Raw genomic sequence first — 68967 nt, forward strand, 5'->3', positions numbered from 1 at the left:
AAGGGCAGAGCTACCTCCAGTACCAGCAGGAATGGCAGCAGCAGCAGCAGCCCTGCTGTGGGCCACTGCCCCTCGGGATTATACTCCTAACACTAGGACATTAAAAACACTCATGCCAAAAACATCTCCGGTACAGTCAACACTGATAACACATTTAAATTGTTTCAGCACTTTGTGACTATTTCATACTTTTTCAGAACTGCATCAGTAATTAAAATTCTCAGAGTATTTCTGATTTTGGGAAAAAGCTCCCAAGCAGTTTATTTGCTCTATGAATATAATCTAGCAGTTTCTACAATCACTTTCAGTGTTCCAAAAGCAGTGGCATATAAATGTAATCCTTATACATGATACCAGACATGTATCAAATCTAAAGTTAATATCTCAGTGGATATTACTCTAATCTGGAGCTGTCTGTTCCCCCACATACACAGAGGAAGCCCTGCTATGTATTTCCTCTCTGCATTCCCATTTTAAGGTAATATTTAAGCACATTCTTAGCCTGCAAAATGAAGACACCCACTGAAAGTAGGTCATCATTCTTATCAAAAGCAAGATCACCATGCTGGATTTTTTTACCAGGAATCTCAAAATAAGAATAGATTAGAAAGTCTGTTCAGAAAAACAGTACAATTTTAAAAATACCTTTAATGGAAATTTTATCTTTTATAGTTATTTCTGCTGTCGGTGGCTTAGGACAGAGCCGTGCACGACAGAGCATTACTGATGTGCCCTTAATCCTGCACTGGACCAAAGCCTCAGTGTAACAGTTCTTTTATCTGCTGGTGACTTTGTGAGAAACAAGCTGTTCGCTGAACCAGCACAAATGGCGTCCCTATGGAAAACTCTTTTGTTTTCTTTTTGCCAGGACTGTTTCTAAAAAGAATACACTGCTTGATCTAGCACAGAAATGAACATTGCTTACAAAATCTGGTCCTTTATTGAACATATAATAAAGAAGGAACTACTATGTATTGTACTTATTACATTTTTGCTATTATTTTTAGTTTTGGAATACAAAAATTAAATTCTTAATCCTGGAAGTAATTATTAGCTTAATGTTCTATTAAGGGAGAAGTAATTTGCATAATCCTGGATCTAAACATCTATTTCTAGTCTCATTAACAGAAGACAAACAACACCTTACACAAAGTGATACTGCAAAGCAATAATGGTGTTAATTGCAGACAATGCATTTCCAAATGTGACTGGTGTTAAATTCAGACATGACATTTATTCTCTTGTTTAGTTTTAATAGCAATAATGGGATAAGTACTATAGTAAATAGAGCAACTATTTAATATTTGGATTTACTAGTGACAAAACCACATAGCTTCTTAGATTTCAAGATCAAAATTAAACTAGACAGGATTTTTCAATTGAACACTGAAAGTTTCTCTTAACATGAGATTTAAAAGAACCTGATTAAAATAAATATGCAAGAGGCTAGATTAACCTAAACAAGTATAGAAGTAATTCAGCAACAAAAACAGAAGTTTCCACCACTAACAGCAGATTTGTCATGTAACAAAAAGGAAATTCAGAACAGATGAATGCAATTCTAGTGATGTCCAGGAGACACAAACAAGTGAAAAATTTTATCTTCCTTAATCTTCTCACATGGGCTCTGGAAGATGACTTCTAGAGATAGCAACAGAAACAATATAATTTTTCTGCATATAAAATATACAGAAGAATATAAAATATGCCACTGTACAGTTAGATTCCTAAACAAAATGTTGCTTTCTCCTATCCCCTCTTACAAATGTGATTCCACAGTGTGAGATTTATGGCACGACAGAACAATATTCCTTGTTGTGCCTGGCTCCTATTTAATGATGCTCTCTGTATGGCTGCCAAAAACGCTGAAGGTCAGCTAAGCATGGATGGAAACCTAGGGCCACACTCAGGTTGTGTAACTTCCAGCAGAGAAGTTAAGCAATACCTGTTTGGTAAGCAGGGAGCTGGTGTCATGGAGAGCAGGGAGCAGGGCAAGGGAAGGTGCTGAGCAGGGAGGAGCTGGGGGTCAGCAGTGGGGACAGGCTCCAGGAGAGCTGGGGAACAGAGATCAGTGGGGTCCCAGCACCTGCAGAACTCTGTTCAGACTTGACCCACACAAATCAACAAATAAAAACCAGTGTGTTCCTGTCATGCAAGTAGATGCAGAAGGCAGGTTCAACCTAACCTCACTGCACATTACTAGACACATATATTAAAACTGGGCTTTTTAAATTTAAAGAAAAAAGAAAAACTACGTGCCTGTATATGTGAATCTACTACCTAACAAATAGGATTACCTTACTTAAAATATACTCACAAATCCTTGTGGGTAGGGTGAATGCCTTCCAAATATTCTTATGAATTTTACATGGGGCAGAATCTAAGTTTGCTAAGGGCTGCAGAAAGGAGAGTAAACATCAAGATTTTTTAAAGCTAGTCCTTTAATCCTGGGCTACTAGCATCAGCATCCCTGAACTTTATGTTGTATTTCAAGACTGGATCTGAGTTGAAACACACGCCCATGTGTACCTGACTTCCACTTTGCATGGAGGCTAACCCATATAAAAATAATAATGGTTCAAAATAGAAATAATCCCTGTGAAACAGTGCATGAAGAAAAAGCCATAGGCTGTTACAACCCCAGTGAATGCCCCAACCTACCTGTCCCTGTGGTTCTGAGTGAGTAAACACGTTGTTCCGAGCTGTCCCAGGTAATCTCTTTGGTCCCTGTCACTGTGTCCAGAGATCACTGGTCCCCCTGCCAAAGGGCAAGTTACAGCTAGAGACAGCTTTACAAATCGGGATAGCTGTGTGAGGTCATGAATGATTGCACACCTAAGGCTTAGGCACCAAGCAACATTAACAGCCCAGGCAGTCTCTGCAATGCAGGGCCGCTGCTGGAGCAGTCAGAAACACCAGCAGAGCAGAAATGGCAGTGGCAGCACCTGAGCCAGAGCCCAGAAGACACACTGAGCTGCTTCTCAGGGCTACAAGCAGCCTTTCTCTTAAAGGGTAGATGGGATAGCAGTGAACCCAGAACATCTTCTAAGATGGATCATGTTTACACATCCAGGCTAATTACTGGAGAAGACTCCTAAGGATAAGAAAGAGCTGAATCCAGCAGTAAATCTGTTCTTCTCTCCAAAGCCTAAGTTAATGCCTTTTTTTTCCCCCTTGAGCTGGTGCACATCTTGTAATGAGATTAGACTCCAGGATTGGCACCAAACAGCTGAATCCCGAACAAGCATCCACTTCTGCAGACCAGGACAAAGAAGGAAGGGACATTCCTCTCCAAGAGAAAAGTCTGCCATGTTCCCAGTTCTGCAGATAGAACAGGGAAACAGTAATTCAAAATGGAAAACTGATCATTCATAAAATATAAAAGGACAGAGAAGTCAAAGAAATATAGTTCCCGCTTCAATGAATCTTCAGACTCAAGAGGTTTCACCAAAAACAGGTCAGAAGGAAGTTTTATATAACCATCATTTTTTAATTCTCCTTTGCATCTCTAGCATGCAACAGCAAGAGTTCTATATATGATAAAATTTCTGGACTTTCTTCTTCTCAGTAAGAATGACACAATTTAAATCAAATGAACAGAAGGCCATTCATGTAACAAAATATTTTTAACCTTTCAAAGAAACTGCAGTACACCTCAAAGTAACCAGATGTGCAAATGGTATAAAGTAATGTGAAATGCCACAGTACTCTCTTTATTTAGACAGCACCTTGATTCAGAAACAAAAGCTGCTTCTGCAGAGAACCCCTGCTGCCACCAGGCTTCACGTGTTCAGTGCCACAGCTGATAGATTACCACAGAGCAAATCACTCATCTTTGGCCAGAAAATTGGTCAGTGGTTTGAAGAGAGTGTTGGAGAAACTTGTGCAAGAGCAAAACTGTCTCATCAGCTCATTACAGCAGTAAAATGCAGACCCAAGTGGCTGCTGAAGTGCCAGGGCTGGTGGGAGCTCCCAACCCCATCCAGGCAGAATAGGGCATGCAGCTCCAAAATCTTTCACAACGGAGATTTCTCTTGGCTCATATTGGACCTGTTGCTTTAAGCAGCTTCCAAGAGGACATGGCAGCAGCAAGAATGGGATTCTCTTTCCTCCCTATTTAATTTTCCTCCACCCCCAGACCTGCCAAAAGATTCTAACAAAAAGAATTACTGTCCTTAGTTCTTTATTAAAGAAATCACTGTAGTGAGCCCTGTGTTTCACTATTGTTCATCTGCAGATGTCTGTAAGAGTGCATTAGTGAGGGAAAAAAAATTACCATGTTTCATATTACCAGGAATATATGTAAAAGCTGTAGTCAAATGAAGCACTGCTGAACAATGCTTCAACAACAAACCACCTGAAAGAACTTGGGTAGTTTGAGTCTTCTGAAAAAAATTGAAAAAGGAAAAGCATTAATTAATGGAGGGGAAAATCTCTAGTTGTAATCATCTCAGGTATAGCAGGTAAATATGATTTATGCCTATGGTTTTAAACAGCCCCACTAAATCTTATTTAATGGTAGATTAAAAAAAAAATAGCCATTGAAGCCATTACTCTCAGTATTATGCAACACTGGGAAACACACAGAGAACTAATTATCAGCTACAGCTGGTCAGGTTACTCAAAAACCTCCTCCATCAAACCTGTAGTTTTTAGGACCCAGTAGAAAGGGAGGCATGCATGCAAGTGCTACTGAGCTTACAGCAAATATTAATATAGTGAAAATTTTCGGGAAAAAAGAATTAGGGAAAAACAGAACCAAACAAAAAACAAACCCAGAATAAAATCTGTAATGATCAAAGACTGAACTATCTCAGGTTTTTCACACAGAACTGGATTAGTGCCTGGATGAATTTTTCTCGTAAGTACACAGCCTTTTATGGCAGGACCTCAACCCATGGTAGTTAAAATTTATAGTTGTACTAAGCAATGCCACATAAACTAATTTTCTAGAGAAACTGCCGTAAAGTCATGCTATGAAATTATTCTTAACTCTTCTAGCTCAACTGAAATGAACTCAATGGAAGATAAAAATGCTGCATCTCCTACCAAAAAATTCTTCATTGGGATACACAAGAGTGGTTTATTGCTGTTTGTCCCAGTGCTCAACAGTTTAACAAGAGTTATATTTTTCCCTTTATAGTCAAACTCATGATGTATACAATATACTTTTATTTAAAAAAAAAAAAACTTAATCCAGCTAATTATAAAGGCTACAAAATCCACCCCTTGGTTTGTAACTTGAAAGTCCAGTGGCTTTGCCATGCTGGCAAAATTTAACATGCCAAGAAAACAAATTTAGCTTATGAAAATACTCAATCCACCAAACAAGGCAAAGTTGACCCTTGGCTTGAATGTACACAGGATCCTCAGCATGTGGATGGAGACTGCACTACCCATGTTCTGCAGTGGAAATTGGCTACACTTCCTCACGCTCAAAATGTCAAGTTCATGTTGTTTACAATCCACTTTTCCGCATTCTCAGCTAGGTAACTATTATCTTCTGAGAAGAAGCATCTTTTAGTCTCTAGCACTGACTTTTGAGGGTGTCCATTTGTCAAGAAAACATAGGAAAACAACACATAATCAAAATCAATCTTTATTAACGATTTCAACAGTCATCTTCTGAGTCATGATCCTCAATTTTCTGGAGTGGCCGTCTAACACCAATTACTAAGTCTATGGAGAGAAGCTCTGTAACACAATGGAGAACTGAAATGACTAACTGGTATTTGCAATACACTGACTCTAAGCCTTCATTGTTTACAGGCAGTGGCTGATTTTTTTTGAGTAAATTAATGGTTTCAAGATAGAATTTGGTAAAGCCATCTCGTTTTGCTGTCTGGTACAAGGCCTTGGGAATACTTAGCAAAGCATCAGCAACGATGTTAGATACAATGATTACCTCTGACTGCTGACACTGTTTTGCATAGTCCTGAATATAGTAATGTAACAGGATTTCAAAGTAACCTCCTACTGGCAAAACTGATCCTGCTTCTATGAGGCAGTTGGCATAATCCTGTGCAATACCTGCACAACTCTCCTGTTTAAATGGAAATGTATGGCAACGTGTTTTCTCTAGATTTTTTCCAACATCCAGGGACTCACATGCGGTGACTGTATCAGTGTTACATGCCACTAACACAGGAGTGCTGTGGTTCTTTTGACTGTGGACCAGCAGATCACTTTTATCAGGGTCTAAAACTTTTCTCTCTGTTTCATCACCAAGTGCTTTCAACTGACATTCAGAAACCTGGTTATTACTACAAGTATTTTCTATTACCAGTTGTTTCTGAGTAGCTGAAGAATGCCAAGTGCAAACATCTAAGGTTTTGCTCTGGCTTTCACCTTCTGCTTCCCATTCCTCCCTCAGATGAATTGTTTTAAACAGCTGCTGCAGCATTGTGAACGCCTCTTGTACAGCAGCCGCATGTTGCTCATTAACAGCATCCACCGGCGCACACAGGATCAGGCAATGGGGCTGGAAGGCACACGCACTGCTGAAGCCAATGTGGACGCATCTCTTGGAGACGAGCACCAAGGGCTGGCAAAACGTTACCACCGCAGTTTCGGTTATTTCTCTGTCCGTGTTATCACCCAAAGGTGTGTAAGGGGAGACACCGGTGATTTCCCTGATAAGGGCCATTTCGTCTGCCGATAAGCACTCTACCACAGACACACCATATAATTTGGCATAGTAGATAACTACTTCTTCTTGCTTCGCACTCGACAGCAACAGCTTCACGTTGTTACTCTGCAAGCGTTTCATTAAGGCTTCTGTCCTGTCGGTGATCCAGCGCAGGGAAGCCTGATACTGACCTTCGGAGGCTACGACGAACTCGACACCGGGGGCAGTCAGGGCGGGCCGCAGGGGCTCGGTGACGAGCAGGGCCCGCAGCGGCCCGTCCGTCGGGCAGTAGACAGCGAAGTCCCTGCGGAGGACGATGCCGGGCAGCAGCCTGGAGCTCGCCAGGGGCAGGCCGGGCACGGCGGCGTGCAGCTCCGCGAACCGCCGGCCGAGGAGCCGCAGCACCTGCGGGCGGGCGGCGGCGGCCGGGGCGCAGCGGCGGCACATCTCGGCGCACAGCCGCGCCAGGCAGCGCCGCTCGCCGGGGCCCAGCCGGCCGGCCAGGTACGGCTCCAGCAGCGCCTCCAGCAGCGGCTCCGGGAGCACGTGCCGCCGCAGCCCCCGCGCCGCCGCCCGCTCCAGCACCTGCGCCTCGAAGGCCCGCAGCGCCCGCCGCAGCCCGGCGCCGCCGCCCGCCGCCCGCAGCCCGCCCAGCACGGCCGCCAGCAGCAGCGCGAAGCTCTTGGCGCCGTCCCCCGTCGCGGCGCGGTGGCTGCAGGCGCGGGCCGCCATCACCCTGCGGGGACAGGGGCCGCGTTAGGGAGCCGCCGCCGCCGGCCCCGCCCGGCCCCTCCGCCGCGGTACCTGGCCGCGGGCGGCTCCGCGCTCAGCGCCTCCAGCAGCCGCCGCCCGTCCCGCGTCGCCATCGCCTCGCCCGTGGGCCGCAGCAGCAGCGCCCGCCCGCCCCGCGGCCCCAGCGCGCCGCGCACCGCGCCCGCCAGCGCCGCCGCCTCCTGCCACGGCCACGGCCGCTCCGGGCCGGCCGCCGCCATCGCCACGGCCGCCGGCCGGGCCGCCCCTTCCGCCCGCGCCCCGGCAGCGGCTGAGGGGCGGGACGGGGCGGGCTGGGCAGCGGGAACCGCGCCAGGGGAACGGGCCGGGGAGCGGCGCACAGAGCCCAGAGACGCGGAGGTGCGACACATCTTTATTGGAGGCGGCCCGCAGGAGCTCCGATCCCTCACACAAAGCGCCGAGCCCCGTGTCGGACAGCGCGGGACGGGGACGCGGGCGCTGTGGCCCGAGGGCTGCTCTTCCCGCTTGGCAGAGCCAAAGGCCGGGTGGGGTAGAGAGGAGAAAAAGTTCAGGAGAAAAAGTCCAAATAATCTTGCCCTGAATTACATTGTTCGAGCTATTTCTGTATTACCACAAAGTAGTGCAGCTTCACTGTAAACATCCCAGATCCTCCACTCTCGGCTCACCAGCCAGAAAGAAGGAATAGTGTAATGTTACAAGATTTGTTTCCCCCCACCTCCCCCCGGACTAAGCAGGAACATCAGTTCTCAAACAACAGCCCTGACAAAAGGTCTGATACTATATATGGCACACATTTGACAAATCTTTACATGTCTCCGTACATTAGAAACCCATCAAGAAGGCACTGTTTACAATACTTGATTGAATATCTGCTAAATTTTCTGTTATTTGCGGGTACTCTTGAAATAAAAATAATCAAACTTAAGAGATGTACAGAACTTTTTGTTACACATTATTTACACAAACAATGGTAATAGCTAAAAACAAAAGCCTTTAAGAAACACTGAATTACAAGTCTCTTTCATCATTACGAGTCTTATGAAGAAAAAAAAATTGCCAAAGGCACAGAAGGGCAGCAAACAACAAACTAAAAAGAAGAAACCTCAACCTTTACATTTTATAGGACTACCTTGCAAATAATTTGTGAGATTTTACAAGTGGGAGGAAGGACACAAAAACCCTCATCAAGTAATATCAACTATTTCAAAGGAATCAACACATGAAATTCAAGAAACATAATTGCTAAAAATGATACTTGTTGCATTTCACATGGCATATTAACTTTTTCTTAGCTTAGGTTATCTATACCCAATTAGGCAACCTGTACCTAAAAGGCAAATTAAAGGCATAGAGTGCATCTGAAAACAAACAAACCAACCCAACAAAATCACATGGCAATAAATCCTGCAGATATTTCCTGTACAAGGGAAAAAAACCCAAACAAAACAGGATTTGGAAATCAAATGTGAAAACAAGTGCTGTTACAAACTTTAAAAACTAGAAGGCCACAGCCCTCAAACATCTGCAAACTGTACAATCAATTTTTATATATGTGCAGAGCTCAGTCTTAAGCAGGTAGTAGTCAAGATCTGCTGTACATCATGGCTAAAGAGGACAACGGTGACACACTAGAAAAAAGGATCCATACATGTCTGTGACCAACTGTACAGTAAAAGTTAGGGAAGAAGTGTCTTTGTTCTGCTCAAGTGAGGGAACATACAAAACCCAGCAAAATAAAAATTGCTAGGTTTTCACTAGCAAAGTTCCATCACATAACCTTTACCTTTCCAGACCATCACTAAAACCACTTTTTCAACAGAATTCAACTCTAAAAAAAAAAAAAAGCTGAAAAGGAAAATAAGCATAAGGATTCTGTTTTGCTCTGTTCCAGTCTTTTACTCATATTGAGCTGAACATGAACTTCAGCTATGGATATCTTTTTAGTCTGACATTGTCCAACACCAAGCTGCCAGCCAGCCAGCTGGCTGGGTCAAATGCAAGTCACTACCATGTGGCCCATGTAAAAATGCATGCAGACCGTGTCACTCACTGCTCTTGAACAGAAGTGATTGAAAAAAATCAGCATGAAAAGGCAGAAGGACATTTCTATTTACAAGGAGGATAAAAGCTTGTAACTATCGATCAAGAGTTTCAGCACCTCAAATTTAGCAGAGTATTATTTTAGGGGATTTAAGTTATTGCCCAAATCTCACTGGCTGGATTATTCTCATGTTCAGAGTATGTTTAAAGGCTTGTAATGGATCTTAAGACAGGTGAAGCTTTGACATCTGAATGCAATAATGAGCAGCCAAATTCCAGGCTAAGAATGTTAAAGTGAATGCTGTAATACTCTGCTTTCTTAATGCCTTTTCATACATGGATAACAACTTCAGTTTCCATTTAGAGATGGAGGCATTTGTAATTATTTTGTTTGTTTATGAAGGATCTTTCTATGTTCACAAACCTTGCCCCATCAGCTGTAGATTTAATTGAAGTCCAGCCAGGTTTGGTCTTGCTCATGGCTACAAGATCTGGTTAACGTAATACGTTCCAGAAAAAATTATTCAAGACCAAACCATGCTAAGGTGAAGCTATATGAAATATCTAAAGTTCACTGCTTACACAATAAACTTTTACATAGCTGAGGCCCAAGGAAGAGGAAAGATTAACAAGGAGCAGAGGTGCCTGAAAGTGTCAGCCACAGAAATATATAAGCTGGACAGATAAACAAATAAACAGTATTTTCACTAAATACTAGTGAGACTGATGCAGAACAGAAAGGCAGATCACCTGGAGAGTCAGGTAGGCTGCCCAAGGCAGAAGCATAGCCTGGCCATGGCAAAAAGCCACACATGATTTTTGAACTGTTCCACTGCCCAGGATGAATTTGATTTCTGAGAGGACCCTCTGAAATCAAACTTGGCTGTTTTTCGCATAGTGCCACTCATCCTTCTGTTGTCTCACCTGGGGTACTGAAAATACCTTTTCATTTCTACAGCCCCTTTTTGCCTTGGTATGCTTGACTGGCACAGGGAACTCACCAGCACTACATTTTTGCTGGAATTTTACAAATTCTATACATGCATATATTTCTTCAAACAAAAAAAAGTGTTAGAAACCCTGGTTTTGAATTCAAACTTAAGCTTTCCATGAATTTGTATGCCTACAGCATACTAAGAAGGTGCATACATGTATTCTGGTAGGTAGTATATATTTGCAATAAAGAGGGATTTCACAAACACTTGGATTTTCCTCTTATTTGTTTTGAGATATGTGGTGTTAGCTATCACACAATTTCTGACATTTCTCTGTGTAAACACACACACACACTTTCATTTGCAAGTCTACCCACAGTGCCTGAATCCCATTCCACACTGCCTTCTAGAGATTCAGCTCAAGCTACACACTAAGCACACCTCTTCACATTTTGTTTCAAAAATAACCATGAGTCCTGGCATCAGCAGTTTGTCTGCTTACTGTGACGTGGCCATAAATGTAAATCCAAAGCTGTAGATTTTTCAAGACTTACAAACATACCAGAAATCCATGACATTTGTGATTCATGCAAGTAGACTGAAACTACCTCCCTGACTGTTGTACTGTTAAAAATGTGCTCTGTACAGCAGATGTGGGAATGTTTTTATGATGAATCTGAAGTTTTAAAACTATAAAACAGCTGGCTCACAAGCTTATAGTAATTCAGAATAAAAACCTCTTACTTCCGAAACAAGTCAAGGACATTATATTGCAGATTTCCTAAAGACTTGAGCTTTTTACTTGCCATTTCCTAACGCTCACAATTTTTCGTATAATAATGTATTTGTTTGACCTTAAACAAAAGTTTACTTCCAAACACCCAATGCCATTTACAAAAGCCGTTGGCTACTTCAAAAGTTTCTTTGTTACAAAAATGGTATGTTTATATGTAATGAAGGATGCCTGTTTATCATTCTACCATAACAGGAATCACATCCTACCTACAGGGTCTGACCTCAGTGTTTAACTTGATCTATTCTGTGGGGAGGATTCATCAGAATGACGCAATATAAACACAAGGCTGATGTCATATGACTGTGAGACAGAGGCACACACCAGGAGCAAGAGTGTACTGGCACTTACACAATTCTTACTGCAACTGGGTAGACACAAGTATGATTCTGAACCATGAACGCTGAGGCAAAGTTCTGTAAGTGGTTGCTACACGGTTCTTTTACATAATATTGCATCATTTAAAGTCCAGCTTAAAATATGGTCCCCAGTAACAGTCTGATCATTCCAGTTCAAGAAGGCCCTTGTTCATACTTCTTATTTGAACAAGAAATTAATGATAAGCTGTAGCAGAACCATGAGTACAATGAAGACATAGTGCTTAAACTGCAAGGAATGGTAGTCCCAGGGTGATGAATTAGAAATGACTCTATTTCGTAGTGCCATGATCTCCCTGTAAGATAGAAAACAATATCCAGTAAATTACAGACTAGACAATTTGACATTTTCTACTATGTTAGGGCTCCCTACAGAAGGCAGCTTTAGAGGAAAACTATGAAACATGAATGAGCAATCAATATTTGAGAAGAGTAAAGATACATAGCAGCCTCTAAGAGAAAAAAACCACCAAACATATGAGGTAACTATTCTCTAAACAATTTTAAAGATTTTAATTAGTACTACCTCTTAATGTCTTCCTGTGTCTCCCTTATAGATTCAATGGCACTCTGTAGTTCACCAAGTTCTGCCCCTTTTTTCCTTAGTCTTGTATTATGCTTCAGTTGTGCTAGAAGGAAACAGAAGGCAGATGTAACTGACTGAAGTGACTGCTGCCATAAAAGGAACAAAGTACAAATGACAAACTAAAACTGTAGTAAAAATGAGGAGAAAATTTTCTAACTAGCTTCTATTAAAAACTGTATTTCAGAGTCAGCACCTATATCACAGACAGCAACTTAAGTGCTTGAAACATCATTTAAACACTCAACATATTGTTTAGCTTCTGCAAATATTACCAACAACAAAAATCTACTCTCTAGACAGGTACTAATCTACAAATTAAAACAATTAACCTTTTAAGAAAGAAAACAGTTTATGAACACCATTATTCTTCCCTAGATATTAAATATGTGCAGCACTTAAGCCAACCTACACTACATTTAAAAAGACAGGAAAATTTGCAATTAAACACGAGCCATTCTTCCCCTTTTGTTTTCCAGAACATGCTTCATATTGGATAGAACTAAAGCACAATAAAAAGATAAGAATATGTGTGACACTGAACTCTTCAGATTATTTCTTTATGTAAAAGTATATTTTCATACCTTCACTCCCAGAGGAATCCTGGTTATCAGGCTCTGGGGATGAGAAACCACTCTCTCCCATCTTCTGACTGCCTGGCTTTCGTTTGATTTTTGGAACAGTAACCTAAAATTGATAAATTTATTTTATTTCCAGAGAACCAAAACTGTAACCAACCAGCACATTCCAACAATGAAAGTTAAAAGCACAATATCTAACAGAAGTCCAAACTAAAATTTTTGATGTATTAGCAGTCTGAATTTTGTGCATCTTCCCATTTAAGGGAAAATACACATTAAACTGCTGAGCTCAAGTCTGCATATTTTATATTCCTATCCAATCAAGTAATTTCTACCACTTAGGATCCAACACAGAAGTGAAAGACATTGTATGGATTGTGTAGACAACATTTTTGTAGGATAACAGCATTTCCCATCAATCCCAATGCTGTGATGATCTTTATACACATAATGTATAATACATATAAGTTCCTGGATCTTGCATGTGCTGTCAGAACTGGAACATACCATAGGTGTCCGATGTCGAACTTTTGTCTGGATTGTGCCATCTTTTTCAAACTGGATCATATCATTCAAAGGGTCCCATGGTCTGGTACTAGACAAAGATAATATTATATATATTATAATAGTGTTATTATTATTATTAATACCACAGCAATTTAAATAAGAAATATTTCCTTGCTCAGAAGCTACTCAGTATGAAGAGGCTAAAACTCTCCTTATACAGAAATCAGACATGGCATCATGATCTTCAACTTATGGTCCAGTCTTAACCTGAAGGGCAAATAAAGCTAAAAAATGTACTTCATATCTGGATCAAACCCCCAGCCACTGATAAAAGTACAAACTATTACATTAACCAACAGTACCATTATGATTTTTTTTTGCCAGTCATATATATTTGCAAACATGGAAAGATTTCCTGCTTCAGATACAGTTATTATTTTAAACTACAGGGAAATTAGGGGAATTTAAAAATATTTAGACTACTTTTTGTTATCTTTTTTTCCTTTTAAAAGATGCCTATGAAGGAGATTTTAAGAATCAGTTACCTCAGACCTGCTTTCATCCTAAAGTGGCTAATGGTAAGACTGGTTTCATGAAACACTAATGAGCTATGCTTTTTCTTATTCTGTTTTTTTTAAGAGTGTTTTTCCAATTACAGTCTGATACAGATTTTTTAAAAAACCACAACAGTATAAGACACATAGCTGACTGGAGAACAGCAAGCAGCCAAAGGAAAATACCAGCATCACCACTGATTACAGACTTTTCAGGACAAACCTGCAAGTGAGCTGCAGGAAGAATGTTCTGTCGCACAGCTTTAGTGAGAGTAAATTAAGCATGGATTTCCTTTCATGTCCTGCATGCCTTTTAAATAGCTGTAGCTGTTTCAGATGTTGTGAACACAGACCTGCACTTACATCTTAGCTTAACCTGACTTGAATTAAATGTCATCTGAGGTAACTGGGTTAAGAACTAGGCATTGCTCTCTTCTCTATTTGTAATCCAGATGCCTAAATCCATAATCCAGATACCTTAACAAATGCTCTGGCTCACTGAACACATCTTTCACAGTAACTGCAGAAGACTGCTCTCTACATGGGCCAGGTGGTGAGCCAGCATTATATGCTTGAAAGGAGAGAGAGGCTTCTTCCAGGGAATGCTGTCAGTGCAGACTGCTTTCTGGTACATAACAAAATTTCTGTGGCACATCCTTGCACCACAAGGCCTCAAGGACATCAGAAATAATGCAGATTGACAAAATAGGTGTCAAAGCTCAAGGGGATAGTCTAACAGATTTCAAGTGCAGCTCTCTTCCTAATGGCTTTGCACAGAGTTCCAGAGTATGGGCAGTCAGTTCAGCTGGACTGTTCACAACTATTCCAACAGGAAGAGGCATAAACAGCATTAGAGGATTCAAACCAAGAGAGGGTGCTTCACTGAGCATTTAGCAGGGGAATTTCCCTGCTGCACAATGTTTTCAGTGGTGAAAGTCTGCACAAACTTAATAAGAAACCAATGAAATACATGGAATATAAACTTACTGAGAGTTATTAAATACACAGATTCCATATTTGGTTCCAGGAAAGCTCCGAATTGCAAATTTGCTGGAGACACGTAAAGTATTGAGGATTCCTCTACTATTCCCTGTACACTTAGGCCATGACCTCAGTATCACCATTCTTGTACAGAGAGGTAAAGGCTTACTAGGTTTAGCCACGGGAATATGTTTCCAGCATCTATGAATTCAGTTTGTTAACTGTGTATCATCTTTGGCTTTTTTGCTTTTACAAGCCCTACAATACAGAAGCATGCTGGGTAGTGAAAAAAAAAAAAAAAAAAATCAGCATAACATGGGTGCTTTGTGAAAACCATCACTAGTGAAGGGCTCATCTTCAAGGTGACATTTGCAACATTGGTGAGGACACAGAATGCACCCTTCCAGCTGTCAGGGAGACAGCTACATCTTCAGCTACTGACCCAGAGCATCACACAAAGAGATTCACAATCATGTGCAGGACATATCTGACAGCCAGGCAGAGCCACCTGGTCCCAGCATTAACTATTGCTGAAAACCAATATTTACAGAGTTACAAAAAACAGAGTTATTCTAAATGTAACAAATTAAATGGCTCAATACAGCTAAGCACAGGCTTCTCTGATTTTCAGACACTAGATTTTCTGATTCCCAGTTGGTATGTCCATAGGTACCATATTTTCCAGTTTGGGAAAATCTGTATATATGTTCTGGTCAGTCTAGGGAGGAAAAAAGGGAGGACAATGCACCCCAAACTGCCATGCCCCAAAAAATCTAGAATATAGCACAGCTATGTCATTATACATAAATAAGCTATATGGATCAGTTCTTTTGCTACTGAAACCACAGGAAGAGGCCCAGCAATATTTCCAAGCACTCCAGGACTCACTCAGCATATTTGTAGTGCCATTCTCCTGTGACTGCATCCTGATCAAACAGCTTGCATTTCCACACTTCACCCTTAAGTTTCCTCTCTTTGGCACTTTTTCTCTGAGCTTCTTCCAGAATATGTTTCTCCTGAGTAGCTTCCGTTTGGTCTTTATTGTTTATTGCTTTTGTCACTTGCTGCCAAAGCCTGACAAATGAACAATATACAGAATCACCAGTCACAATCTGGCTGATAGAAATAATTGCAAACAATTTCCTCAATTATAGGCTAAGTAAATGGACCACCCTCCAAAGAGAATACTACATTTTAATAGATGTTTTATCTACATTTCTATCAAGATCTCCCTGATTGTAAAGTATATAAATAATGATGTTATATTTAACAGTGTTACTTTCTTTTATCATCAAAGGCTAGTATCATCAAACATGGGAAAGTAATGATAATTTGCTTCTAATTTGGAGAAGATTATAAATTTTATTCTGGAAAAATAAATACATGGTTCTAAAGTGAACTTACTTCTCTGACTCAAAGTCATCTTGCTCTTCAAACTTCACAGTGTATCTATGTAATCTACGCTGCTTTATATCAGATGTTGGGTTCCAGAATGTCTCTGAAACACCTGTCTTCTTGTCACTAATAGTAACTTCACTGTCCTGTAACAGATATGATTGGTATCTTAATTGCAATTATCTCAAAGAGTAACAAAATAACAAAAAAACATTTTATTTTTTTTTTTTAATAAGAAATTATTTTCTTTAGAATGCATGCAGTTAAGAATAATGAGATATGCTAAGTTTAAAATTCCATTTCCACCCTCTGTGCTAGGTTATAGCTTGGAACAGACGTGCAGTGGAGTCATTACTACATCCAAAAATGAGTGATGCCAAGTCACCTTACAAGAGCTGAAACAACCATAAATATATCATGCTGGTGCCATAAAAACTCTTCACAGTACTAATATACCAAAATATTTCACAAGCTTCACTGTGAAGCTTCATTTCATTTTCATCATAAACTACTTAAACATGCACTTTTCCCCCATTTAAGAGCTGCAAATAGAACAATGATGATTCTATACTTTCTTGAATACTTTTTGCAAAAGCAGTACTTAACTTTTTTTAAACATGAGTCTATTTTTGTATTTAAGTGCTATTTTCACCTGTCTCAACCGTGAGCCAGAATTTATAAAAGAGCCTCACTCACTACTTACCCAATGGCCCTCTAAAAAAGCCAGAACTTCTTTGCCAAGCTTAATTCTCCCTGATATTTGGTTAACACTGTCATTGTTACCCAAAAAAGGCTGCAAAACAAAAAGAGATAGTTTCATGTTTATTTTAATAACATATTATTTTTGTTTATATGTTTAGTCTTAAGGAAAAATGTGAATTTATGAAATATGCTGTAAACAGCCCTACTATCTTTCATATTGTACCTTCTACCTTTTTAATCTTAAAGAAGTCTAAAACCAGAGTAAGTAGGTTTTTCTTTCTCTTCTTCTTAAAATATTTTATGAGTAAAAGTATTGTCTAACATATGTGGAAAGAAAACATAAAATAATGCAGAAAACAGTGGCACGATATCCCAAAGGACACAGTCATTTGCTACACTAATTTCACAGCTTTGGGCCATTTGTTACTAGAGATTATCTTCTGCAAAAAACAACAATTGCCAGGGATTTTCTTTGGCCTTTTGACAGGCTGCACATGGATTCTGTGGACTGACAAGTAAAACTGTCAGTTACCATAGCCTCCCATGTTTAATTTTCCCCAATAATTTCAACTAAATACTGTTTTCCTCTCCGTGTGCAAACTTCTTGAAAACTGTTTTTTCAGCTTTAATTCAGTTTCCACCTCAAGGATGGCAACTGCATTTTTCAGAAACCGTCCAGAAGTAGTTCATAAACCTTTGCTTAGCTTATGCAATTGTTATGTTAACTCTCCTTCTTATGCCCACTCACAGTGGTCACTAACCTTGAGTTTGAATTCAATTGTTGCACTGTAGCCAGTTTTCTCACAGGTGATGTTGACTATTCCCCCAAGCTCTAAGGTCATTGTTCCATAAAGAATTCCTGCAAGAGAAAAGAAGAAAAAAAATCAAAAACTCCCAGCTAAAACTAATGTTTTAAACTTAACAAAACAAAGTTTGTTTAGGGTTAACAAAACCTAAGTTACTTGGGTACAATTCGTAGAGTAAACATGCTTGTGCCAGAGATAAAAATGCATTTTTCAGATGACTTTTCCTGTGTGATTCTGTGTATATTGAAAGGGAATTCTGGAGTATATGGGTAGACAATACTGATTAAGTGAGAGCTTAAAAATTAGTAATTCTGGTATCTATTTTGTGCCATCATTGATCTTCCAGAAAACTTTACAAAGCACTGCCTTAATTTCCAAAGTGAAACTAAGGACAAATGTTCATGATTTACAATCAAATCACACTGTGGTGTAGATACTACACTGTCTTTCATGTTTACAAGAGGAAAATAGCAGAAAGGCTCCCGCTCTAAAAAGAGGCACCTCAAACAGTAAATTAATGTCATGGAGTGACATAACTATATACATACACTCTTACTATTTCTTACTAGTTATGAAAAACATTTTTTCCCGTGTCAAAAATTAAAACATGGCTTACACAACAGATGTATCTTTCTCCTGACATAATATGTGGAAGCCTAGAGCCACCAATGCTGCCAATGTTCAGAACATTCGCCTCCAGATGACAGGCTTGAATCCAACACAGCACATTATTTAGAATAATGAACTGTTAAGAATAACAAACTTATTTTCTCTTAACTTTGCCATCTATAGAATGAAAAAATCCACTACCTTTACAATGGGCATATGGCATTGTCATTACATAATCTTCTCCCCTATTTAGAAACGTTAGCCGTCCTTCTCCGTCTAGTATGGCAGATAGTGAATTCCCTGAAATTCAAAGACAGACTGTCACATTTCTCACCCTACAAGACAACAGTCAACATTCCCTTATAACTAAGCAATACAGTTAAGAACATAAATATATTTAACACTGCAACCTCTCCTGTCTAGTGAAGCCACTATAATACACAGTGTCTCCAATTAAAAAGTAAACCACTCCAAAAACAGAAATTAAAATTCTTAAGACCAGAAACAAAAACTTTGTAAGGAAAGGACAATACAACAACCCAAACACTGACTCTTCTAACAGTCTTCTTTCATCCACAAAACACAGCTCACATGCACGAAATTTGCATCCCTCAATACACATGTAACCAAAAAATCCCCATTGTTTACCATAGAATTTTGATTTGGCCAGAATGCTACCACTAAGGCAAAACCCATCCTTGCGGTTGCTGACATAGAAGGCAGATATTGGAGGATGATGTGACACCTGTTGGAAACAACCACATATTTGAGAAAAACATAAACAAGCAATATAGTAAATGTAGTATAAACTTTGAGCTAATAATAACAATGCAAAATTCAAGCTGCCCATATTAGAATGCAGTCAATATATGTGAAGTTGAACTAAAATCGTTAGAGATCAAGCAATCACCTATTGAATTTTAACAATTAAAAAAATCAGCACTTGACTTGTTCCAGGGGAGGAGGAACAGAATTACTGGAAAAACCTTCCTCCTCCTCTCTCTTTAGGAAGGCACACTTAAGAGACATCTGTAAGAAAATTATGCTCCCCAGGAGAGGTTTTAGGATATTATTTGTACATTTCAATAAATTTTCTGAAACTATCATAGCATTTAACTAGCACAAATATACAATACATTTATTTTTCTTAAAAGTATTTTTTGCAGTCATTGCACCTACTTGTTCTGCAATATAAAAAGTCTTGCTGTTTGTCCTTGGATGAATCCACATGCAGCGGAAAAACTCTCCAAGTATAGGATTGTACGGCTTTTTTAGTCCCTAAAGAGAAATTGAATAGAGAGTAACCACACTGTGCATGTACACAAGTCACAAAACATTTATCATTCTATCAGTGGAGGTAAGACACACAGGAAAGTACTGTATTAAGGTACTTGATCCAATCATTTGAATATTATGCTCATTTAGTCTGCTCTTCATTCTATGGAAATTTTTGTACATTCAGTATATCCACTAAATTATTCTACAGGTAAAGACATACAGTGTAAGGGTTTGGGGTTTTTTTGCAGAATTATTACAGAGCCTTTATCTGAAGTTAGGTGGTAAGTACCTTCTGTCAGTACTATTTCCCAACAACATGACTATGAAAAGCATTTCAGGCAAAGCTAAATGAAGTGATGGAAACATTAGTCCTCCAATTTCAGACGGTTATCACTGAAGAATGGTAAAGATGGAACTGGCTCAACTTTATAAAAAAATTTTAGTTCACCTTCTACTCCAAGGGACAAACACAATTGAATACAGTCTATTTTAAGCATGGCCTGGGACAAAAAATTTCCATGATGTGTTTGTTTAAGCAATAAAAACTTAACTTTGCTTTTTAAAAAAATGCATTAAAATATACATTTAAGAATAAAAACTTACTCCAGCATATCCCTAAGTCCTCTAACTAGACACAGTGACTAAAGACAAAATAATACGTGAAAGTATACCTTTGGCTTTTTATAGAATCCTGACAAATACCACTTCACTACTTGTTTCATACGATTGTAAGCATTCTCTTCAAGAGCAGCTCTGTGAAACAGAACATACAGAACAAGTATCAGTATTGCATCATTTATAACTTGCTATCAATGACATATCTTGAATCTAGGAGCTGACTAAAACAGGTCTGTGATTTGCATTACTGTAAAACTTTCAACCCAACCTCACCAAATTTACAGTTTTTAAATAATTGTCTGAAAATTGAAGTCAAACAAAAATGCCTGAAACAGTATTTCAATATTTGAGTCTGTTCTTTATAACATTAAATTCTGGCCCACCTCCACTCAAGTTCTTCCATTTATAGGTTACTACTTTTGTATCTTTTTACTACTAGCCTACTTACATGCAAAGCTATGAACTGAATAATATTTCAATTTACATTTTTTAATTTATTAGCTACATTTGAGCAGGCAACTGTAAATCTAAAGAGAACTTGACACTGTATTAAAAAAAATTAACTAATATCGGTTTCTCATTTTAAATGTGCTTCTTGGAGAAAAAAAACCCTCATTTTCAGAAGTCTCAACCAGTCTTCAGAAGCTAAACCAGAAATGCCTGCAGCACGACTGCTATTAAACTGCAAGAGGGGCCAGACTTCAAGATGCACATATGAGCTATCAAGGCAGTTAGCTTTCAGAAAATGACAGTATCTGCCACTGTTACCTATTTTAATTTAAAAAATGGTAAGAATGAAAACCAGAGACAGGACTGACTTACTCAGACAGGAAGTCTGCATGGTAGTAGTAATCAGACAGCTTGTCCAGGAAAGAGCGAGGTTCCAAAATAAACGTAGGCAGTACAACCTTGGACAAGTCCATTCCTGGCCGGACTTGCTTCAGTAGTGTCCAGATGAAACTTTTGTTTTCTTCTGACACTTCTTCTGTCTGAGCAGCCTCACCTGCCTAGGATGAGCCAAAAAACTGCTTACAGAAAGGAGAAAACAAACAATCCTCCAGAAGACAGGTCAACACATTCTAAGGTTACAGTGAGAACGGGAAATGGGATACTTAAAATAAACCGCTCTGGGATGCTGAAGCAACTATGGAAGTTAGATCAAGTTTCTATAAATACACTCATTATACATCTTTAATTAAGTATGATGGATATCCTATCCAGCATTAAAAACCGCATTTGCTTTCATCATCTCTAGGCTGGAGAAATCTGAGGTAGAATGTTGCTCAGATATCCTTCCTTAGACCTTTCCTAGGCATCAACTGCATCACTCTCTTCTCACATGAAGGACTTATACACCAAAGGGCTGTTCATTCTACCAGCTTTTCCCAACCATAAAAGCTGGCATGTTTATGCTTCTCACTGCCTTGGATCAGTCATCAGCATCAGTGGTTTTCCTTAAAAAAATACACGACTTAGGAGCAATTGAGCAAAACCAGTAGCCACATCCCATACTTCTTTCTGTTCAAGTAGAGGGGAGATATTATCCCATTTAGTTTCTGAAATCAAGAGCAGTGGTTGTAGAGAAAGCATCCCTTTTTCTAGAACAGTTCTAAAATGCATACTCAAAAATTTGTCACTTTAAAGTCCTCAGCTTTTCCTAAAATATTCTTTGTTTAGACATGGTTCTAGAAAGCACTAAAACATAAGATATTCAAGCTCCATGAGTATTAAAAAAAATAAAAATCTCATAGTCATTTCTCTTAGAGGAGAAAAAATTGTGAAAAGACTTATTTCAATTTCTGTTACCAGGATTTTTGGTTAACAAATCCCTGTAATATTTGCCTGTATAGGGAAATATATAAGACAACCTGCAGAAGTGGAATAGCAGCTCTGGGGAATCATTAGAATGCAAAGTGACATCTGAAGCACAGCAAGCCTTACACTAAATTCTGCAGACTACAACTGCCTAACTTCTGTCTTGTGGGGAAAAAAAATAAATTAGTGCCAGGTTGCATTCAAACCTTCAACTCAAAGATTTTTACTTGAAGGAAAACCCAAACAGAAGTAACAACAAAAGAAGTAGTCATGAAGAACTTCTGCTGCAGGTGGCCCTTTCTGTACCTTCTGTCAGAGTAATACACCATGTAATTTCATTATCTCTGTTAAAATCTCATACATTAGCACAAGAGTGGCAAGGCAGAGCAGAATATGGGTGTGCAGAGCCTCTTCTATACATTATTGCTGAAAATATGAAAGTCAATCCTGCAAGTCAGCTTTCAAGTGTAGTCTGACCCTTAAAGTATCAGCTTACTGTTTGGAGAAGCTGTTTGCTCAATACATCAACAGCACTTTTACCTCCCCAAGTTCTTCATGACTCTGTTCTAAGTAAGTAGTTTCCCTGACATCAGCTGGTTCTGGATCAACGTAAGAATCATCCTGTCGCTCTGATGTGTCACTATCGCTTTCTTCACTTTTCTCCAGCGCATCGTTTTCAGATTCCTCGTGGTCATGGTCATGGTCATTTTCCTTATCAGACTTGTCAGAATATGTATCTTGATCTTTGAAGGGATGCCTGTCGATTTCACTGTCATTTAACCTATTAAAAACAAAAGCTACATGAATCTTCAACTTTACACAATCATTTTATTGTTTCCAAACCAGAATCTTAATAAAATACATACCAAAATTGCCAGTATCAAGCCTGAGGTGGCAGCAGTGTCAAACTAGCCTTACTGGAAACATATAGGATGTATACTCTTCTCACTGAACTGCCAAATGACACTGATAAGCCTGGGACATAACCACCTCTCTGAAGCTAACAAGAGACACCGACTTAAAAGTTTAATTTTTTTCTTTTCCGAACAGTTTAACTGAGTACTTAAACTTACAGATGGAATACTCCAAGTTCCTTGGGTCAAGCTTTCCCCTGGATTCACTTTACTTAAAAAAGAGATTTTTAAATTTTATGTGCAGGGCATAAAACACACTGCAAATAAGGCATATAAAGAGAACTCAGGAGCAAAACAAACTGTACCCTTTGTCTCCCTGTGGTAAAATTGTCACTACAAGGTTCTGCCAGAAAGCAATAAGGTTTAGTAATTTATTCACTTACGGTAAGTTTTCTCCACCGTGCAGGTTGTTAGTACGAAGCAGACCGTAGAAAGAAACCTGAGTACTGTCAGCTGAGGAGTTCAAATCGTGTTCTTTCCCTTCCCTAATCATTGTACGTTTAAGGAGACTTGAACATTTCAGTGCCAGCTCCAAAGCATCCATCCAACACCTGCCTAAAGACATATTTAGTATTAGACTAAAAAAAAAAAAAATGGATTTAACAGAACTATACCACTTCTGTTTCCTAACTGGGAAAATCAGTGGGAAAATCAGCCCTTTGGGCCTGCTTGCATTGCCTCTGAAAACTCACTTCAGAGTTGTTCCACATGACACTGCATTGGATTTTACACTCTGGTGGGGACTTATGAACAACTCACAACCACCCAGCTTCAGTACAAGGGCTGCTTCAGGGCAGGACAAGCAAAGTAAATCATGACTTTGTTAGAGCGTATCCCAGTATTTCTTCCTTGATTCAAGTCTGGTTCCATCCAGGCTATGACTGTGGAATGTTCCCGAAGTTGCCTGCAGCTCTGCTCTAGTTATGAAGACTAAGTAACAGCATCATTTGGCAAAATGCACCCAAATAATATGATAATAGTGTGGAAAAGGAGCTATAATGATAGCGTGTAACATTTCAAAAGATCAAAAGCAGATACTCTAATCTTCTTTGGCAAAAAGTAACTGAATAAATTTGTGCATTCTTTTCCCTTCTTACTTCGTTTCCATGTATTTAATCTGTTTCTCAACAAAGAAGGCAGAGAGAGTCCTATTTTTAAAGTCTGCAGGGGTATGCTTCATTAACAGTAGATGAAAAGCACCTGCTAGAAAGAGCTACACAACAGTCTTAAGTTTTTTTCACATTGTAACTTTAGAAGGCAGTTGCACTGATCACCACCTTCCCAGTTAAAGGGTGTTTACAGAACCACATTTTGAAGGAACTTTTACTACTAGACCTCTGTGCAACTGCTGCACTTAACACACAAATGCTTTAATAAGAATACACCCATATTTGCACTTTACAAAGGCACTTGATATTTAGACATTAATACAGCTAAATCACAGATAACTCTTTCCTCCTCCTCTGCCCAATCAACTGTAAGGAGTTCAAAAACTTTTACTTCAGGTCAATATTCTCCTTTAATAACTATGAAAAAGTATGGCTACCAAAAAAACTGAATGCTCTAAATTAAATGAGAACCTTAACAACAATTAAACCACAATCACAGTGCTATAACAGACATGATAAGACAATTGAAACCATCTTTCTCATATCTAACTACTGTCAGTGCTGAAAGTCCATGAAGTATCTATTTACCATCTGATTCTGAAGCAGCTCGGACGATCAAGTAACTGCCAGGCAATGGCAGAGTTATAGCACCAACTGCTTCACCTCTAGGACCCTTGAAATACACAAAACAAGAAACAGCATTAGATATTTTAATTCAGTTTACAGTTTATCATTCAATGTAGTAAGAAGCTGACACACTGCAGGGCTATTTACTGTCACTCAGCAACATCTAATGAAGACATGAATGGAAAGATGGATAGCCCTCTTTCACTGGACTTCTTCAAAGACTTAATTTCTATTCTAATTCAAGCCCACTTTTCAAATGAATGGCCTTCAGGATAAAATAAATTCGGTTTTGATTTTTTTGTTGTTGTTGTTTTTTTGTTTTTTTGTTTGGGAGGTGCACTGGTTTTTTGGTGTATAAATCAGACTTGGCCAAAGTTTTATTTTCACAATGAAGTTCTTAACACTTCACATTAAAAAAATAAAAATTCAAAAGACTTTTCCATTTCTGTCAATCTTCATTTTGGAATAAAATGTTAAATAACCATTTTAAGTCCCTTCCAAAAAAAGTTTATCTGTGGTAACTTTAAGACAATTGATAGGCAAAGAGGGCTGCATTAAACATACTTGAAGCTATTGCTGAAAGCTGGGTTAAGCCTGCCTAACTGATAAGTTAACACATTTTGATCTTTACTGATTTCCCCCAGAGAAGTCTAATGGAAAGCCACTATAAGACTTAGAAGAGGGAATTGGAAAGCCAGCAGAAGTTCTGAGCAAAAGCAGATAAAGGCAGGTAATTTTAGAAGCAAGCAAATGAAACAGCCAGAACGTTTCAGAGGACAAGAAGCAGGAAAAAGAGTGGTCTTGGTGGCACTTAAGTACCAATACAGACAAGCTACTTCTGGTGTAAATGATGTTCAGAAACTCACAAGGAGTCAGTATAGAGTAACAGCAGTTGGGTGCTAGAAACAATATGCCAAACCTCAGTCATCTCTGAAAGAGTGGAAAGGTGTGCCTACAAAAAGTCCTTGGTGAAGGAGCAACACTGGGATTAGGAGTTAGTGGGCACCAAGAATCAAGAGGGACAGCCCCAATGCATGACCACTCCTCACTCCAAGAGTGGGAAGGAAGGCAGGAAGAAGCCCATTGTCACCTGAGGAGGGCAGAGCACCATGGCACCACACCAGGCAGGGGTGGGAGAGGTGCTGGGGTGCTGCCAGCACCGTGCAAACGCCTCAGACACCAGAAGCCTTGAGACTCTTGGGTCACAGGACACTGGGGCAGACTAAGGGCACATTTCTGCTCATGTGATCTGCCCTTTAGGTTTATACTGTGGGCACTACTTGCTCTGTACCAAACAACTACAATTTAGAGATGAAGTGTGGTTTTGCTTTTTTTAAATGCAAGAAAGTTACACTCTCTGAGTGTTTTAAAATATATTGATTAAAACCAAGTGAGTAATTTTTAGCAAAGGTTTAAGTAAGTTGACTTTTTTTATATAACTGCTCAGGGATCTTGATTTACTCCAATTGGTTACTGTTCCAACAGCACTGGATATTTTTCTTCAAAATCATCCATTATGGTTTCAAAACCCATTTTCAGTAGTTAGTGATCTGTACAAGAGGCACATTAATTCCTTCTTGCTGGGTGACTTTATTTGGATTGTCTCTGTTTCTGATGGAATGATGCTACTACTCTAAGCCAATGGTCAAGTTAAAAATTCCATTAGATTAAAAAAAGTTGAAGTTTACTTTTTACAGAACATTCATGCCAGGAAAACTGAAATGCTATGAACATTGTTTCAAAGACAACAATGACAACTTCTATGTAGTCAACCATGACTAAATTTACTCACAAAAATTATTTGCACTAACTTTTCTAATTATTAATTGCAGAAAACTGAAGTGGCATCAGGACCAGGCACACAAGGAAGATGAACAGGTACAGTGCATCAGCTACCTCAGAGTGCAGGAGGAACCTCGAAGACCACAGCAAAAGGCTTAAGGGAGCATGTGAAGTGACTGGCCACAAACTACTGCAGAAGAGAATTTGCAGTCTGCCAGAAGGACACACCATGGGTAGTGTGTTCCAGTGAGAACATCTCCTGCACTACTTATACCCCTATATATGTTTTTGCAATGCTGTCTTTCTGCACTAACTGCAAACAAGGCTCACTTTGCCTTGTACTTGATGCTCTTTCTGGTAAATCTACTCTAGATCAGTCAATGGCTATTACACTTACCCAAGTTTGCCTCGTGATAATAAATCTGTAACTAGCATATTATAATTGACTAGGTAAACAAGGCAGGAAAGGGTTTTAACTTAAAGGTCTTTTATCTAATGGAATCCAGTAATTCTCAACTGCAAATAGCCATACCAAAATGAACAAAAGCCACTCCAGCTCTCAGCACATTTAGAATGGACAATATCAACTTGTTCAGGTTCAAAATTTGACCTACCTTAAAAAAGTAAAAATCTGGTAGGGCATGTCCTCTAAATTATAAATATCTAGTTAAAAAAACAAACAAATCCATTTCTCATTCCCAAATAATAAAGAAATATAAGACTGATTTGTGATCTTCTGCAGACAGGGCACCACTTTGCAATGTATGCATATATATAATAAATAAAGCACATTAACACCAAATGCTATAGCTTTGGAAAAGGATACGGAGTTCATGTTTTCTACAAATGTGAGATCACCACTAATTACTGAAAAGTTTGCCTAAGCAACAACATAATAAAATTATTCAAAAGAAACTGCTAGTGTTTGATCTAAATTTGGTAAATTTAGATAACACTGATAAATTATCACAATCCAGAATGACCACAAGCATCAGGAATTATACTGACTTCATTAAGAAAAGGATGACAAATTTAACACAGGGTATTCTACAGATGTGACAATACATCTTATCAATTTAAGATTTAGAAGAGCAACTAACTGTGAGATTATAAGACGTATATTTTAGAGGGCATAATTAATTAATTACAACAAGGGTCCTAATATTGTACAGTAATTTCATCTAAAGCAAGATATTATTTTAAAAGGAAAATATATTCACTTGTGCTGTGCTTCCACATCCCCTCTCCACATGTAAGTACAAAATAAGGATTAAAATAAATTTATCAGATTATAAACAGTGAGTAAGAGCAAGCATTAAAGATCCTTACAAGATACTGAAATAAACCTTGGCTCTGCAGAACACACCTGTGCTTATGAACACAGGTAAAGGCAAGAATTGCTCACAATATTGTGCTGTGTATGACAAGGCAAACAGACATCAGAACTAAATGAAAACATTTAACTTCCTAACATCTTAACATAAAGGAACAGATTTGACTAACAAGTTGCAATATGAACTATTATTGCACAAGCAAGTGATCTACTTTTTGACTCTGACAAGCAAATTGACCTAAGGTAATGTTTTATTACAGGAATACAGAGTTGGACACCAAGAAATGTTTGTAACAAAACTCTTATTCTGGCAAATCTCACCTTAATTTCTCAAATTTGACTGATGCAAAATATAACATTAAACACTCATTCCTTCAATTTTTGTGATTGCCAGTGATGACATCAACCTTTTTAATGACAAACCTTTGCACCACACTTCTAAAGGTCTTTAAGTACACAGGGTATAAATCAAATACTTTTTCTGATGAATGGGACTAGATGTTGAGGGCTTATATTCAGAATCAACACAAAGTTGAAATCAACACTGAAGTTGAAACAAAAAACACAGTTCAGCTTTTCACTGAGATTGTCTTTACTTGCAGCTTTTTAATGCTAGTCATCCCTTAAGAACCATGCATGCTACCACTAACCTTTGTAGCCCATATGGTCTGCTCCAAAGGATGAAAAAGTTTGAAACAAAAGCCATCCTTTTTAGAAGGCCTCTCGATGAGTTCACAAACGTTCAGCAGAACTGTTCCTACCCACTGGTCATTTTTGGGAGTTTTGTAAAGAAGCAACACTCCTGGTTTCAGTACACACCACAGTTTGGTCCAGCTTTTCAAGGTACCACGAATCTAGAAGATAAATAGCTGCAGTTGTATTTCAGTGAAGACAATACCAAAACCATCCTCCTTAACAAAATTAAATTTGAAATTTATTAGCTTTTATTTCAAAGCAAAATTTATCAGGTCTTTCAAAACTTTACACAGGTTTATTAAAGAATATAAAGGTATGCTGCTTCTTCTGTCTTGATGAATACTGTGGGTATGCATACATCCAGATATGGGAAGTATGACAATTCAACTACTGCACTACTGTTCATAGTATGAACTGCTATCTTTAGGATAGCAGTACCAGCTAGTTCTTAAATGAGGAAAGGAAAATTACCAGCAATACACAAAGAAACATTCAAATATCTGACTGAATCATTTTTGCAATTGTTATGTATGTAGCAGAGCTACTTCAAAGGGTAAAATGAGAAGAACAAAATGAGAATTGCAAAGCCAACTCATCCCAAGTTGATGGCTATGCACACAAGAATAATGTGTCTAGGGTGACTGCAGTAAGTGGAAACTGAGTTCCTCTATTAGTCCCCTAGGATATGAGCACAGAGACCTTGAGATGCAATTAGTGGCTGCTGTGCCTGTAGAAAAACATTAACAGCAGGTAAAAGATTGAGCCTTTTCTATTCCAGCCAGAAAGTAGCAAGCAACTAACTGCTCCATCTTCAACTCAGGTTTCACACTTGGATTCTGACCTTCAACCAGTCAGCCATAACAATAACTGCAGGGTCCGTGAGCGTGCTAAGTAATTCTCTCGTGGCTCTCTTCTTTTCTTCTCTGTAGTTTTTCTTCTGAACCTGTAAATAATAATAAAAATGTTTACAATGTCATGGCTATAAGCCAGTTTATCAGCACAAAAAGGTATCGACCAATACAAGCTGAGGAAAAACCTGCTAAATTCAATTTGCAATACAGATTTAGAAAAATAGTTTTAAAACAGAGTATTTGGTCTCAAAGTGTGAACAATTACTTCAAGAGCAGCTATGATGTACTGAATTTCAGAATCATCTGCGATTTTCTTTTAAAGTAGAGGACTCTGAAAAGGAGAGGAAAAACCAACCAAACCAAGTTCACAATGTACAGATCATTATCTGATCTGTGGTCTTTACCCACCAGTTATGTTCCTCCCTGGGAGAAATTCATAGCAATTTATCTCCCTCATTTAAAGCCAAATAGTTTTATGTTTCTCCCGAAATGTCATCTACCAAACAGTGGAATTTGGTCTTGCTACAGAGCAGAGGGAAGAAGGTAGTAGAAATGTAATCAAATTGCAAATTTTGCTAATTCCATTTCATTGCATATAGATGTCAACCAGAAATAATCTTTGATCTTCTGAGTTATTCTACAATATTGTGCCATCTTAAAGACTGTATTATAGAAGCCATTATTCAAGTAAAAATACAGTAAAATTTGGAGAGACTCAACAGCACAACTTCTCACAATACTTAAATATTCCCTAAGTCTCATCATTATCTGGCATTTTTGTTTTCTAATTAGAGAATAAGGTAAAACTGTGTGAATGCATTTATAGTTCATGAGGATTTACTAGGAAATTAATTCACCTTGAGAGATTCTTTTTTTGTAAGTTTGCTTGCAGATTGAGAGATGTCCTTCTCAGAGCCATTGAAAAGCTTGGATTCAGACTGAAATTCAAAACACACATAATAAATAAACGACATTGATAGATACAAGAATATATTACTGATGCTGACACTTGAGCAAGCGTTTCAAGTGCAATTATGTTTACAAGGTTCCCATCCCTCTCAGATCTCTACTGCTTCCTCTGTTAAAAAACCCCAAACAAACCAAAAAACCACAACTTTTAACACGAGCTGTTCACCACCTATTCATGGAGTCTCTTTCTGTAAGGGTTTTATGGGAAAGAAGCCTGAGGTTCCTTTGGAAGCAGCTGACCTATACACAGTAAGTATTTAGCTCACGTAGACTGTTACTAGACAGAGCATGCTAGAATAATTAGGCATTACTTTAGCAGAGAGAGGATATTTTAGAATAATCCAGGTGCTTTAACACAGAAGTCATTCCCAGGATATATGAATGAGAATATAGAATCAGCTGTTTTCTTCCACAACTTGCCAGCTATAGAGGCACTTACCCTGTGACTCATGAAGGAAAATACAGCCTCCCCAGCCTAGGATTCACTGCTCTGTAAATCATCAGAGAACAACTTCCCACTAATGGCACTTGTTCTGCTCCTTGCATCCTAATTCCATGCTCTGATTACTTTGCAAGTCATCTCCAAGAAGCTCAGGGTGGCGTCAGGCAGGAACAAGACCCAGGTTTGCTCGTGACACCCAAGTCTTGTTCATGCAGGACACTGAGCTGCCCCAGCACCACATGATTTCTCCCCCCCCTTCTCCCCTAGGCCTTGTAAGGTTCAAAGTTTACTCCCAGGGCTTTGTTGCCTACTAGTTGAAAGGGAACTCAAGCCACCAAATATTCACTTTGGTAACAGCACTCTTTAGGGAAAGAAAAAAAAAAGGGGAGAAAGACAAGTCTAAGAGGAGTCTATGAGACAGTTTTTATACCATTCCTGTTGGAGATCAAAGAACATTGAGTAGGTATTCACTATATACAGACTTCAGATAAATTGCTGTATTTCTTTGTGCACTGTAACATAAGCCTGGTGGACCCAAAATTTCTGCATTGTCAAAAAAAACAACAAAAAAAACAACACCAAAAAAACCCCCTCAAAAACCAAAACAATGTAACATTCTAAACTGTGTATTCAATTCAAATTCAAGGATATTTACCAAAACTGACCCTCAAGATGCTCCACATTTCAAATTGCTAACTACAGTGCGAAGTCTATTCACTGAATTTGTATTTTGGAATACTATAAAATGACAATCAAAAAATATGCAGGCTTAAAGTAAAACTTACAGCAGTAATAAAAACAGTGCACTTGAGCATTCTCTAAACTCACAGGCTGCTCAAACAAAGAAACAAAGCCTGAAGAGTCACAAGCTGTACAGAACAACTTAACCTGGATTCTACTTTACATCTTTAATTCAGAACTAAGACTTTAGGAGTCTACTTAGTTACTGCAAAAAAGGTATGCACAATAACTGGCAAAAAGTAATTTTTGTTGGTTTTTTTTTTTTTTTTAAATTATAAGTAAATGTTCTTTAACTTCTGTATCTTTCTTGGAAAAATGAAGGAAACATCTTGCAATAAAGGTATATTCTTGGCACTCAAAATTTCACTTTAAGATGAGTGTACAACTTGAAATTAAATTCCTCTCTCTAGAATTTAAAGGAAATACAGTACTTTAAATGTAGTAACAGAAGAGGGGAAAAATGATTATCACTGTCACATAAGAAGAGGTAATGAATTCATTATGCAAGCTATAATGGAACAACTTAAGCAAAACATTCATAAATATTCTAGTTGCTCACTAACAGAAAGCTAAGGCAATCTAAAGGTCATGCATAGAAAAGCCCCAAACCAGTAAGTTTCCTAGGCTACAAAAACTCATTTTTTCATCATCTCAGTTTTAAAACTCATTAATATAACAGTGAGTAAAGGTATACATTTACATGTTCAATGTTATGAGAAAGGTCAGTGATCTGTATATTTTTAAGCCAGCAACCTTCTGTTATATCTACACAAAGCAGATGGGATAAAAAATTTAGAAGAAAACATCTTAAGAGAACCTGCTCTAACTCCCAGCAAGGTACATTCAGTACAAGATTCCAGGCAAGTCCCATCACTGCTTTTCCCTTCTCCCTTAGGAAGAAGGGCTGCTATTTCACTCCCATTAGTAAAAATCAAGTCCCATATGCAGCAATTAAAAAAAAAGTGAAGAAAAACATGTATTAGCAGAACTAGTAGTATTGGTCTCATCTTTAACAGACACAAAAAATGTAATAGCAAAGAACCCGAAGACTTCAGATTGTGTTAAGACCAGAACTAAGAAAAATAAATATAAGGAAGAAGAAAAACGACTTGGATAGTGAAAGATAAATGATTCTTGAGAGTCTGGAATAAATCCAAGTCAAAGGAGATCATAATAACTTGATTTCCAAGTCAAACTGATTTTGAGGTTTCTAGACCAATATAAATATTTTGATCACAAGAAAGCTGGATGGCAAAGTATACTTCCTTCATATCCCTGACAAGTGAGGCTCTAGAATGCAGTAAAGCAAAAATATACGAAGTTTGTGATTTCAAGTCACGTGTAAGACATCAACAGTTTGAAATGCTTAGCCACACACAAAACTGCAGCATCAGTTTTGCTGCTTATCCCACTGCAATTTAAATGACACCATTTAAGCCTGGAAATTCTGCTATAATCTTTAAGTCTCTTCGTTTTCCTTCAGCATCTTTGTAATATTTCTCTTTATGGCTCTGATACATCAAACACCACAGAAAAATTTGTGTCCAGACCTCAAGTGCAAACCCTGCCTCCAAGGGGTGTGGCTGCCTGTGCCCAGGACAGAGTGCTGTGGGAACAGCTGTGTGCAAAAGCAGCAATTTCCCCCTTTGCCCTGGGAGCTAGCTGTGCTCTAGACCAGGTTATAATTTTCCACAACCCACATCTGATACACCCCAACAATCTGTTTAAGTGTCTGTTACCACATTTGTCTCTTTAAAAGATAGTGGACATCCTAGCAGAAAATAGAAAACCACACAGCTGGGTAAATTAGAGCCTTTAAACTCTACAGCAAGGCAATTTAAAAATCTATGGCAAGGCAACATCCCACTCCAAGACAACAGCAAGAAGACTTTATATTTAAATTTCACTACTTTGAATCACAGATTTGGATATGATGTCATCCTAGGAACTATATTAATCTGTATTAAATCTTAATCTATAGCTGAATCTGAAGAGTAATCTTCAAGATTATCTATGACAAATGTTAAATACATTTGCCTTTAATTAAAAACGTGTAACTTTTTTTCACACCAACATTTTTAAGACAGGTTAGGAGGTTGTTTTCCTTACCTTGCTTTTTGACATAGAACATGCTGAATCGTCTTTACTTTGTAATGCATCGTCCTTCCCTTTGTCAAAACCTTAAAGAGAAAACAGTATTGTTGCAAATTACTTAAATTCATTAACAAAATGTATATGAACTAGCTTTTGAAATAAATTTGCCAACTTGTTTAGCATGAAAAGTACAAGTAAATCAGATTTTCACATAACGTATACATACCATCTGTCTTATCAGTTGAAAACAGCAGCTACTACCATATACACTAATTTAATACTTGCCACTAAGATGCAAGAACAGTCCACTGTATTTGGATAATGGTGCACCTGAACCAATAACCCAGTGAATTGCAAATATAATGTGTCAACTTTTGACCTTTTATTTTCGCATTCTCCCCTACTTGTATACATGCAGGTACAGAGAAGAGCACTAAATAAAGCCTTTTTTTGTTTGTTCATTTCTGTAGCCTTCTGTAGCTAGTGAATTGTTAAACACCAACAACATGAAAGCAAATCTGATCAAAATCATCAGTCAGGATTTTTTTGCAAGAAAATGGAAATCATTAGCCTTGAATTTATACTTTCAACTTGACACTGAAGAAGCATAACTACAAGGCTTTATATTAAAACAGTTGTCAGAATCCCATGTTTCTCTTCTGTGACAAACCCCACACTTTCCCGGTATCCAAAAAGCAAAGTAGTGTGCATGTGACAATGGAAAACAGGGACACAGCTGGTATGGGTGCTGCCACACAGCTGCTATGTGCCAGAGAACATACACTGAGAACCTGGTACCCTGTTGCAGAAAAACCACCTACTGTGCTTACGAGACACATCTCACACATTGATCCATTTTGTTTGAAAAGGGTGGTGGCAGCATAAAGCTTTTATGAACAGGAATAAATCAAACTGCACAATGCATTAATCCGAGTAAGTCAGCATGCCATCATTTACACACCCTGTGGAGAGGAGGCAGGTGAGACCATGAAGTCATGCATGGACCTCAGAACAGGCACAGAGGTGTCAAGAGCTGTGCCCATGAGAGGGCACTGCACCACCCATGGACACCAGCAGGACAGTGCACCCTTGGACACCACACCACATGTGGCACCAGCAGGGACACCCTGCACCCATGGACACCAGCAGGACAGTGCACCCTTGGACACCACACCACATGTGGCACCAGCAGGCACGCTGTACCCATGGATACCCCAGTGCTTTGGAGCACCCCTATAGTCCCAACTTGGAAACAGAAACTGGCATTCTGATCCCTGAAATGAGAAGACCTACCAGAGAAACTCCTTTATTTCACATTCTTTGAGGGAATGTGTGCATGTGAGGGGAAACTATGAGCTTTGAAAGAATTTTTAACTTCCTGTAGTAGTGTTGGGTAGTTTATCCATAGTAGGATTTTTTATTTTTTATTTTTTTGTTATTATTACCTTCAGCTTTGCACAACTTATAAAACCTAGAAACTCTAAGACAGAACTGATTCATTTGTCACAATTACGCATCCTGGGAAGATTCATGGAGTTGAAGGGGCATTAGGTTGATCTCCAGGTTACATGAGAAATCTCAAGATTCCTTTTTATTTTGGCCTGGTAATCAGTCTTTTGGGGACTTTTCTTCCTTTAAATTTGTTACCTTGTGCAGATATTAATTTTTAAGACCAGATTTTTAAAAATTATATACTGCACTAAAATATCTCATTTTACATTCACAGAAAGGAAACTCTACATGCCTTTACAAACAACTTTTGCACATCTTCATAGATGTCCTGGGCATAGTTCATTAAACCCTTCATTTTTAAATTCTTCCAACACACCTGCAATAGATTTATTCAGCTAATGAAAATCTATAATGTTGAAGATCATTTGACAACAGGGAAGAAATATCTTGACAGGTGGAAGATTTGTAGTACTAGGAAATCCACACACCAGAAGCCACATTTCCTATATAATACCAAATGCAAACGCACATTTTCTACAGCACTAGTTATCAGGCATGAAACAAAACAAAGGTTGTTTAAACCTCAGAGGCTACACTTGCCTAAGTTCACTGAGAAGTTATGGGATTTGATGCCAAACTTAGGCAATCAAATACACACCAGAACCATAGCAGAGGCTTCCTCCTTATCCAGTGCCCAAATGAAATTCCTCAAAAGGAATCAAATCCCACTGAGAATGCAATGCAAGCATTTTCTAATGACCTTCCTTCCCACTTTTGCTTATTTAATGGCACATGTAGAAGTCTTACTGAGGGAAAATCAGCAAGGAAGTGCCAAGTCAGGATTGTTCTTACAGATGAGAAGCTATAATTTCAAGCTTGCTTTCTAAAGCACAACAATTTTAAGGACTTTATACACTCTTATCCAACAAATACACATTTTTTATTTTCACAAGCAATCTTTGCATCAGTATCACCAAGAAGAAATGAAAGCAGAAAGAACTATTCCATTCCAGAGAACTGGACCAAAGTTCAGTTCAAAATTCAAGAAATTAATTTCTGTGAATTTCACCTCCTTGCTTTCAGTGCCCTGAGCTGGAGAGGTGTGTGTGCCAGCTGACTGATATACTTATCCACACAGGGACTGTTGCCCTCCTCACCCACAGCATAGAAAAGGGCTTTCTCAGGGGCTCATTAGCAAATCCAAGTCAGGGTGCTGCACCTCCTGGAACACCTTGCACTGCCCTGTCTCAGTGTGTGAGGAAGCCCAGCCATCCCCCAGCATCCTACTGGTGACCTCTCTCTGTGTAGAGGGACAAGCTCACAATACAGACAGCTGTCTGGAGCAGAGACTGACAGAGCACAAGAGGTTAGATGTAGGGTATAATAAAAATAAAGTGTTTCAAGTTTTTCAATATTTATCAGCAGTGGTTTTGGGCTTAATATTTTAGCTTTCTTGTTCTTTCCACCTTGTAAGTCAATCAGCAGCTCTTTAATAAAATAACCTGAGCCCACATTTCACAATGTAGAAATTCGTGTTGAACACAGTCCCTTTCTGTAACTTCCTCTCTATTGAATCCTTTGAATTTATGCATCATTTTCTATCTACAATCCTGAAAGCAATATTTAGAGTTAGGAGCACCACTACTGTACTCTCTGAAGCAGTTCTGAGCATCACTGATGGCGTTCAATGCAACACTATATCTTAACAGACCTTCTCCCAGTGTGACCTTCCTTATCTTAACAGCACAGGTGCCATGGGCTCTGAAAGCTGATCCCAATGCCACAGCAGTCAGCCATAGTTCATGGTATGACCTCAGAAGCCAAGGGAAACTGTTCATTAGTGAATTCCTACTGTGAGCATTCAGCATGTTATTCCAAAATTTGCAAGTTCTTCCAAAAAATGCAGAAAATCTGCATTAAAACTCATTAGGAGGTTTCAGAGAGATTTAAGAGCCTGACAGAGGAACCAGAACCCTTACATACAAGAGGTTGATGAAACAAAATCAAACAGTGCTGCTTTAGAGATTGAGACAGGGTATGAAGTCAATATCCTCCCCCCCGCCAAAAAAAATCTTCAAAACACTGTTGTTGACAAAAACCAAGGGTATCTACAATGCAAAATTAAAGACTATTTAGGATAAGCACTGTGGCAGGGTACAAAAAAAATCTAAGTAATAGATTTTGATTTTCAAGCATAACATACACTTTTTGAAGTTGCACCCGCAGTCTGTCCCTTTAGTCAATTTTGAAGAAAGAGAAAAACCAAAACCAACCACATAACTCTTACATCTCGAATACTGGTTTTGTGCCTCTCAATAAATGCCATCTGCAATTATGATTCATGAAAAAAATACATCAGAAAATAAGCATGTTACTTTTTAATGCCAGATCTATTTTATCCATAAAAGAAATAATTACTATCCACTGGAGGCTCTTTTTCAAACATACAGAAAAAACAGTAAAAAAGCCATGCAATGCCTGAAAAGATCACAAATAGCAATCCAAGCAACAATATTACTAACTTCCAAGTGAAAAGAAAGGAACAGCCTGATTTGATTACTGGTGTGCAAGTACAGTTTTGAGGAACAAATAATTGAGCTGGAAAATGCTTCTGGATGAACTATGAGGGAATTATCAACACTGGTGCTATATAATAAACACATCAGAAAAAAAAGGAAAAATCTTTTCAAAGAATTGAACACAGGGAACCATAATCTTTTTAACTAACTTTCAAAAGCTTATTGACAACCAGATTTAAGAGTACAATCCCATATTAACTAATTCAGATTCCTCCAGGGAGTTCAAAAGCAAAGTGATCAGAAAAGTAAGCAAAATCCTTTTATATATTTTCTTACAGTAGTGTTTTCTTTTGTAAGTACCATATAAAATTAAAAAAAACAAACAAACAAACCAAAGATTGTCATCACTGTAATTATACATTAATATATTTAAAACAATTACTCTTTGCTTAAACCAATCTGAAAGAGTACATAAAGAAAGTTCATTAAGCATGTTAGGAATGTTGAAATTCTTCAGAGATAAATGGAAGATTCCAAAAGACAAAGCATTTTTTAAATCTTCGTACATACTTGAATTCGTTCATTAAAACCTGCTTTCCATTTGTTCTGCATTTTAATAGTCATTCATTGTTTATGAACAGTGATCAGCTTTAATTGCAGAACTCTGTACAGAAAGGAAGCGAATACAAAATGAGACCCCTTTTTACCCCCCACTAATTACCAGACTACTCATATTTATTTTAAAGTTATGAAGCACCTGTCTAGTTGCCAACCCCATGCTTTCAAGCTTTGAGATCTTTTATTTCGTAAGCAGCTTGAATAAAACTCAGTATTAGAGTCTAGGTAGAAGGCTAATGATTTCCTGAAACAGAGTGAAAGGAAACATTCCAGGATAAAACAAGTTTATTAAACATGGTGTCTGCAAACTCCCACATGCTCTGCACCCAACTCTGCTCCAAGGTTTCAGAACCAGGATTTAAAAATTCAGTGAGCCACACAACAGAAAGTGAGAACTATTTTATTCCCCCTTTCCTTCCCCCCCAGCACCCTGGCCCTGTGGGACTACACAAGACAAATCACACATCCAGAGCAATTCTGGAAAGAATGCATGATTTGTACTACGTCCCTCTTCAGGAATGGGTGACCTTGTAACACATTTTCAAGCACTGAGGCTTTCTGAAATAAATGGCTGAAATTCAGGTACCTACGTCAGCAGTGCACATTATGAACAATAACATGCAATGATCTACAAATTCATTTCAATATTTCAGTACTGATTTTCAGGGAACAACAAATCTGAGCTAAAGGAGATTAAAGGCTTTTCAGGGGTTTCAAGTCGTCAAAATCTTGCACTACAGAATTTAGCAAGGCTATGTTTTTAGCTCTCATTTTCTATCTTGTCATTTTATGTCAGACCCTTGATGACCAGCCTGCAGATTTTCCAGTAGTTACAGTTAAACGAAAACCTTCTGTTGTACCTTACAATTTTAAAGCAGAGCTATTATGTGTGTGGTGGGGGGGAGGTGGAGGGGAGCCAGTGGAAAGTACAAGAGAGGAAGGCATTTATAAACCACATCACAGAACCTCAGTCCTAAAAGCCCAAACAACCAAAACAAACATTCCAGTCAGTCTGAAATACAACAGTGCATTTTCAAGTGAGATTTGTGGCAGTGTAAAAGCTAACTTACAGTTCCCCTGTCTGCAAATCCTGCCACTACAAAGAGCTGTTATCTAAATGCGTACAAACGATATTTTTTCTGATTTCTACCGACATCTCAGTACATTACCTTCACTCAAGTGTGAAAATCTGAGGTGGGTATTATATTCTTTTCCGTACATTTTAAGAAACCAAGACCAACACAAACCTGGTAGAGCAGGAGAGAGCTCGTTATAGCCGCCAAACGAAGCATTCCGGACGAGCTTCCGGCCATCGGCTCTTGGGGAAAACACCGACGAAATCCCAGCACATGAAGAAAACCTACGCCGCGCTGGACCTTCTTCCTTCATGAGTTAAGGTGTTTGTGTAAGGATTATGTTCTCTCTGAAAGCTGGTTAGCATAAGCTGCTTGGAGCAAGAGTGTTGCAGTAGCAGCCTTTTACCTCACATTCTGATGAGTAAGACACAAAAGCAGAAAAAAAAAAAAAAAAAGAAACAAACGAAGGGCGCACATGAAAAATGCAGTGAAGAGACAGAGGCTGCCAAATCAGCAGCAAGCCAAGCAACACTATACTCCTCTATCAAAGCCCTTAGGATGCTTAAAGTGGAATGGCTTTGCTTCAGCTCCTTTTTTCTATGAAACACACCACATCTCATTTTTTACCTCTCAGTTTTGCTCCTACTCATTTCTAAGCACACAAAAATGGTATTTCTATTTTAAGGATTCCTTAAATCAAATTCCTGTTAGTCTTTCAAGCTCCAAATGTATACTGCACAAAGGACAACTCATGAGCTACGTGGCTTCCCTGTTTGATATTGTGGTATGCTATGTGAATCTGAAAAGGGAGTCAATCGTTTGCATTACGCTGCCAAGTTGAACTTTCCTGTTCAGGCACTCACCTAACTAATTTTTATCAACTGACTGCCATGGCCTCTACATCTTCATTTCTTATTTTTCTTTAAAACTTTAAAAGGTGAGGCAATTGCTCTTTCTTCTTAAAATTCTCCCATATTTCTATATACAAACCAGCCTGACTCATGGAAGAGCTGCCCTAAATAACCTCAACAAAAAAATGGCTTTTTATTATTAATGCCTCAAATATTTTATTCAATGAATAAAACAGTTAAATGGGCCAGCGTAAATTTTAAACGTAATAAATATTCCGGTAAACTGTGTTTCAAGACTAGAGATCCAAACTCCTCCTGCTGGCAGCTACCAGAATAAAGCCAAATAATCTCTCCCTAACCATCTTCATCCACTGATCATCACATCAGTAGCCTCTTTGCCAGAAGGACTAGTGTGCACAGCCACTCTCTTGCAAATGTGGACCTTCCTTCCCATTTGCTGTTTCTCTGCTGGTCCCATTTTCCCCATCAAACCTTCCTGCTGACAAAACAGGTTTTGAAATCTTCTCTACTAAAAACCAGGACAACAGGGCATCAAGAATTGCCTTGAAAATAAGAACTTGAGTTCTTACCTTGCTTCATACTAGAGGCCTCCTTTTCTTAAAAAGTGAATCATATGCCATAAATTAAATCAATAGTAGCATGAATGTGATTAATCCTCAAATAATACTGTTTATTCCATCTCCTTATAAAAAGAACTGTAGCTAACTTCCCGATATATAACAAGGTAAAAAGATGTACCAGAAAAAAACAAAGATAAGGCATGGACAGCCATCAAGAGAAACCATTACATGCTATATGAAAAACACAATTCACTTAAGCACAGGGAGTAGGAAAAACTGGATAAGCATCATGTATTCAGACTTGTCTCCATTTATCCAATCCTGTGCCTCTTTCTTTAGCTGAAACAGTCCTTGTCCAGATGTCCCAAAAGGAACAGAAAAAGCAGCTAAAAAACTAAAGGAGTGGAGGGGCAGGGCAATGAGGAGTAAATGCAAGGAGGAAGAACTACCTTTTTCTCCTATTTAGTTTGTTTGCGTTGTTTTGTTTTGTTTGTTTTAATAAACACAGCTCCATATCACCTCTTCAAATCTGTCTTAACTACAAAGCAGCAAATGCCTTGGTCCAAATCTATTCAGAATAAGCATTTTCTTTTTCCTAATTAAAATCAAGAAAAGCTGCAGTGGAACTCCCCTTACACACAGAAGGAACTGTATCCTCTCATTACAGACCTACCTTGCCCAGTTAATGGAGCTGTTATCTCCCCTTTCAAAGTCAGGGCTGTGACCCTGCCCAGAACACTCTGCTGGCACTGGTATCCAGAATTTCCATGTCTCTCTCCTACTGGAATGGCTGGGTCACACAGACTAAAGGGAGGGGAGGCTCCCTCATCAGACACCTGCACACACTTGGTCTGCACCTGCCTGCAGCTGCTGGCCCTACCTGCCAGCCCACCAGCTTGTTTCACAGTTGGGTCTTCTCTGCCACCTTATGTTCACATTACCCCTGTATTCCCAGGGGTTTTGGGAAACAACATAAGCCTGAAAGCCTTTCACTTACTTCTCTCCATGCCCTCTCAGGTCCCTTGACACTGCTCATGTAGTCAAACTGTAAACAGGAAGAGATTAAAATACCTCTTTCTCCTTCCTATGCCCTTTTCTCCATTTAGAACTGAAACTGAACTCATTTGGTAGATAAAATTAAGAATTTCAATATGGATAATATTACATTTCCCCTCTCTGATGCTCTCTCCAGTCAAGGAAGCTGTTATCCAGGTATTCTAAGCACCTTCTGCTTTAACTCAACAGCAACACAGGAGAGGCAGGCTCCGAGCCTTTTACCAAAACATTACTCTGTCACACCACTGCAACAGAGGAAGAAAAGAAAAAAATCTAATTTAAGCTTCCTCTTTCATCTCCTCATCCCTTCCCCCACCAAAGACCAAAAAATCCCATAAATCCTTTTTCTTCTTCTCTCCTTCCTGAAAATAAATTCAGACAGAATAGGTCCATCTACTGATGAAATAGACTTTGTGATCTTAGACTAACATCCCAGGCAGCTTTCTATCCTTCTGGTATTAGTTTTGAGTGCTTTAAGAATTTATATGCATAAAAAATGCATTCTCATACACAGCTAAGAAGCTTACACAGTTTCAGATACTCACAAATAGAACTACAGCCAAGTTCAACTGCATAAATCAGACATGGCAGAAAAGCCTGCATAAATAGGGAAGTATCTGCACTTTAGCTTAAAGGCATCAGGTGTGTGACACAGTGTATCTGTAAATGAATATATAAGTTTTTTTCATAAAAAAAATTTAAGTCACAATATGAAGCACTAGACCAAGTATACCACTGAAACAGAAAAATATTTTCCTAGTTTCTTTGTTTTATAGAACACCCATATCAGTAGGAAGACAAAAATCCCAACATGACTGAAATATTTAGCTCATGTATCTCAGAGCAGGAGGGTGGGGGGGGAGCATCAGGGGAAGAATCCATACTCAATCAATCTCTTTAGAGGAGGAAAACTTATTTAATGTATATATTTTTCTAAAGGACAGAACATATTTCTCACATCAGGGCTTCTTCAATAGTAAATGCTGGCAGAAAAAGCAATCCTAATCCCGTGCTTAAGACATTCCTCCAGGATATTACCTGGAGCAAAATGTAAAATCTCAGTCTATCAAACAAAGTCAAATAGAAGATATGTGAAGTTCTGACAATTTGAGAACACTTTTGACAAAGTCTGGTTTTAGTTTTAAAACATTTCTCCAATGGAAAAATATTTACAGATGAAAAAACCCACAATCTTAACAAAAAAGACCTCTCTAAATTGTAAAGGCATGAATTCAATGAAACTGAACTCAAAGCAAATCTATCTGGACTACCCAAATGAGAAATTTTCAGTATAATGATCATTTTTATAGAGATTTTACAAGTTTAGAATAACTAGCACATTCTACAAAGTGATACTGATGCAGTAATACAGCTAAGACTGTCTAGTGATGCAAAGTTTAAAAAAAAAATAAATAAAATCCCTTTCTCCTTACAGATATCCAAGGAAAAGCCAAAATCTTTTTAAAACCAAACTCTGAAAGCTAGAGAAAAAAGAAAGAGAAAGGAAAGCCTGGTGTAGTAGAGGAAGGCAGGAGCTTTTTAGAGTTGCCCTACAATTGACAGTAATTTGCCCTGACATTTCAACATTACTACCTTTTCCAGAAGAATTCTCCCCCCAGTCCATGAAAAGGTCATAAATAATTCTCTACATGTAGTATAAGCACACTCTTTCTGCAGGATGCAGAAAACAGAAAAAGAAAACAGGTAGACTATCATATCTACGGAGGTTTCATCCAACACCTGATTTTCAAGTGTGGATTTGAAGTAAAAAGGGTATTAAATATTTACTTGCCTTCAGCACTGATATTTGATTCAGAAAAAAAATTATACCTAAACCATGAGGTTACAAGTTGGAGAGTAGTTGAGAGAAGCAAATTTCTTTCCCCAAATACTCTTCTGTTCTCTGGTATTTCCAAGTCCAGTGCAGTTTAGCTGAGAAGTAATTCCAGAGGCAAGCCTGAGAGTGGTGATGAATGACCACCAAGGCTTCCCAGGCACTGCTGGCAGCTGCACTTGGCTGCACCTCCTCACTTGCTAACAGCCTGCTCAGCTCCTCCCATATGGAGTAAATAGCTTTGCTCACTGCTCAGGTTTCAACATTGTCATCTCAACCCTTATGAAATTCTCAAAGTCACGGCTCAGGTTCAAGCAGGCCAGTCCTGCAGAGAGCATCATGAAGAAAGAGAACTTGCTTGAGATGTTTCACAGCACTCAGCCCTGCTGTGCCTTTTAAACCCAGGACCACACTTTCATAAAGCTATAACCCACACAGCAAGCAGTACATGCAATTTACCCAAGCCACAAACACTGGGTGGAGCAGCATTTCTGAAATGGCAATAAGCACAATGACTTGCAGCAAGGAATGTGGCAGAGTACTCATGACAGTAAGAAGGCAGCATGTCAGGATAATGTACTCAGGGGACCAGCAACACACAGCAGAACTTAAAACATTTTACAAGAAACTCAGTTTTATAACACAGCCTAAAATCAGATTACTTAGGGCACAAGCTCCTTTGTCCTACTGTGACCAGAGCCTCACTCACATTCCATTTAAGACAAGCATCACTAAAGCTACTCCAAATAAGTTACATGGTTTTGTGGAATTGGGGCTTCACTTCCATACTCTGCTGGAAAACTGAAAAGTGACCAGCCATGACCCCAGGCTCAAGACCCTGCAATAGGACAACAGGCATTAATCCAATGCCACCTAAAGATCAACCAGTGCCTGCAACTCCCACACACTGTTAATTACAAAATACTTACTCATCATCAAAAGCAAGGCAAGACAAATTAAAATACATCCTAATAAAACAAGAAAGACTAAGAGTCTTCCGGGCATGAAAGCTTGCAAGGTTTTAGAAAGAATTCTTACGTGACAGAAGAAAGCAAAAGTGTTACTATTTTTCTAAGACATTAAATGCATTTACTCTGCAGAGAAGATGCCTCACTTCAGAAGCAACAATTACTGTTAATATCGAAGTATTAAGAAAAAAAGCTTAGTCATGGAAGTAATTTCATGCAACTTCCTGTTTTCCTTCACTATATCTGTTCTTTGAATACAGAAGCTAAAGAATTGCTAAATAACTTACTATCTTGACACAGTAAGAACAATTTATTACTAAGGATGTCTTGCCTTGTTACTTCACTTAAACTTCCCATCAGTCTGTCTCACTGCTAAAGAAGAAATTGTTAAAGGTCTGCTTGAGGCTTTGGAAAAAAAAATAACAGTACTAACTGTCATTTAAGCAGTGATCAGCTCCCAGTGGAGTTACAGCCTGTCCTGTGCTCAATGCATCCATCTTCTGTAATTAGAGTAAGTGGGATTTCCCTCTCCAGCTCCAAGGCAGTTCCCCTCTGCTGTGGCTCCAGTCTCATGCATCCAAATGAAAGATCAGGCTCTTGTGACCTCCTGGAAGAAATGTGCCCACAGCCAAGTGCCCATCTCAGGTAGAGCTGCTAATACTGTGAAAGGCTTTGAGTTCCCTGTCACAGGGCTGCATCTTTCCTTCTGTTGGTCCACAGTAATGTGTCTTCCACTTGACAGCTGGTTAAGAGGAGAAGCATTGCTGTATTCCCAGGGTTTCTTGCACACTGACCACCAGGAACAAGGATGACTAGTCAGGAGTTCCAAGACCTTTGTTACTGCCCAGTGTAACAAACTGTACTCCTGCGGTCAGCTGAGACAAACAACTGAAACAAATGTGGGTTTTTTTAAAGCTTCAAGTTGCACATGTTAACAACAAATCAGCTTTAACTTTCTTAGTTGCCTCGGGTACACAGTCAGTAACATCCAGGTTTGGTATTTTCTGGGATGTTAAAGCTCCAAATGCATCTCATCCCTTCAACAGCTAATATCTGTTCTTTAGGATATACTGCTTGAAAATGCCTATTCTTCCACCTTTTCTCACACACAAAAATAGTTAAATTCCTATTTTCTCAAAAAAATGCAGCATCCTGTGGATTAAAATCCTAGCACTAGCACATCCTTTAAATGTTTCTTCAGGAGCTGTTTAAAGTACAAGCTTAGTACAGCTAAAAATGCCCTCACTCTTCCCCAAAATCACCTTCACTTCCTTCCAATTCATGGTGATCATCATCATCACAGGCAGACATGGGATTTTGTTTCCCCTGTCAGCCCTCCTCCCTCCACTCCTGTTTCTCAGTCACGTAACACAATATGTTTTTAATCACATTGCAAATTGAATTAACATCTACTACTGCTCTGCTGGAAAAGAAAGGCAGATCCTGTTTCTTATCTCCTGTTGGGCTCCTCCTGGGCACACATATCCCACAAGGACACACTTACATTTTCACCTCATCCACATCTCACTGATGTTTTAAGTAAAGACAGGAAAAATACAAAAAAGTCTGACATTTTCAAGCATTGTATTACAGAACTTTTAATAATACTGTCTTTAACTAGATTCCTCTATTCACCGCAAATATTGCTATTTAAGCATCTATGCTGCCTTCATAAAAAGTTTGAAATATGTTTTAAGAAAATATTGGTACGTTAAAAAAACTATTAATCCTTTATAAGGAGACTGCTGACTTTTGTCATAAATTTTATGTGATCACTATTTATGCATTAATTCATTTTATGGAAGAAATAAATGCCCAAATTAATAAGATTTACAAGAATTCCATTTACCAAGGATATTTTGACATAAATAGATGACATCAGCAAGCAGAGTTCTGCTCTACAACTTTTGAACATGCAGTCTTTTACTTGGTATATTTAATGTTAATTTTTAAACTGCAATAAAATAATTTTGTCAATTACTCCTTTTGGTCACACTTCTGCTAGGTTAAAAAAGGAAACATTCCAAAACTAAGATCAACAGAAGTTTAGCTGTTTGTTCATTAATAGTTAATAACATTTTTAACCACTGCATGCAAACACAGAAAATGAGCTAAATTAGCATCATACTATTTGTGTGTCAGCTGCTGGAACTGAAAGATGATTTAGCAGCACTAACATGTGTATGCACTACACTGTAAAAATATGGTCTTGGTGAGTTGGCAAGGCCATGCTGCCCACTAGAGCCTAAAGACACACCATCCCACAAACATAAGTAAAGCTTCACAGATAAAGCTAACTCCCAAGGTCATTAAAGTTTCCATCAAAAGGCTACTGAATTATTTAGGTCCTATTCCAAGTCTGACAAGTCTAAATAAAATATTGAGGAAAAAACCCCCCCAGTATAATCATTTAGTATGTTCAAGACACATTAGTTGTAGCATTATGACCAGGATGAGGCTGTTCTGATGCTCTCATTAACTACTTGATGGGCAAGGCAGGAATAATGTAAAGCCACAAAAATTAAAATCAAAAGCTCATTTCAGAATCAATGCTATATATGGTCAACTTAGTTCAGCCACTAAAATTCTAAACTTTCTACAGAAACAAGTTAATCATACAGGAGAAATTTCCACCATCTCTTTTTTTTTGAACAGTACATTTCCATCAAGTAACCTTGCTAAAGTTTCCCATGGAAGTGAGTGTGATCTCCACACCTGTACATGGCAGTCTGCAGCCTCCCAGGTAAGCTACTTCAGCCTCAGAATAAAGGCCAGCATAACATAAGGATTTAAAAAATATTTTGTAAAACAGTGCAAAGATTATATAGAACAGAGACATATTAAATAGACTTTTTCTGAACAATCACTAAACATTGCTGCAAGATCAAACATTACTCTACATTTATAAAACAAATCTGTATTGGACTCCATCTCTGTCTCAGACAACATACCAAGCTCCATCTCACAAGAATGACAGGAGTGAGGGAGGAGGAAGACATGTCTTAAACTAAGAAACCAAGTACAGGAAAATAAATGCTTTCTGAAATCCAGAGCTGTGATCAGAAATGAAAACAGTATTTATACACAGCAGCACCTAAAAGGATAAAATACATAACATTTACAACTTTACACTGATGTATTACATGGTTCTCTCTTTGTTCCAAATAGGAAGTTAGTGGCTTTCAACTGATGTTAAATGTTTACCTCCCTTGCATGAACACTGATGTAGTTTTAACCATATTTTTAATACATGTCATTAGGACCTTACTTAAAACACAAGCAGATGACACAAATTTAACTTGTTTCAGTAGATTTTCCAAAACATGTTCACTGCTTGTCCCCAGACAGCTGCTAGACAGCCACCATGGTGGGTGTCCACGCTAACACCAAAGTTAGTGCTGGTTGTTCCAGAGACTGTCCCATCACAGGCGTTGTTTCATTCCTGGTTTTGAGGTACAAGTTCTGTGCCAAAGTGGCCTTGCAACACAGGTGCTTCTTATTCAGGCAGCAGGAAACAACCTAGGTAAAAGTGGCCACATAGCATTGTACAACATCCAACTGCCCAGCAGCAAAAGCTAAGTACCTGTGCCACAGCTCTCCCTTATATATATTTAATCAGTTCTTTGTAGATGGCATCATACATTTTTCTGTTTTGACTTTCTGTTATTCTGTGCTTAACATGATATTGAATTCTTTATTTACATTACTCATCTCCTAAGGATGACTTCAGATGTCAGTGACAAAGTATTTATATTTAGTTCTTTGTGAATGTTTTCAAATTCTCCATCTAAACATTTCCTATCTCATTATACTGCACCACAGGCACATTGGATTTCAGTTACAACAGTCAGCCTCAAGTACTCCATCACATCAAGCTCTGTTCTAATTCACATTTTTCAGGCTTCCACTACATCTGTTCTCCAATGTAATAAGCTCACATTTTCACCAGCACTGTAATTTTCCCATAGGAATAACTACCATCGAATATTTACCTGATTTTTAAACCACAAAACTCAAACTCCAAATCATAAACTCTATAAAATTCACCTCTCAAGCTGTAGATAGTAATTGTGGGTGCTGAAGTCTAGCCCACATTGTACCATTTCTCTACTAAAATCAAATGCAAGCCAAATTTCTTGTTTCATGGAAGTTCAGCATTATACCTAGTAGTGCTCCTGGAAAACTAAGTCAGTGATGACTGATGCTAAAAAAGGCACTAATACATTTAACTGGCTTAAATTCACTTAGAGAAGCCTTGAAATATTGAGAAGAAAAAAAAAAACTGGAGAGAAAACTAAATATCTGCAAGGTGCTTGACACAGTACAATCAAGTCTTAGTGCTTTTCAAGCCCATTTAATGATTTTTCCTATGAGCCCTGAAAAAACCCAACAGTTTGACTTTATAAATTAGTGGGAACATCAATACTAAAAGGAAGAATTTATTAGAATATTCAAATACACTTGCATAACTCCAGCATTTTTCTAGTAAAGGATATAACAGTACAGTACAGAAAAAAAATAACCAAAATTCTTTCAACATAATAAAAATTACAAACAAGTTATATTTATATTACACTGGAAATATTTTCAGACTAAACTTGACACAAGCCAGAGGACATCAAGTGCTGTTCCAGTGAGATAACACCATGAATTAGACAATATATCCAAGCTAGCTATGCTATACCAAAAATACCACCATAATAACTTTAAAAGACACTAAAATACTATCAGATTCAGCAGAGCAATAAGTGTCTTTGTTTCAAAGTGTTTTTCTTGTCTAGTAGACCTGAATGGGAAAACTGGAAAAGAATTCAAAGTTACCTAAGACACTGCCTTTATTGCTCTGAAACACTGGTATCATTACTTTGACAAAGCAAGCTATAAGCAGGGAAATTCATACCAAAACCATTTAAAAAGACAGGACCATGTCAGGAACACTACTCATAACAAAAACTAAAGGAAGCATGAATGACTAGTATGGCTGTCAACAGTAAAAGGGTAGAGAATATTAATTTTAGAAGCCTGAAGTTTTCACTAAGAACTGCACACACCCCAAGAAAGATGTCCAGTGCTTTCCTAAGCAATAAATGCAAGTAGTTTCAAATGCAAATAGCCACAAGGAGAGCAACTATTGCTTGTTTTCTTGTCTCTTGAATGGTCTATCAGCATATTAGGTCTACTAATGAGTTTCACTTTCCATCCAGTCAGTTCCCATGGATCCACAGAATTTGTTTTCAACAGGTTTAGCAAGGAACCACTTGAAAGCTGACATAAAATAGTGTGGAGACTTTTTGTTTTCTTTTTCTAAAGAGAATGATCTTTCAGTAGAAGTAATTGCTGAAGTATCTTTCCACAAAAGTTCCACCTGTGGTACATCATAACACTGCTGCATAAAGACAACTTGAATACTGAGAAAAGAATGTTACCGTGGGTTTTGCAGGACTACACATAAATAACCATTTATCATCATGTGGACTGTTCTCCTATCAAACAAATCATAGCATGCCTTAACAAACTAGTGCATCACATCATGCATTTTTTCCTATTTCAGATTAACACATAAAGATACAAATAATCACATAAAAAATTTCAGTATTCTTTCTTACTTACCTCTTTATTGTAAAAGGCAGTGGTTCTGAACCAGTATTTGGAATAGATAATAAATGTTAGAATTAAAGTACTTTAAAACATCTGTAAAAATAACTTTGTCTTACCATGACTATGGGCAGTTCCTGGACTGAGACATGGTTGGAATAACTCTTTGGTTGGAGTAAAATAGGCTTCTTTCCCCTGGTGCTGGTTCATTTTTCCTGGAGTTATAGGCTGTTCATCACTGTTTGTTACAACTGCTGAAATACAAAATGGATGCTCATTCAATGATGTTTCTTTGCTTGCACATAGCTTTCTATTAAGAACCTCACTGCTGTTTATGAAACTGGTATTCAACTGCTCTGTGGCAAAACATTTCATTCTAAAAACGGATGTTTTCAAACCAGATAGTTGCTCTGGAGAGGATGGCAGAAAGAAGCCAGTAAGACTGATCTAAGACATAAGACAAAAGATGAAAACAAAAATTAGCATAAGCTTGGAAAGACTGATACTCAATAGATCAGCACTGAGCTGCTGTTTATCTTTCAAAATGCTTCTTTTCTTTGCCACTTTCGTGATAGCTTTTGGTTTAACTAGCCACAACTCAGCCAACCCATGAAACAACTTGCCAGATCAAGCTGTACCAACATCCCAGAAAGCTAAGATAAATGTCTGTATGTACATCACAAGAAACAAGTCTTAGCAATACAAATTATGTACAAATTCTGTCAAGGCACAGGCTTAAAGCAGAAGAGTTACTCTCCTTGAACCTCATCAGTCTGAAAGACTTGTCTGGTGTCTTACCTATTTCTAGGATCACCTGGCCAGCCATCCTGTTTGACAGTTTCTGTACATTTTGCTAAGCTGCACACAACAAAACTGTACCTTTTTCATAGTCAAAGAATGACTGTCTCTGTAACACCTGTCCTGTGAAAGCAGATATACTGACAATGTGTTCAAAGAGGGAAACAAGCAATATTTACTAAAGAAAAGACTGGAACTTACAACATGGATGATTTTAAGAGTTCCCAAGCTTTCCTTAAAAGTTCAGCAGAAGATTTGAGTCAAACCAAACAAGTTCTATTCTCTGGATGGACTCTGCAAAGTACAAAGGCCTTCTTAGCTTTATCACTACTCTTATTACAGTAGTGGAAACATTTTGTAGCAAAACCTGGAATGAATACAAAGTAGTATGAAAAAATAAAAAGGTGCTTGAGTGTCCAGAGAAGGGCAAGGAAGAGGAATATAGTGAAGGGTCTGGAGCACAAGTCTGATGAGGATAGCTAAGGGAGCTGGGGTTGTTTAGCCTGGAGAAAAGGGGATTCATGGTAGACTTCACTGCTTTCTACATCTACCTGAAACAGATTCACAGACCCAAATAACTTCTCCCACATAACAAGTGACAGGACAAGAGGAAACAACCTCAACTTATAGCATGAGAGGTTTAGATTGGATATTAGAAAAAATTCTTCACCACAAGGCTTCTCAAGCATTGGAAGAGGTTGCCCAGGTAAGTGGCACCAATCCTGGAGGTATTTTAAAGTTGTAGAGATGTAGCACTTGGGGACATGGTTTAGTGGTGCACTTGGCAATGCTGGGTTAATAGCTGAACTCGATTCTGATGTGTTTTCCATCCTAAATGATTCTATGAAGAATGCAAGTACTGCAGTACACTCACCTGCATTATATTTCTACATCAATTACACTATCTAAAGCTCTGCTCCAGACAAACTATTCTCTATGTGAACTGCTGCTGAGGAAAAGTATGTGAGGAAATGGACAAGGAGGGCAATGAGCTCATTTTACCAGCTGAGTTTAAGTCTATCAGTGCCAGAAGTCTGGTATTGCAAAGTAGTTTCTGATTTTACTCCTCCTGTTGTACCAAACTAGCTGTTTATTTTTCAGCAACAGTAAGGGAAAGAGGGGAGCAGGGCAGCTGCTGAAGTCTTGGGAAGGGATTGTACCACAGAAGGTCTTGCATGTGAAAATAAAAGGGGGGTAAGGAAACAGCTGCTTCACAGGTTTGCACAAAATGGGCTGCTGCAAGGAGAGTGAGTCATACTTGTTTTAAAGATTTAAGGTGTACAGTGCACTGAAGGAGGACCAACTTTCAGCCAACTAGCTGAAAATTCTTTGTGATGAGCTTCTGGCCACTTAGCTTCTGCAGGGTTGGGATTTCTCAGCCTGCTGTGCTCTAGAGGTGCCCCCACCAGCCCCTGTGCCACCACAGCAGCTGACACTGAGGGATCCAGAGCAGGAGGTGCACTAGCAACCCTCTCCTGAGAGACCTGTGAAGAAGGCTTGCTGGTGAATGGGCAGCATGCAGCACTGCTAGCTTAAAGAGCTTTGGGAATTCCAAAGGTTTCCTCAAGCTGTCACAATGCAATAATTTCTCAGGCAGCACTTGCCAGTAACCCAGAGCATAAGCAAGTTCTGCATATGAGTGTTATTAAAGCATGAGCTACATTCAGCAGTGGTGACTCAGTCTCACTAACAGGACTACAAGCTCCCTGTAAAATTCATATTCCTCCATTAAGAGTCAATTAGGTCTTGCAACAACTCCTAGAACTGACAGAAAAACTCTGGTAGGAATAGAGCCTGTGTATCACCTAAGACAGATTACCATGTGGCAAGCACTTCACTTGCCTGCAGATTCAAGGTGAACTTACCAAACCAAGTGGGTTTTTGAGAAAGTCCACCTATAAAGGTGAAGAATGATTGAGAGGAGAGCTTTTAAATCTCCTTATTTATAGGAAACATCATAAAAGTACTGAACAAATGGAAATAAATCAGTTAAGAACATAACTATTTATCCACACCATAGCAGCCACCAGGAGGAAGTCCTCTCCTGCAAAATGCCTCATCCTAATGCTCAGATGTTAGCTCCAAAGTGAGGGAGAAGACAAGGCATTATTTTAGAGAAGAAACAACAAACAGTTAATATCAAAGCCTCCATGTGACTCTTTAGAGGCTGTTGAGAGTTGAGAATACATACGTTGTTCATGTTCATCATACTGGTCATCAAATTACTAATATAAAAGTCTGTCAGTACAATTCATATCTTAGAAGGCACATAATTTGGGGTCTTTACAGCCATTTTAGTTCAGGTAAAGCTATAAAAATAATCTGAAGTGTCAGATTCCCACTTCTGTTTCTATAATGAGCCTGTGAAAGTGCCTACACCACTGAAAAAAGCACAAAGACACCACATACAGGAAGAGGTTTATTACAACTCAATTCAACATTGTTTCTTAATGTCTGTAATAAGCCATATCAGCTATGACTACAGCTTCTGCACAGAGTTCTCACGGAAAAAAAACAAACAATTAGTGCCTGAACCTTTCTTTTTCCCACATACACAAGCTCTTCATCCCAGGAAAAATTACTCTGCCAATCATACTAATGTTTACAAACCAATGGCACCAGTAAGTCTTTGGCTGTGTGTAAGCACATACATATATCTGAAGTTTCCCCCATCACCTCACCAGATCCAATAATGAAAAATTGCAGTAGATATGCAGTATTGAATATGTAAAATTATTGAAATTAACTGAGCCACACATAGCATTAGAAATAGACAAACTCAAATATAAAAAAAACTGTTTCTGAACCATTATTTCCATATCTTTACTATCTATACTACAACAGCATTTGAAAGTTTAGTATCAAACTGGAAAAAAAATAGCTTTTTCTCTTCCAGATAAATAATGTGAATTTTTTTTTTTTTCTGACCATGACTAGGAGAGGTGAAGAATAAACTTTTCCCCATAAAAAAAAAAAAGGCTACAGTAGGGAACATTTGGATGAGTGGTATGCCAGGCAAAATACTTTTCCAACTGCAGATTTTCATCACACTTCAACTTCTCAATTATGATGCAGAAGAAGACCTAGTATTTATGCCAGCAACTATATGCAAAGATATATGCTAACTACTATGAACATATGTGCAAACACAATGTAGGAGAGAGGAGTCACTTACTTGATGGTCCAGGAGAGTCTCTGTTCTCACCATGATGCTGTGTACACATACAATTGAGGAATGAAGAACAGCAAACATAAAAATCCAGGCCAGGAAGAAGCAAGTGCACAAAAAGCAGCAGCAGCAGTGGGAAAGAAGGACAATGAAAACAGTGTTAGTTCATAACTAAAATACAACATGCACCTCAATGCCAAAGGCAAGATCTCAAGGGACTCCACAGAAAAGTTGAAGCAACAAATCTGACAAATATGCTTATAGAAAAGCCATTATTAGAAGCCATCATTAGTAAACAGCAACTGCCTCAACCACTTCTTCTGAGTGGAAACTCTCCAGCAGCAATTGAGCTCTTGTATGACTTGACACAGCATTTTTAAAGAAATTTTAAGCTGGAGTGGTTTCAAAAGACTGAAGCCCTAAAGAAAGCTCAAATAACACAAAATGTTTCCAAAACCACTCCACTTTCAGAAAAGTGTTTTGGAAGAGAAAAAACACCTTTAAAGCTGTAAGTAATGTGCAAGCACCTACTAATGCTAGATTCTAAAAGCCTAACTGCTTTTGCCTACACACAAACTTGAAAGCCACATTCTGTTCATCTACAAACACAGATAACATTTGAAATTGCTTAGGATGCAAGACAAGCAGTGCAGTTTTAAATTTAAGAGGATATTTTATATCTAAGTATTTCCAGAGAACCAAGTCATAAAAAATTTCTCTCCCTCTGAATGCATCAAATACAAGCACTAAAGCAGGGTAACTACACAGTAATAGCCTGTATGCTTTTCTGATATTTGATGTGGAATCTTGTTTAAATCCTTGCTAACCAAGACCACAGTCAAGACTACAATCCCACTGTGCTCAGCCATGTAAATATAAAAGGCAAATTCCACTTATGTCTTTAAAGATTTACTGCATTTGAAATCTGTGAATAATAGAAAAGAACAGAACACTTATTAGAATGAACATTTCCACCTTAAAAATAAAAAATCCAAACATGACATATCTATCTATATCTCAAATAAAAAACTTCTGCTCCATAAAGTAGCAAAATCCTTGCTCTGCTTTAAAGAAGATCCAATCTTGCCTCTCTTATCACGACTCAAACAGCAGGAAATATAAAAGAGAAAAAATCATAATCAAAATCTTTGCAAGCAGGAATCTTGTCTTGCACTCCTAACCTCAAAACACTGAATTTTTTTTATCCCTCACATCTGCCTAAGGGTGTTAAATTGTAAATTGACAGTGCAATGTACAAATGTGAAGTACTGCAATGAATATACAGCAATTGCAGTACACATCATTGGAAAGGTGAGGGAACCCTTCTCTCATAATTCTGCACTTTCTGGAACAGGACCTTACTGAACAGGAAAAACTGAAACAAAATATAAGCACAGCTGGCAAATAAACTTCCATTCCTGTCAGAGACTAAATTCAGGTCCAAGAGTGAAACCCATGAACTTACCAGGCAGGTTTGGGTGGTAGTACATGAAATGTATTCAAGAATTTAATGGTTTTCAGGGCAAAGTGTTTATTCTTAATGTACAGATAACATACTGCAGACTAGGAAACAGTTTATGTTCTGACCAGAACCGTCCTACCCTATGCTGATTTTAGATTCAAGAGGATAGTGGCTGATAAGAAGAATCCTGCAGAAACTACACATAATCCAGCAAGTGACTGAAGGACTGGGAGCATCTATTCAGCACTGGGCTGCTTTATTTGTCACTGGGAGCTGGAAGGCAAGAGAATGGGACTGGAGAAATGCACTGCAGACAGACACAGGGACCAGAGGCACCCGAGGCTCGGGCGCTGCTCGCTGGCAGCGCGTTACTGGCCTGGGGAAGGAACAAGAGTGAAAGGCACCACAGCAGGTCCTGTCTCACTGCCTGCCCTGCAAGCAGCCCTGGCCAAGACACAGCATGACACCAGAGAGCAGGGCAACCTGCCACCTGAGCTGTGCAGGGGCTTTTCATGTAAATATTTTAGCACTGCATGGTTAATCCTATGAACTGGTACAAACAGCTCCTATGCCAGAGGCTGAAACACAAGCCTGTCTAACTCTGTCCTTGATCTTCTGTTTAACTGGCATTCTGTTTACACACCAAACTCCCTCTGCTGCTGGTCAACCCCCTCTCTCCATCAGAGGTATTTGGGTCTGTGTATTTACCTAAAACCTGCAGAATATATATATATTTCTAAACATGGGTGCAAGATGTTAAGGTACTGAAATGAAACTATTTTGACCAAAAAGACCTTTATATTTTCCAATGGCTTGGTGCACCTCCATCATCTGCAATTCATATCACTGTAGACTGGGGTTCCAAACAACTAAGGGAAAAAGCCATGACAGTTTCCCTACTTCAGGGCTTTCTCTGAAAAGAATGCTCTCAGGACATTCCTGTCCATCACCACCCACAACTCTTATTCTAAATATACAAAATTAAAAGAAACAGACACATATTGCCAGAGGCACAGCCTACCCTTATTTTCACATTATATAATTAATGACTGATTACAGGTTACAGAAAAGTCCTTTGACAGTCCTCCACACTATGTGATCAATTTAATTTCTACAGAGACACAATTACTTTAAATTGTTGCTACCAAAATAGATGAAGCCTAGTCCTTCTCTCAGTAAAGTTTTTGACTAAGAGACAAAACCAGCAATATAAATCCAGCAATATAAAGCATCACATGGACAGCAGGTGTTAATTGTTTGCACACAAAGGCAGCTCTATTTTTAGATGTTCCTTCCTCAGAAACAAAGTTTGTAACAACTGCTACTAAACTTTAAAGTTATATTTGCCAAATTCTTCTAAAAAAAATCTTTTTCCTGTTCAATATTAGGGTAAAAGCAAAAGCATATGTCATGCTAGCATGTCTGAATCTGGTATTACCAAAGTTTTCTAAAAACACTGGTTTTACAATCAAAACATACAGCTAAATTTTTAATAGTTTAAATGAACATTCTAAAGCCAAGTTTGAGTTTTCACCTTGCTGAAGACACACTTTGCCTGAAGGCAGTCTCTGATACGTGTAAACATTAAAATTAACCCAATTCGATTTCAATTCAGAGTAACTGACCCAACCTACAAATCTGATCAATATAAAGGACCTCTACTCAATGGTTCAAGGAAAAAAGATATTTTTGTGTCTGTTGATGTATTAAGTAGCAAGGATTGACACTGACTGTACAAGTTATATCACAGGCAAATAATAAATTAAATATTGGTCTTAGCAAAAATTAGAAGTGACTAAAAATGACTAAAAATATATTTTAAAAAAGAATGGTTTATACTGTATGTTTTTGTGTAATGTTCTAAGTTCTGGGGCAATGAGACTTGCTTTAATTATTTCATAGAAAAGCAGAAAAAACTGATTTTGCAGTGTTTTAATGGTGCCAGACTACAAAAAGTGTTTGCTGAGCTGTCACAGTCTTTGTCTTCAAATTTATATTCAGAACACATCAACCTAATTGTTAGACAGGAAGAGCATTTAATATAAGACTTTTCTCCATATACTGATTTTGCAAAGAGCACAGCATTAAGGTCTGTGATCTCCTCATCTCTTGTTCTTCTACAAGCAAGCCAAAAAAGCAAATTAGAAAGCTGACACCTCCAAAATAGTTTTTTTCAGATACCTCCTAGAAACATCCCAAATGACTTAAACTTAAAAAAGGTGATCAGTACTCCTCATGCACGTTGCAACACATGTACTTCATGAATTTTATGACGACAATGGAACTTTAAAAAAAACAACCAAACGAACAGATTGTACCTCCAAGACTGGAATACTGAAAAATTTTAAACATTATTTTAAAAAATTTAGATTTCTGGGAAGTGTCAAGATTTGCATTGACTAAAGGTCCTCAAAATTACTTGGTCAATCTCTCTTAAAATACGTATCGTATTTTTAATATTTAATTTTCACTTTCTTTTACTATGATATACACTAGGCTGCATAAATAGACTACCAAATAAGCCTCCAAAAACATTTTTAACACCTGTAGTGCAACACACAAAACTTGACACTGTAACTGCAATTTAGACAGACAATTACTCCACTAGCTGATATTTTGATAAGAAATGCTTAGAGTAGCCTACAACAATACATCATCAGTTAAAAAAAAATATTCTGAGATGAAACTTCAGAAGAATATCAGATGAAAGGCAACCTATCCTTACACTGAGCATTCTTCCAAAGGAGTCTTGGTAAAACAGACTCATTTGAGGAACCTTCTTAAGATCATGCTATTCTGAAGGTATGTCACAAAAAGAAAAGCAGCATATTTTATGTTACTTTGAAGTGCTTTGCAAAATGGTACTTTTTTATCTATTTTGAGGAATCAAGGAGCACAGCAACTGAACTGGCAGCATTTTTTTTTAAAAATGAAAACCCCTACTGCACAGTTGACAGCTGATATTCATAGCATGCTGAATCTGGGATATAAATGCATGGGCCACGCAGCAAACCAATGAATTCATTCTTTAAAAAAAAAAAAAAAAAAGCCAAAAATTTTCTTAATGAACTGCAAAATAGCTTGTCTCCAAACTCACCACTTAAGATAAAAACAGTAATAAAACACTTGAACAAATTAGTAGCTCCATGTAGTAGTTGACTATTACAAATTAAGTTTGTCAGTAATGAGGTGCCAAATTTGACTTTCACCTCAGTTACAGAAAAACACATCCTATTTTCCCTTTGGGAGGTGGTGCTTTGGAAACTATAAAACATTTCCTGCTTCAGCTATTGAAGTGCTTCTACATGACAAAGCTTGTGGAAAAACCAAACTCTTAAATAATTTCAACATTTATTATGATGATGAAGGACAATAGTACCCACTAGCCTTTCCTGTTTTTAAATTGTGCTTAGAGATTCACTGCCTCAGAAATTTTATAATCAGTACAGATTATCAACTCTTACAAGTTAGATTACCCTGAAAACAAAATTATCACTCCTGTCTTTTCTGATCCTCATTCCACCAAGAACTACATTATTTTTTCTATTGTTCATAGTCACTAACTAGTAAAGTGCAGATTAGAAAGAGAAATACCTTTTTCTTTTGGGACTCTGAGACAAAATCCAAAAATCAAACCCAAAATCCAAAAGTATTTTGACATTCAGCCCTCCTGCCATGAGAGCCTAGTAAATGATACATAATACATGTATCATTTAAATACATGTAAATGATACATGATATTCCAAATGCATTCACCAGAAAAGTATAAATTCAAACCCAAAGTGAACAGATTCAAGTTATTTAACCCTCTCCCTGCAAAAGCATCTTCACATTAATCTCATTACACAAAGGCACACTTAAGTTACTCACTGAATTTCTATCCAGTTCCCCATCAACTGGAATGTTCTCCATGTTGAAAAGGCCTGTTCTCTGTCTCTACCACTTAGAGTTCTTCCATCCTGCTACTCGAGATCCTAGAGAAGAAAAAAAGAAAGCAATAATGTAATTCCAAGGGCTGAAATCCAGTAGAGGTCTACACTTTCTCTTCCCTCTGTTTTAAGAGGCTATGTACTCTTATATGGTAACCCTGCATTTGACAGTACCTTGCAAAACATGAACATTTACCCAGAGAAATCACCTTAAGAATGAAGAGCTTCAGCTAAAATGGCCAAAACAAAAACTACTCACAGAGGCAAGCACTTACTTCTACAAATAAGGAAGGAAGAGTTATGCAAAGAAAAAAAAAAAAAAAAAAAAAAAAAAGCCTCAGGTTTTGCCCTGTATTTCCCGTTGTTCCAGAGTTCCCAGCAGAACACTGTTCCTGCCCCACAGGCATTGCACACCAGCTGTTTGGGTACAAAACAAAGCTGTCCAGAAACAGCCATGTACTGCTTTGTGGAACCAAAACACAGAAATTAAATAATATGTGCAAGCCAGCACCTTGTGGCACAGCGGGCACTCATCTGGGGGTCACCACACACAGACAGAAAGCAATGCCTCATTCTCTAGGCATTTCCTATTTAGTTCTGTTTGCAAGAGAATGAACCCTACAATGAATCTTAGTATTCACAGCATATTTAAAGTCATTAGTGAGACAAGCACACACCCCAGGATCAAGCAAAACTTAGTGGGAAAAAAGCCCTTTAACCATTGACTTGTTAAGCAATTTTCAGGAGAGGCACAGATCAAACTGGGATGCCTATTGAGATGTCCAGGTACTGCCCATCACTCTCTCTCTCCAAGACCTCCCTCAAACAAGACAGCAGTGATGAGCAGCTGTGTGCTCACCTGTTCAAAGCTGCAGTGTCAGGATGGAGCAGGGAGAAAACCCTGTGGTCCCACCCTGCACAAAGCTGTGCTCACCCTGCCCTTCCTGCCAGCCACAGCAAACGTTTGATCAGAGAATTAGCCCAAGGACAATCCTCTTCTTTCCTTTTGTCTTGGGTGGGGTGAGGGGACAGGAAGCAGCTAAATTACAAACTCAATTGCTAAACCAACACTTGTGCAAGAACAGGGGTAGCATGGAGATGGTGATTATTTTTACACTATAATGTTAGCATATTGTGCTTAATCTATGCATTGAGCTAATGGAAAGGTTTGGTAAAAGCAGATTAAATGAAGGCATGAGGGTGAGGTGGGAAGACACATCATAGTCCCTCCAGGGAACCTGAGGAACATCTTCAATGCAGGAAGATGGGAGAAAGGCAAACAGATAACCAGAATACACAGGATCATCTGGTTCAAGTTCTGTCTCAGGAAATAGACACTCATGAAAATAAATCACACTAAAAATAATAACCATTTATTCAGCTGCTTTCCATGTTTTATTATAATTGTTTTTAGGTTTTGCATTATGTAAAGCAAGTTAGAATTTTCCTTCAGAAAAAAACATACAGTATTAAGACACTCTCACTAATTACTGTAACATATGCCAGTAAACCACAAAAGAAACCATTAACAAATAGTTAAACAAAACGACTGTGTGCTAAAAAATTGCAGAGTTAAAAGTTTTCTATGACTTAGTCCAATGAACTGAGGAGGACCTTGCTCAAGCACCTGAGTGATTAACTGAGGTGGCACATAACCTGGTAGCATGGCTAGATGTTCTCATGTAAATTAGAAACTGTAGGCATCTGAAGGAGATAATCAAACTATTAATTTTAATTTCATAAATGGAAATATGCCAATACCACAGAAAGAGGAATTCACCCTAAAGCTGTGTTTCCCAGAGCAGCAGACACTGCGACCCTTACCTTCCACACCCAAACATGAGATGCAGAACTGGGGGATGATTTTTGATGTCTGTTCCCTGTCATCTCTCCCCCACACAACCATTTTAGTTTCTCTTATTAGCAGGAAATTCAGCAACGCCAGACTATATGCATATTCAATTTGCAGTAACACTAAACTCTTTTAAATAGGATGAAAAATGAGTGGCATTACAAACAGATGCAAGCACTGGCATTTAAAACAGTTTTCCAGCTTTTTTTAGTTACACAAACTTGCAACCATACTCAAGTTATCCAAAGGAACAGATCTTTGCTGACAGGAACATTCAGCCTAAAACACTTTTTAACCCATTTTTATATTTAAGGGTTTTTTAACTCTTAATTTTTATTGTCAATGGTCCTGGTGTAGTCTGCTCCTTCATCTGTTCATATATCCACTGCCTTCCTTATGTTAGTCTCAAGAGCAGTACCATCAGACAGGTACCCTAAAGTTTAATTCTTAGCATTCATGATCACTTGTGGTCCCAAAGACTCCTAATCCAGAATGCTACCAAAGGCTGCAGAGTAGTTTTTAAGGAAAAGGAAGGAAAAAATTCTACCTGGTCATGTTTAAACAGTAAAGCAGATGTAGAAATGGTTAAGAAATACCTTCCCCCAAGCTGTTTAGCTTATGAGTAGATAGCCAGCTTGCTGTATTTTTCTTGGCAAAATGAAGGCTGAAAGTGAACAATATTGCTTCTGTTACATGCCAAAATAAATACAAAGGAAAGAAAAGGGCTCTCTCAGCAAAATGATAGTGCCAAAGAGTCAAATAAGTATGAAACTGGAGAACAGATTTATTTTGAAACTTACAGAATGCTTCTAACCATCTGAGCCCCAAGGCTTTGAAACAATTTTCCAACCAATGTAGGGAAGGGGAATTTTCTTATTTGTAAATGCAGACAGGTTATTATGAATGGTGCTTCTACAAGCAAGCAAGCTCTTTTCTATTTTAGCTAATCCAATAATTAAATTTGAAGATACAACCCCAAATGTATCATTTTATTGTTCTGGGGGTTTTTTCAGCTTTCGGGGAATGTTCATGACATGCTTTTGCTGCTCTCTGCTGCATTAACAAGTGTTTATAGTTTGGTCAGCTTGAGGTTTTAATTTACAAATACTCCTTCACAATCTTAATTCTTAAAAGCTTAGGTGTTCAGGAGGGCACACACAAAGCGAAATTATTCGAAAATAACTCCATAATGGCATCCAGCTATTTTTCCTTCATAGACAATGGACACAATCAGGCACTTACAAAGGTATTACTTAATTTAAAGCACTTCACCAATTGGACAAATGCAGCCACAAAGAAGGTTGAACTAGTCAAAAACATGTATTTAAAGCTGAAGGGAAATGTTTTCCTCTTATCATACAATCTATAACGTGTCCTGTTAGCATCTGTATTCCATCTTATGATGACACCAAAGTGTGTGGTGATGCTGGCAAGCTGAAGGGAAGGGGTGTCATCCAGGGGGACCTTGGCACACTTCAGAGTTGGGCCTGTGTGAACATCAGGATGCTAGTCCAACAAATCCAGGTGCAAGGTCCTGTACCTGGGCTGGGGCTATCCCCAGGACAAATACTTGCAAGTACAAATACCCAGGGCTGGGTGGAGAATGGGTTGAGAACAGTCCTGAGGAAAAGGAACTGGGGATACTGGTGGATGAAAACTAAACATGACCTAGCAACGTGTGCTTGCAGCTCAGAAAGCCAACTGTATCCTGGGCTGCATCAATAGAAGTGTGGTTAGCAGGTCAGTCCACCAGGTCATTGACAGATCTACTCCACTTGTGCAATGTTTATATTTGATATCAGGTATTAGAAATTCTTTGCTGTGAGGGTGGTGAGACACTGGAACAGGATGCCCAGAGCAGCTGTGGATGCCCCATGCCTGAAAGCGTTCAAGGCCAGGCTGGATAGGGTCTGAGCAATCTGGTCTAGTGGAAGGTATCCCTGCTCACGACAGGAAGAGTAGAGCTAGAACTTTTTTAGGGTCCTTTCCAACCCAAACCATTCTGTATTCCATGGTTTTAACAGATTGCTTCAGCCATTCATAGTTTTTCCAACAATTCGGTTTTCAGTTCATCGTACCCTGAGAATAGGAAAATCCTCCTTAGGTGTTCCACAGATGGAAAGAAAAATATGCATCAATGAAAGCTACTACTCTGCATGAACAGGATCTCTTCTAACTAGCTACATATATGCATGCTGAAAAGTCCCATGGGAACTCAAAAAGACAACTCCTGCACATTAAAAAAATATTTCAAAAGCCATAAAATGGATGTGTCAGTACTATACTGTTACCCAATATTCTCTTAGATATAATTACACAGACCACAGACCAAAAGTAGCACAACTTAAGTGCCTTGGCCTTGAGAGAAACTGTAGGAGCAAGCTTTTGCTCAGTCCTACAGAGATCAGTGGATATAGCAGTGTTCTGCATTGACTTACATATTATCTATGTTAACCAGATTACATAAGTTTTTATTGCAAAGTATGTTTAACTAAATAAAGGGGTCACTAGGCAATGCAAGGCCCTTTTTCTGCCAGCATAACATGAGCTCATCACCAAACATGACATTTGCTCCAGGCACAAGAGTTTAGCCCTGACATAGCAGCAGTAATACCCTATTGGTGATATACTTACAATGTTAAATCATAATTCAATCCACAAAAGGACTCTTCCTCCCCTTCTCCCATACAAGGTTAGCGCCAGTTCAAACCCTTCACTAAATTTGGAGAATTTCATCAAGAGTACCCTCAGTCCCCACACAAATTCCTGAATTTCAGTCAAGGTGTAGCCACAAAGTGCAAGAGGTAGAGATGACCCCTGAATCTAATACAATTTCTTTTTAGTCAATGGACCAAGTCACTTGAACACCTGTATACTGTACTATATAGGCAGGTTTTAGCTTTCTTCCTAAGGACTACCACCTGTAATTATTAGACAGGGCACTTGCACTGCAATACCTTCTGTGATCTGTTATAGTATCACAGTGCCCTCCTGCACTCCAGCACCAACCTCAGAGGCAGGGCCCAGCCTCACCCCGACCTGCCACTGGGCTGTGTGCTGAAAGGGCTGCTGCCTTCTGACCCAGCCTTTCCAGAGGGGAAGTACTCTCCTGGCCTCTCCAAACTGTCCTAGCCTGTGCTGGATGCCTGCCTTCTTTCCCTAAAGCCTGAAAGAAGTAGAAGCATTTAAATTGCCTGAGATGAGTATCTCATAAGAATATACTGTACTTTTTTTAAGATCACACAAGCATAATAATACATTGACTTTAAAGATGAATGTGGCAGCACGCAAAGGCAAGGCACACTAGGAGAAAAGAAAACTAGTTGTTTACTAGTTGTTTCTTGAGGTCAAGAAGGGTAAAAATTCACCTAGGTCTTTGCTGGAAAGCAGAGTCACAACAGTACCAAAGAAATGCTATTTCACAGGGAATCAGAGAATGGTTGAGGGAGGAAAAGACCTCTGAATGCCATCTTGCCCAAGCCCCCTTTTGCAGAAGGATGTCTAGACAGATTTTGAATATCTACCTCCAAGGATGAAGACTACACAACCCCCTTGGCCAACCTGTGCCAGTGCTTGGTTACCCTTCAAGTCAAGATGTGTTCCTGATGTTGGGATGGAACTTCTATGTTTCTGTTCTTGCTCATTGCCTCTTGTATCATCACTGAGCACCACTGGAAAGAATCTGCATCTGCCACATTTATACCCTCCCTTCAGGTATTTATACACATTGATGAGTTCTCCCTGAGCCTTCTCTCCAAGCTAAACAGGGCGAGCTCTTTCATCCTTTCCTCACACAAGAGATGATCCAGACCTTTGATCATCTTCACAGCCCTTCACTGGACTCTCTCCAGTACATCCACGTCCCTCTTGTACTCAGGAGCCCTGAACTGTACCCAGCACCCCAGATGTGAACTCAACAGTGCTGAGTAGAGAGGAAGGATCACTATTCTCAACCTGCTGGCAATGCTTTGTCTACAGGATTCAGGAACACCATGCATCTTCTTCACAGCAAGGGCATGTTACTGACTCATATTGAACTACCTGTCAGGATAACCAGGTGAACTCCAGGTTAGCAGTTCTATTAGGTCTACAAGGAAGTTTAAGGGTATCTAAGTCCTAAAACAAACAAAAAAGAAGACGTTTCCTAGATGTTAAGAGCTAACTACAACATTATATTTACCTGTAACTCCTAAGAGGTACAGGATCAGTTTTAAGAGATTAACAGAAATCTACACCCTAAAACTAACCAGGGTGATCAAACCAAGGCTCTCAAACAATCTGTGTCTTTCAGGCTGTCGTATGAGTGCTGAAGGCACTTTCACTTTGCTCTATGCAGTGGGGAGCAGCAATAGCCCAGAAGGTAACAGAGGTAACATGTCTTACACTCAAGGTTCTCTGAATACAGTGCACCAGAGGAAGAGCAGCCTTCTTGTTGCAGCACAAGGCCACAGATCATCTTTCTCAGCTAACAAGTCTGCACACCAAGTACACTTCATTATCGAGCTACAGATCAGGCCAGCTTCTTGCACATGACACAGTGCCTCTGCATGCCAAGCACCCTGTCTTTGTTGGGTTCCAAGAAAGCAGGAAATGAAGCAGAGTCACTAGTAAAATAGAGGAGGGGCAACAGGGTCAAAAAATCAGCAAAGGATGCCATAAACAAAGAAATCAACGTTTTTCTCACCTCTCAAACTAAGCATCTAACACTAACAAGAGCTCAGAAGAACTAGGAACTGGTTGTATTCTGCAATTCCAGAAGAGAAATCTGAGAATTGTGTAAATCTCTAGGTTCAATTTCTTCTACTGTGAAAGTCCCTCTAAACAGGAGAGCTTGATAAACTAGTAATTATACAGAAGTCATAGGTGACAATCTGCATAGTTGCATTAACTGTAACTGAATTGCAATGTTTGAATGTTCAATAGTCTGCTAAAGTATAAACACACCAGAATCAACAATTGCCTCAAGTTCCCCAAGTATACTGTGATCACTTAATGCTATCAGCCACCAAATCTACCCTTATGAAACATTTCCTTCCATCCTGAGTTTCATCACCTGCCTTCTCATTTCCTGAATAAACAGTCCACATGCAGAGCAAGCTGTTTCCTCTGTTTCTGTATTGCTATTTTCAGAAGGGAAAAAATATCAAATAACAAAACACCAAAAAAAACCCAGGAAAGCTGAAATGTTTAAGAACAGGACTTGAAAACATCTCCCATTTGGAAAAAATTTGGCATAGTCCAGATACCTCAGTTATCTTTTAAGAGTTGGATGGCAATGAAGGCCAAGGAAAGTATAACAGACTTCTGAATGCCCACTGCAACTTTAATAACTACTACCTTAAACTGGGCTCCACAAACAAAACTTGTCCTGAAAAAAATGAAGGAGTATGGAAAATATGGTAAGAGTTACCTACAGGTACTAAATCCCAACATTCTCCCTAAAAGCTCGAGTTCCTAGGGTTCTGGAGCCCTTTGGCCACTGAAATATGCTTCAAAGCTCCCAAAACTTATCCACCCAGTCTTCATGGTAAGTATTCTGCAAGATTGTTCCATGACTCAAGGAGTTTTTTGTCTTAAAGGTAAAAATGTCTATTTCTTCACTTAAAGGTATCTAGTTACCTGCAGAATTATACACTTTGTATCCACCACTGTTACCTAGGGCTCAGTCTAACTCTGGAGCATAAAAATGAGAGGCAATAAACCACTGATTTTGTTAATTTAAGAGAGAAACTATGAAGCTTCATAAAATATTCAGATGATTTTTTGTTTGTTCCATTGTGAAGTAGTGGAAGAAGATTTATTCAAACATTAAAAGACCAAATCTAGCATTTTATATAATAACAGTCTCTCACATGGCACTCTCTGTCCTCCTCATCTCCATTTTGGTAGCTGTGTGAAGAGGCAGTGTGGCAGTCTGCTAGAGACAGCTGGAAGGGATTAGGAGATTACCATTCCTCTACCCCTGGTCCTTACCACCTCTTTTCCACTGTGGCTGAGGTTTTTCTGAACTGCCTGTGGACCTCTCTATGCAGGTGCTCCCTAACCCTCTGCTGTCAAGAGGAATCCCCACTACTGCAAATTATTTTAAACAGACACTCACAAAATGTCTAAAACTTCAACTGAGCTTGGTCATGGGACTTCTGCAGGCCCCTCAAACAGCTGAGGGACACTTCACTCACCTCCATCCCAGCCATAACAGCCTGGGTAAGGACAGTCTGTGTTTACAGCTACAGACTCCCCCAACACCAACTGCAAACTACTTCAGGAAATGAAGACAATCAAGCCAAGGCAAAAGAAAAAGCAATGCTGTTGATAGAGGTTTCTCTGAAATGAAAAAGTAAGATAAGTCAAGAGAGATGCTTCCACAGACAAGATGGATAGGGGGCAGAACAAATCCTTCTGATGCTGATGCCAAAATGGAATCAGTTGCCCTACTGAGAGAGCAAATAGACGTGTTTTCCTTCTGCATGGAAAACATAAGATTATGAAAAACATTTTAAGAATATAAGAAATTAATTGTACTGAAAAAGCCTCAGTAAGAGGATCTTAAAAGTCTAATACATCAAATTAGCTAAATATTTCAATTATAGTAAGATCATAGATAAGAAATATTTTAAGTCTCATCTGCAGGTCAAGAATACAATCTATTTCATAAGGAATAAAGTTTCAGAAAGCTATTATGAGAGTAACCATACTATTACAGATCAATGAATTACTAACTGCTAGATAAACTATATGTGACTTGCTGAGTACTTTTTACCTACTGCAATTAAAGTAAAAAAGTTAGTTTAAACTACCATAAAGTTTCTGCATCTCAGAAGCTGCAGTGATTTTGCTTGGACAAATAGGCACCAACATGCAGACAGCTCAATGCAACATCAGATGCTATTGCAGCCAACTTCCTAAATGAACCCATAAGATTTTCCATTAAATTAATAACATACCTCCAAAACTCAGCCAGTGCAAAGACCAATTTCGAATGGCAATTCTAATAGGTCTTTAGTCCTTCCTTTACACTATGTATTTTGCCACCTCTGAGAACTGAAAAGAATGTCCAACCTATTTTCAGTGGTAAAAGAGACCTTAGGGCCTCATTTAAATTTTCATAGTTATTGAAAGGACACCCTAAGTGTCAGATCTCCCAGAGATATACCACTACAGAACCATTTTCCTGTACCCCAGTGGCTGTTTCAGCAAAGTAAGAACTGAGATTACCACTACAATGAGCATCATGAATACACTTCAGAGGAACTCAGTTAAGAGAGTAACTACAGTCCTCATTTCTGCTCAAAACTGAAATAAATAAGATAGAAAAATTGATTCAAGTTCAAAGATCAAAAATATGAAAGAAGTCTTAACACAGACAAACAAGTTTCAGTTGAGCTGTGTTGGCTGCAATACAATTATGTTGTGTGAGAGGTTTCTAAAAAAAATGGGCTTTCTGCAGGTTCAAACGCAGATTTTTCAGACAGGGACCCTATGTTTATTCTCATGTACAATTTAAATTTCTTATTTTAGCAGCAGTGTCTCTTCTTGATATTAAAACAGAGTTGATGACATAATAAATGGCCTTAATTTCCATTTCTTTTGGCAAGAGCTTGAAGATAGTTTATACAAGTTTAAGATACAGGATATCTGTACAAAAAATTAAGAACAAAAGGTCAGAGTAGCCTACTGCATAGGAAAAACCCTAG

General features: G+C 38.6%; 2 protein-coding genes across 7 annotated transcripts; both read right to left on the reverse strand.

Annotated features, from left to right (window-relative positions):
* Nucleotides 1-5583: 5583 nt before the first annotated feature.
* On the reverse strand, nucleotides 5584-7665 carry BBS10 (Bardet-Biedl syndrome 10). Its single transcript, XM_079304836.1, has 2 exons — nucleotides 7433-7665; nucleotides 5584-7364 (listed from the first exon to the last, which is right to left on the reverse strand). Exons 1-2 carry the CDS (start codon nucleotides 7618-7620, stop codon nucleotides 5612-5614), a joined length of 1941 nt encoding a protein of 646 aa, XP_079160962.1. The 5' UTR covers nucleotides 7621-7665; the 3' UTR covers nucleotides 5584-5611.
* A 472-nt stretch (nucleotides 7666-8137) lies between these two features.
* On the reverse strand, nucleotides 8138-60413 carry OSBPL8 (oxysterol binding protein like 8). Of its 6 annotated transcripts, none has more exons than XM_079304832.1 (24): nucleotides 60281-60413; nucleotides 59363-59466; nucleotides 54037-54073; nucleotides 50183-50314; nucleotides 33529-33599; nucleotides 30125-30205; nucleotides 29258-29359; nucleotides 28371-28574; nucleotides 24567-24651; nucleotides 23253-23424; nucleotides 22496-22736; nucleotides 20963-21147; nucleotides 20194-20275; nucleotides 19424-19522; nucleotides 18893-18989; nucleotides 18446-18544; nucleotides 17591-17688; nucleotides 16831-16920; nucleotides 16137-16273; nucleotides 15621-15806; nucleotides 13198-13285; nucleotides 12694-12796; nucleotides 12053-12155; nucleotides 8138-11822 (listed from the first exon to the last, which is right to left on the reverse strand). In XM_079304832.1, the coding sequence occupies exons 2-24, from the start codon at nucleotides 59402-59404 to the stop codon at nucleotides 11687-11689; spliced, it is 2670 nt and encodes an 889-aa protein (XP_079160958.1). In that variant the 5' UTR covers nucleotides 59405-59466; nucleotides 60281-60413; the 3' UTR covers nucleotides 8138-11686. The 6 variants fall into 6 exon arrangements, with proteins under 6 accessions (XP_079160958.1, XP_079160956.1, XP_079160957.1 ...); XM_079304830.1 differs by having other exon boundaries at nucleotides 50183-50317; nucleotides 60281-60406; XM_079304831.1 differs by lacking the exon at nucleotides 60281-60413 and adding an exon at nucleotides 59596-59611 and having other exon boundaries at nucleotides 50183-50317.
* Between the last annotated feature and the right edge of the window lie 8554 nt (nucleotides 60414-68967).

This window comes from Erithacus rubecula (assembly GCF_903797595.1).
Source record: "Erithacus rubecula genome assembly, chromosome: 4".
NCBI lineage: Eukaryota > Metazoa > Chordata > Aves > Passeriformes > Muscicapidae > Erithacus > Erithacus rubecula.

Bases quoted from the DNA above. Each gene is read 5' to 3' on its own strand.
- OSBPL8 (XM_079304830.1), bottom strand. From the start codon at position 59,404: ATGGAGAACATTCCAGTTGATGGGGAACTGGATAGAAATTCA. The intron at 54,074-59,362 runs GTGAGTAACTTA...ATGTGTACACAG, and splicing joins GGGAACTGGATAGAAATTCA to CATCATGGTGAGAACAGAGA. The intron at 16,274-16,830 runs GTAAGTAGTGAG...TATCTGTTACAG, and splicing joins CTTTTTTAGAGGGCCATTGG to GACAGTGAAGTTACTATTAG.
- BBS10 (XM_079304836.1), bottom strand. From the start codon at position 7,620: ATGGCGGCGGCCGGCCCGGAGCGGCCGTGGCCGTGGCAGGAGGCGGCG. The intron at 7,365-7,432 runs GTACCGCGGCGG...CTGTCCCCGCAG, and splicing joins GCGGAGCCGCCCGCGGCCAG to GGTGATGGCGGCCCGCGCCT.